Source organism: Denticeps clupeoides, chromosome 3, assembly GCF_900700375.1.
Source record: "Denticeps clupeoides chromosome 3, fDenClu1.1, whole genome shotgun sequence".
In the NCBI taxonomy this organism is placed as follows: domain Eukaryota; kingdom Metazoa; phylum Chordata; class Actinopteri; order Clupeiformes; family Denticipitidae; genus Denticeps; species Denticeps clupeoides.
This window is the reverse complement of record NC_041709.1, coordinates 6,679,609-6,743,404: the sequence shown is the minus strand read 5'-3', so window position 1 is coordinate 6,743,404 and position 63,796 is coordinate 6,679,609. Positions and strand designations below refer to the sequence as shown.

Genomic DNA, 63,796 nt, shown 5'->3' with positions numbered 1-63,796 from the left:
TGTTTTTTGTTAAGTTGCCTAATAATTATGCACAGTAATAGTCACCTGCACACACAGATATCCCCCTAAAATAGCTAAAAATAAAAACAAACTAAAAACTACTTCCAAAAACATTCAGCTTTGATATTAATTAGTTTTTTGGGTTCATTGAGAACATGGTTGTTGTTCAATAATAAAATTATTCCTCAAAAATACAACTTGCCTAATAATTCTGCCCTCCCTGTAAGATTTTTAACATTTTGCTTATTAGAAAATTGGTTTCCATAACAGGACGAAACATTAACAGTAGGACAAGCAGTTGGACATTTCATTAAAATAAAGTGAATGAGTAACAGTTAAAGCTTATCTCAGTTTGCACAGCTCAGTTCCCGTCAAAGAAAAAAAATGATGTCAGTTCCTGAAAATGGTCTCATTGCAAATAAAATATTTTTCATTGCATTTCATTGTAAAAAATATTTTTTTACGGTAGAAATTTACTTGGGGGACTCCAAATAAACAAACAAAGAAAATAAATACATAAATAATTATGAAAGTGAAGTTGTGACTCAATTTAGAGAAACAAAAAATAGGAACAAAAAAATTATAACAGGAACCATTTTGTAACATTAAAGAAATATGCTGTCTGCTCTATTGGGAACTTGTAAGTAAATTAAAAAAAATATTTCTGCATGAAATGGTATATCTCACCACAACCTAATTTTAAAATGGAAATTTTGGCCTATTTGAGACAACACAAAATATACACTTTTAGATACCAAAGGATTGTAATTTAGGCTGCAATTTGTTCTAGACCAAGTGCTATATCCTTCTATATTATAATTCCTTCAAAAACATGTAACAGTGTAAACAGTGATCTTTGAAGAAACACCTTTGAGTAAAATGAGGATCTGTGGTTGAAGGTTGTGAAGTCTTCATTAATATGCGAAACTTTCTGAAAGATTCAACATGCTCATAATATCTGTACCCCATGTGCTTTTTCAGCTAAAATGCTTGTGGGTGCTGATATAATTTTGATTGGCTAAAATAAAGAATACCATTGTAATTAATGTGTGTACAGATGTTTCCATGTTCTTCATCTCTAATGTGAGCAACAGGCATTAATTGCCCGGTAGCTAATGTTCACCATGAATTCCTCTGCTTAATTTTTATTTTCAAAGCTGAAAATTAAACACAATTCATATATATAAAATTATGTACACTTTTGACGCAGAATGTGATATCGGCTCTAATCACAATGAGAAGCAAACTTGCTCATTTTCAGTCACAGCTCAACCCACAATGCTGTTGCGTGTCCCGGGGATATCTCGGATCATTGGGGACAAGGCAGTAGCCAAAGGGCACACATACTAGCCCTGATCTCATGGCAAGGAGGAAACGGAGGAAACTGGAGCACAAGGAGGAAAGTCCCACCAACAAGGGGAGAGTGTGCAAGTGAAAACATAGTCTGCCACTCAACAACAAGCTCTTGTCCCTAATTTTTGTGTTTGTACTTAGTGGCCTGGTTTTGTCTGATCCATAAAAACGAACATTGTCCTTCCTGGCAAAGCCTGTGTTTTAGGATGCATGATGGAGTGTTTGTCAAGTTATTGTAAAGTTTTAACAAAGTATTACTCAATGATGTCACTGCAGCATTACATTAAGAGAGAGAAAATGAAACTACGGGGCACAAAGGGTTAAAGTTTTGTTTCCCATTTTGGTCTTTGCGCAAGGACCAGTCCACTATATAAAAGGGAAGAAGCAGCTTGGGATTTCACAGTGAACCAGCAAACCTTTCACAGAGTTACTAGTGATCTGAGAGCAAAAACTCGGAAATGAGGGCTTCTCTTGTGCTTCTCCTGCTTGTGGCTGCTGCAGCCAATGCCAAGGTGTTTTCCAGGTGTGAACTGGCCAGGACACTCAAGGCGCACGGGATGGATGGCTACCGAGGAATCAGCCTGGCTAACTGTGAGTAATCTGGCCAGTAATCTGGATGAACACATTTTAAGTGATTTCTACAAATGACAGTTTTACTCATTTATCGCCAAAGGGGTCTGCCTGGCCAGATATGAATCCAACTACAACACAGACGCAACAAACCACAACAGCGATGGATCGACTGACTATGGCATCTTCCAGATCAACAACAGGTGGTGGTGCTCCAATGGAGTGTTCCGCTCTGCAAATGCCTGCCATATCAGCTGTTCAGGTCAGCAAACCAATCCAGTAATTGCATGTCCCGACACATGATTCATGGTTCATATGGTCTGAAGAAACCCTCCCCCCTGTACCGCAGCTCTGCTCAGCAGTGACATTTCTACCGCCATCGAGTGTGCCAAGCGGGTGGTGAGAGACCCCAATGGAATTGGTGCCTGGTGAGACTGACTGTATTTCTATGATGCCTTCTAAGAGGGCTTTCTAAAGTTTGGAATTAAATTCAATCACAAATACTAAGTAAAATGCAAATGAAACACAAAGGAATTCTAACCAAAATAACTGATACAACAGTAATAAAGAACATTTCTCCTTTGTTCTTTAGGGTGGCTTGGCGCAATCACTGCCGTGGTCGTGACCTGAGTTCCTATGTTGCAGACTGTGGAGTCTAATGCGGCGCTCTGAAAAACTGTTGCATGCTCTCTGCACCGTGTGCTTTTCCAGAGAAGATGCCTAATTGCTTTTGGATTTGCTTTTGGGTAGAAGTGACATTCTTTTGATTTAGTATAAGCTCAAATATACAGGTGTTTTAGAACATTTTGCTTCACTTCCTCTGAAAATGTTCACTTCTATAATTCTTTGTTCTTTCAAATAAAACATCAGACAAACACGACTGTTTATGGTCACTGTGTTACATATATATGCATGTAAATATAAGTATACATTCAGTACAGGCCAAAAGTTTGGACACACCTTCTCATTCAATGTGTTTTCTTTATTTTCATGACCATTTACGTTGGTAGATTCTCACTGAAGGCATCAAAACTATGAATGAACCCATGTGGAGTTATGCACTAAACAAAAAGTGGAGACCTGACCTCCACAGTCACCGGACCTGAACCCAATCCAGATGGTTTGTGGTGAGCTGAACCACAGAGTGAAGGCAAAGGGGCCAACAAGTGCTAAACATCTCTGGGAACTCCTTCAAGACTGTTGGAAAGGCATTTCAAGTGACGACCTCTTGAAGCTCATCGAGAGAATGCCAAGAGTGTGCAAAGCAGTAGTCAGAGCAAAGGGCGGCTATTTTGTAGAACCTAGAATATAAAAGATGTTTTCAGTTATTTCACATAACTCCACGTGTTCATTCATAGTTTTGATGCCTTCAGTGAGAATCTACCAACATAAATGGTCATGAAAATAAAGAAGTCACATTGAATGAGAAGGTGCGTCCAAACCTCTGACCTGTACTGTACATATTTTCTCTTGTTGAGAAAATGATCTCTTGGTTAAAGTGATAGGTCATTGTGTGATTGAGATGGTGCACATCATGAAATGTGTCCTTTGCATCATCATCCATCGTGAGCAGTGGGGAGTCATGAACGGCACCCAGGGAGCAGTGTGTCGGGACGGTACATTGCTTCACTGTGGGTGAACCCTGACCCTGACTGGCTTTTTTGCTGGCAGAAATGGGGATTTCTGCTGTGTAGAAATCGCAACTCATTCTCAGATGGAAACTGAAATTCAGCACAATTTGAGGAAACACAGAATCATAAATGATTATGCTTTGGTCATGTGGTTTTGCTTTTGTGCTTGATGAATAAGTTTTACACCATTATTTATAGCTGCACAAATCCCCCTATATTACATATAATTCCATCATATGATCTGTGAGGATACCCCTTTAATTGAAATGAGAGTTTCTCTGGTTGCACTCATGCTTGTGGCTGCTGCAAGGTATTTTCCTGGTGTGAAATGGCCAAAACCCTCAAGACAGCCACAATGGAAAACAGTGAACAGACTGTATGAGGGAGCACAATTTAAGCTTGGTGAGAATGATGATGTGACCAGAGTTGGTAATGTGCCTATGAAAGAAAGAAACAGACACAAACACTTCTACTGATAATCACCTTGACTGGATTTTTCCAGCTCAAGTTTAATTTTCATGAATTTTTATTATAATTTTTGTCATCTACACATACCTCCCACAGCTTTAATAACTATTAAATAACTATTCCACAGTTTCACCGCATTTTATCTCTGTATTGTCTCTTGATCTAACAAGCACAAGTAGATGAGTGTTCTACAGGGAAATGCACAGATAAAACTAGGAAATAAACAGTGCAGGCAACAGTGCAGTGCAAAAAACATTTACATCCTAATCAAACTGCAAGCAGAATTTTATTAAAAAGCAGCAGAGTTAAACATGAGAAAAGCAGTTTAAATGTAAAAACAGTTTAAGTTTATGAAAAAGTGAGTATAAAATAACGTCAGATATGCTCTGACAAATATAAAAAAATGATTGCAATAGCAAATTGACTATGGTTATAGCTTGGCCGAGGAGAAATATAAAAAAAAGCATGAAAAAGCACTTGAAACAGTTGTTCTTCTTTTTTAAGATTTGTACCACTTAATCTGTATAATTACTGGAAATAAATGCAACATATGCCTCTAAAGACAACACTTTGATGTTATACAATCACACCCGCTTTTTTCAAATCATTGTGGAGGCAAAATTATGATATAATGACATTCAATCCATACAGTTATACAGACACACTGAAAAAAAACATATTGCAAGAGTGTGTTGTACAAGCTGATCATCTGCAGGATTCGCTGGCTTAGTCATTTATTAATCTATAAGCCTGTTGTCACATTTTGGTCTCCTCTGCAGGCCGACGTATGAAATCCTGGATGGCCTGGTGCAGAGGCACCCATTTGCTGAGAGAGGCCTTCATTGCCAGAATCCACCTGGAAAAGCAGAACAAGTCACCATTTACACCCAACTAGACCGAAACTGACTATAACCTTTAAGGCACAATGCTCTAAATTATTTACCTTTTGTTTTCAGTGGCATTTTCTGCACACAAGTAGAATGTTTTGAACTCCTCAGAAGGTGGTCTCAGTTCTATGGTGGAACGTTTAGATCCCTGGGGTTGTTCTCTTACCATGTACCCGTGCAGGTAGATGCCCCCTGAAAAAAAAACAAAAAAAAACAAACGTACTCACAGTCATGTTTAATATGTCACTAGAAAACCCGGAAAGTTTTATGACTATCTTGTGCTCACCCAGGGCATGGGTTGACCGAATGCTGGGGTAGAAGTAGAGGCATCCGTCCTTTAAAATGCAGTAGTGCTGCACCCACGTGTCCTTGTTTCTATCCAGCTGGTGGAGGAGCCCGAGGCAGTCAGGGGTTTTTATGGCCAGAGGTGGCAGACTGGCATTGTGCCGGGTAACGTCCACCCACACGTGGTTCTGCAACACAAACCAGCTGAATCACAAACCTGGTGACTGGCACCACGCCTCCCTGATGGACATTATAAACACAGGCTGGATAAATTATACTGATTAGACTGCTGCTATCAGAGCATTCTTACACAGACACAGGGAGACTGAAAGTTCCTCAGTAAAGGGGAACAAAGGGAAAAGACGAACTAAAAACACCAGAATACAGACAATGAAAAATCATTCATTTTATAAATACATCATAATGATGTTAAAATATATGTAAGAATCATGCCGTACCTGAGTGATGGGGTGAACTGCACAGTTCAAGGCTTCTAGCCATCTGCAGCAGTAACAAGAGGAACATTATACATGCCACAGAAATGTCAATACTAATACTAATATAATACTAATAAAATACTACTACTATTACTTCTACTAATAATAAAATTAATAATAATAATACAAGTTATCGAGATGAGAGAGATAATTGAGAATATGTTACCTCTTCATCTCCTGGTTTGATGTGGCACAAAAATAAAAAACTCTGCCTCCAGACACAGGAGCACATTTGAATACAAATGGCTTCCCCAAGCTGGTGTCAGGTCCAACCTCAGCTCCCTCCAGCTTCACGATGGACAGAGACCGACTCTTCCCCTCATCCTATCAACAGGAGTCATACAAAATCACTCACATCTCTTTTGATTATTGATTACATGCAAAGAAAAAAAACACTACACTACCCAACCCTGCAATGAGCATTTTTACCATTTAATGTGATCCACAACACAATGTGAAATGCTAGAGCGAAACCTATGAACACTGGTTATTACACCTCATTCACACCTCATTCACTATTTTTTTTAGAATTAGCACTAGCTGACCCTGATCAGCCCAGGCAAGGTTTTGGTGTTTTTGCTATTGTTCGTGTTGAGGAGGCAGAAGTAGTGCTGAATGTCATGGTGAGACCCATTTATTTTTAGGAATGCAAAGAACACATGCACACATGACTGCACAAATCTTATGTGATTACAAGTTTCCTCAATGGAAAACATGGATTGGATTTATTTGGAGCTTGACTCATGTAATGCAACACTACCCACATTTTTCTTACCCTTTTGTGTCTGTAGTAGTGAAGGCAACAGTCATGCTTTAGCACAAACCATCGCTTTCTCCAGCCCTTTATCAGACTGTACTGGGTGCGCTTGTGCAGATATCCTCTGCAGGCGGGTCTTGGAGTGTTTGGGCAGCGACTGATGTCAGAGCCAATAGTCAGAGTAAGAAGGTCTGGCCCTTCAGTAGAAGAAAAGAGGTTTAGCATCACACACACACACATATATATATGTCTGCAAAAATTAATGCATTAAAATAAAATATTTCTCAGAAAAATACAAAGTATTTTGAATTACATTATTTCCATTGTATTTTATGCCAGCATCTGCAGGGTGATTTATTTAAATATCCAAATTGTCTCCTCATCACTCCCAGTTTGAGCCTCTTTGCCACTCTAGTCTGTGTCATAGTTGTAATCATGCATTATAGCAAGCTTCAGTCTAAAGAATTTTTACCACAATAAATCACAATAAGTATGGGATTACTTTGTTAAAAAAGTTTCATTGATTGACAGACAGAATATTATTATATCAGGCAAAATGAATCAAAAATGCAATAGGTTAATCCGATTTATAGATGCACAATCTGACAATGAAGATGTTCTGTAGACATGTTGGGCATCATACCTTGTCGAGCAAGGTCAGCTGCCTCAGAATGTGGCACACTTGTGACATCTGTGCCATTCACGGCCTGTACATAGTCCCCAACTAGCAGTCCAGCCTCTTCTGCAGCTCCATCTGCACAGACATATTTACATTGGTCCAATGATGGCAGATCATTTTTGAATCTACAGTGTTACGGAAAGTATTCAGACCCCCTTAAATTTTTCACTCTTTATTATATTGCAGCCATTTGCTAAAACCAAGTTCACTGTTTTCCTCATTAATGTACACACAGAACCTCATATTGACAGAAAAACACAGAGCTGTTGACATTTTTTCAGATTTATGAACAAAGAAAAACTGAAATATTACAGTATTTAGACCCTTTGCTGTATACATTTAACTGAGGTGCTGATCGTCCTTGAGATGGTTCTACACCTTCATTTGACTCCAGCGGTGTTGGATTATACTGACTGGACTTGATTAGGAAAGCCACACCCCTGTCTATATAAGACCTTACAGACCACAATGCATGTCAGAGCAAATGAGAATCATGAGGTCAAAAGAACTGCCTGAAGTTCTGAGAGACAGAATTTTGGCAAGGCACAGATCTGGCCAAGGTTACAAAACAAATTCCTGCACCTAAGTACAGCAGCACAGTGGCCTCCATAATCCTTAACTGGAAGATGTTTGGGACGACCAGAACCCTTCCTAGAGCTGGTCGTCCGTCGAAACTGAGCTATCAGGGGAGAAGAGCCTTGGTGAGAAAGGTAAAGAAGAACCCAAACATCACTGTGGCTGAACTCATAGATGCAGTCAAGAGATGGGAGAAAGTTGTAGAAGGTCAACCATCACTGCTGCCCTCCACCAGTCTAGGCTTTATGGCAGGTTGGCTCAAAAGAAGCCTCTCTTAACATGGAGTTTGCTAAAAAACACCTGAAGGACTCCAAGATGGTGAGAAATACGATTCTCTGGTCTGATGAGACCAAGATAGAAAGTTTTGGCCTTAATTTTAAGCCTACACATGGAGCCACACATCACCTGTCCATTACAGTCCCAACGGTGAAGCATAGACCACAGCATCATGCTTTGGGGGTGTTTGCAGCTGCAGGGACAGGACGACTGGTTGCAATCAAAGGAAAGATGAATGCGTCCAAGTACAGGAATATCCTGGACAAAACTGATCCAGATTACTCAGGACCTGGGTTTAAGGTTTACCTTCCAACAAGACAATGACCCTAAGCACACAGCTAAAATAACGAAGGAGTGGCTTTACAACAACTCCATGACTGTTCTTGAATGGCCCAGCCTGACTTGAGCATCTCAGTTGAGCATCTCTGGAGAATGCTAAAAATGACTGTCCACCAACATTTACAATCCAACCTCTTTCCATACTTTCCATAACCACTTGTATACGCACCATTAACCTCAGAAAGTTTACTTACTTGTGTCAACCTCTGTGACGACAATAGGTTTTGAGAACTGGATTCTGAATCCCCATGGATAGTCTCCCATTCCTTTGCAGATCTTGACTGTCCTGTCACGAACTACATATGGACCAAAGATTGTTAGATTTGTTGACAAGTACCATCAAATTTAATTTGCAGCAATGGCTAAAACAATTAACCTTAAGAAAGACATTTTTTTATCTTTCATACTTGTGACTGGTCTTGGCCGTTTGCTCAGGCCGCGTGGAGTTTGGCTGGAATTGGAGCCATCTCCACAGAAAATCCAAGAAGCAGCATGGAATGTCTCAGTGTAGAACCCTCTGTCTTCGATGTCCCGCACAGAGATGTCCACTGAACGTGTCTCTTCTGAATTCATTGTGTCTTTGCACAAAAAAAATATTAAATGGCTTTTTATGATAAAATGTATACAGTGGCACAGCGTGAATTCTATTGGAAATGTACTAAAAAGTGAAAAGGAAAGTCACCTGACTCATCTGTGATGTTGCTGGTGATTGAGCTCCCTCCTGCAGAGCTCCACTGTTTGGTATCTTTGAATTGCTTTCTTCTCTTGGCCCAGTGATCTGAAGAATCTTCTGGATCTTTAAATACAGGATCTGCTGGAGGCTTCAGGTGCTCTTTGACCTCCAAGGAGGCTATGGATCAGCACACAAAAGTTGATTTAAAATAACCTCCTGTAATGCAAAAAATGACTCAGTGATGATTATAATATATAGAAGCCAACGTTGCCTTACTTTTTGAAGAACTGTGCTTTTCTGCACAGTCTGTGTGATAAAGGTTGGTCTTTTGTGGAGTAGTGGTGCAACCTTTGTCCTCAGAGTCAGTGTTGCTGCATGTTGGTCTCAAATCCATGCTCTCCCCACCAGATTCTAAAACACCTTTGCATCCCTGTGGTGAGATATCTCCAAGCTCGAATGAGTTTGAATCACCCTGAAATGCAGTGGCCTCAGTGGCTATTGGAGGGTCAGGTTGACTGGTGTTCCTCAAACCTCCAATTGGAGGACACTGGTGAGATAGTGGATCTTCAACCACTGTCTCAATGTCCTCTGCCATGTCTATTGCTTGGCAATCCAGTACCATGCTATTAGTGTCTAGCAGGTTTTCCTCATAGGTTTCTTCATCTGATTGTGTGTCACTTTTCACAAATTTCTGCTCGCAGCCTCCTATGATAGTTGTCACAACTGAGCTTCTTATTTTCCTGCGCTGAGAATCAGGTTTGGCATTGTAGTTGTCCTCTGTAATTTGCTCTTGTGAGGCTCCTGGAGATGGAGGTGTGATCTGGATAAGCAGGTCTCTTCTGAATGCCTTCTCTGGACATGTTTCCTCCATCTCCACCATCTCCTCATCAAAGCCACTCTCTTTAACCTCACTTTGATCCATCAAGGCTGCTGTAATACTGTCCTGATCAGTCCTGTCATCAAGTTGCATCTCTCTCATCAGATCCATTTCATATACCACAGTGTCATCTGAAGCCTCCCTCTGACCCAGACAGAGCCTGTCTCTTACATAGACCTCATCAGGAATTTCCTCAAGCTTTGATGGATAGAACGGGTTTCTGGTTCTGCTATAAGCATAAAGGTTTGAAAGGATGGGGCTTGTGCTGGGTTTGTAACTACTGCTGGAGGACTTTCGGCTCTCTGTGTAGAAGGGATAAAGTCTTTCATCTTCCAAGTAGAACCTATCCGATCTCTCAGCCTGGAGTGGAAGTGACTGCATAAAAAAAGAAGACAGTGTTCCCGAGGAAAATGATTCCCTGTACAAGGACATGCTGTCTGGATTGTACTGTGACTGATGTGCCACCCCTGGAAAGGTCTTTCGCCTCTTAGGTGGAATGGTGAAATAGCCTGTACGTGGGTTGTTGGTCTCCAAAATGGCAATGCTATTGTTTCGCTGGCAGGTCTTTCTCTTGTGGCTGTAAATAAAGTTTTTTGTGAAACTTGACCTACTCATGGGAGTCCTGGATCCCATGAATAACACATCTTCTGCGTCAAACTCTGACTGTGGTCCAAGGCAGGCACTTACATTGACAGTATCATGCCCATTCACCGGGCTTCGGCACTCAGGATCAGGCTTAGCCCTTGTGAAATCACACGTGACCTCTGGCTCGTCCCTAAACTCATCAGGAGCACTAATCTGACATGAAGCAACATCTTCTCTGAGCTCCTCAACGTCACCATTCTCTTCATCAGCAAACTCACGTGGTGGAGGAATGTCCAGCACTTCACTGCAGTACCTGTTGTATGATGTTTCCTTTTTGGGCAGCCATAAATCAGAATCAGTGGACGTGTTGGAAGAACCATCCACCAAAGTAAAATCGGTGTCACTGTGATCGAAAGAGCCATACCTGTAAACATGATGTCCACGTGAGCATTTGCTGCAAGATATGTCTTCATAACACTTGGAGAGGCCCCCGGCATCCCCACACCTTAACTCCACAATGCTAAATTCATAGCTCATGTTCTCAAATGGACCCTTCTTTCTGACTCCGGAATGCTCTGCGTCTGGGCTCCATGTGTACTCCCGGCTAAACGTTTCATTATTTGGGATGTGACTGCCTTCACACTGGCTGTGGACAAAAGCCTCTGTACATTTTCCCTTTCCACTGTGGAGAACAAATGTGGTTTTGAAGTCTGAGTTGTCCAACTGAACTTCCTCCTTGATTTCAACCTTCATATTGGACGGTATGCCTTTAAATTTGGCTGTGGTTACTGCCACCACGCTGTTAGTCGTGCCATCTGCACCCAGCTCATGAGACCGCTGAAATACGACCCTTGAGGTGCTCTGTTCCACATCGTTGATGGTCACAGACGTGGTAATCTTGAGTCCTTTGTCCGTGGTTTCTTGTTCTGAACTGCCTGATTTTTTTTCCGTCTCCTGAAAAGATTCACCATAACCTCCCATCCTGAACCTTCCCTCCTTCATTGGGGTGTCTTTTTCCTCTTCCTCTTCAGATTTGGATAAAACATTTTCTTTTCTGAAGGAGTCAGCCACACCCTTTTCTGCAAAACCATCCTCGCACACTGAATCATCAATTGGACTTTTGGTGTTTTTTTGAAATGTGGAAGGAGAGATGCTTTCTGCCAAATACAAAAAAATACATATATACAAAGTGTCACATAACGGATAATTTCTCTATGCTCTGATACACTCTCCTGATTGTTCTGCTAGAAACTATGTTTTGAAGATGAAACAGAACAGCGGTAGAACCTCTCCTTCAGGTAACCCTGTAAATAGACCTCAGTAATCTGTCTACAGGGGCCATACACTGGCAGCTCCACAGACACATGGGCTGAGTGTGACTTGGACAGGCATTACAGGATTAGTTTCGGTGCCAGAACGTCCTCACACTCACGTTTACTGCTGCTTGAGCTCTTCCTCCTCCGACTGTTCCTCCTCTTCTTCTTGCTCATTCTTACCTACGCTTGCAGCCGTCAGGGCACTAGAGGCAACAGAACAATGTTATAATGTAATAAGCGTTGTTATTTTTTCCATCTGCCATTTTATTTACTTCAAGTGAGTGTAAACATAGACATTTTACCTCTATCTGAGTGGCAAAGCCAAATGAAAAAAGTGTTTAAAACATCAAATGATGATTTGTTTAGACCAATTTGACTCACAAAATATTTAGTTCCTTAATGTAATCGATAGATAACATTATTTATCCATTTTATTAAGTCATAATTGGGCTGCAATTTTAAAACAATTTTAACAGTAAAACATTGTACATAGTCACTTTTACAGACTGTGCAGCGTTCATTTTTCCAACAAGAAAAATATGTTTACAGTGAGCCATGAGGGATAACTTAAACTAACCTTTTTAAAAAAAATAATATACATTAATGGATAATATGCGTCCATTCAGCTAGCATCGTTAGTTTAAAACATGTCAAACTGCAAAAAGAAGATACTCTTCTGACCCATCAATACTTATTTGTCCACAAATAATTGACCAAAAGTAAATGAACACAGTGAATTACTGTATTCATGTTGTGCAAAGCCAACTAAATTCAATATCAACTGACACCGTGAAGCTTGCAACAGTTCTTCCATTTGGCAGTCACCTTGATGGCGAAAAAAATATTGTTTGATCACTTACCCATAGATAAGTCCAGAGCACGCTGCTTTGACCAGAGTTTGAAAGGAATAGACGCGTTACAGATGGACCATTGCAGGTAACAGGCAGATACATGTGCTGCTCGTGTCCCAGACACTGCTCTACTTCTTATTGTTTCTATTCCTGGCCTAAAGCTGTGAAGCAGCTTAATAGCGCTAATCTCATGAACTACTTGTGATGTCAGTTTCAGGCAAGTTTTATGGTGCCTTAGTAATTGGGATTAATTAATCGTTGCCTGTATTCAGAAATTATTCATTCCTATGTACAATTTAAGACACTAAATTAATGACTGGGCTCAGTAGAATTGTATTTGAGGTGTCATTATTGTCATCACGGGGAGGGTGGACCCGAGCTGGATGAAATCCAGCGGTCATTCTCTAAATAGCAGGCGAGCCATTCTGCAACCCATGCATTATGTGTATGAGTACAATGTGCACTGTCAAAAAGAAGATGGTGGTTCTGCTGTAGAAGAAGATGAAGTTTAGGGTTGGGACCCCGAAAAAGCACACCTTTGGGAACACAATAACACACGCGGTCTCAGTTCACGAGTGAATAATGTACAGAATGTTTAGCATTAACGGCACAGGGCTTGATGTGGGCTTGTGCTGTTCTGAGTCCTTTTATGATGAGCTGTGTGGTTGAGGTGCTGGTGACAGTGATGAGTTGGTGCAGATGGATATGGTCAGAAGGTGGAATTCACATTTCCTGTATAAGTTATACCTGGCATCACATTTGGAAATATTTTACTTTTAGGAAATGTGTGGCTTTTTACTTTGCTAAATGCCGGCAACATTCACATCAATATTGTGAGATTTCTGAGCCATGTAGTGGCCAAATGTGAATGGGAACAATAAGTTAATTTTTATGCTTTTCTTATTTCTGTGTCATTGTTTTCTTCTTAGTGTTATTAAAATTATTATTTGTGTGGCTTTCCATAACAGTAGAAATGTCTCCTGCAATGATAGAAGTCTCAAAGCACTCTGGATAACAGGATCTGCCCAATACTATAAATGTAAATGTCTCACATTGTATGTTTTTTGTTTTTTAGATAATATAATTATTAGCTCTTATTTATATATGATAAAAAGATGTATTCAGTAAATTACATAGAGCCACACCCACATGCCTTACAGACACAGCTGGACGTCCAGTGTGTGACCAGTGCAAGCCAGAGTACCTGGGTCCCAATTGTGAGCAGTGCAAGGATGGCTTCTACAACGCAGAAAGCATCTGCAGTCCCTGCAACTGCAGTGGGATCGCAGACCCTCACACCTCTCCCCGCACCTGCCACCCCGACACCGGCCACTGGCTGAGCTGCATCCACAACGCCACCGGCCTACACTGTGAACGCTGCGCTGCCGGCTTCACTGGAGACGCCCTCAAACGCACCTGCAGGCCCAATGGTGAGCGGCACCACACGCAGACAGGCCCTTTATTTTAAGGGCCCATTTGGAATAGATAACGAAGTTCCAACAACATATTTACAAGCTTTTTTTTATATACATTTTCTTATATACAAGCTCCTCAAGAATTGAGGACTATAATAGGAATTCCACCTTTGACCACATTAAGAAAGGGAGCTATTTTCAAAGTGGCACTAAGTGCAGTGCAACACTCCAAGCGTTGCTGGTGTAAAGAAGAAAGAACCACTTGGTAGTTACGAAACGGACTACCCATTTTGATGGTGTGTATATTCCATCACGCAGAGCATGATCTTCAATGATGATTTTGTAAATGCAGTTTAAAATGTGAGGAGCCTAAATCCCACACACACTGTCTGGTTGATTTAAACATGCACCTGTCAATGTCACATGCACATCATTTTTTGTTTTTCATCTATTCATTGATGTAAATGCAGAGGATGCTAGCTTACTATAGCAAACATGCTTAGAACAGGTTGAAAAAAGTGCTCAAAGAGGTATGAACATAAGACTTTGTACATCATAAAACATCATGCACCTTTCAGTGCAGTTTTTTAATGAAACCGCAGACCTTTTATCCCAGCTGTGGCCTCATGGCCATCACATAGCTGTATTATAATACTGAATTAGGATGAGGCACAAAGCACAATTGCACAACTTGACATTTATTTAACATTTACTTAAATGAACACCAAACAAGGAAGAAACAGCGAGGTCTAGGCCATTTGGGAACCGCACAATCTCGAAGGATTTTGGGAGCTATATGGGAGCATTCTAATTATGGAATTCAACAGCACATGAGGGTAATCATGGTGGTCAAGTCAGAGATATGGCGCTACCTGGTGGGCCAGCAGTACCATGACGTTACAGTAATACAAACCACACTGTTCTCTGTAGTGCTCTACTGAGAATACAATGCGCTCCACAAGCATTGGCCACTACTTGTGATCATTAGAAAATAGTAGCTTCAGTTCACCCTCTTCAGTTCAAATCCCCCTTCAACAAATTATAATTAGCATATTTTTGTGTAGTTAACTAGGAGCTAGATGATGTGGAAGTTTTTCTAAAACTACTTAATACCTCGCCACTACCTGTGTTCTCATCTGTGCCAAAAAATAGCCAAATGCTATATCCAAGTGGCTATTTATCCAAGTGGCTATTCAACTCTGGCAAGAGCATCAGTGACAGATTCAGTTTCAGATTTCAGATTCTGTTTAGGTCATTATGATGCTTATTGATGATTGCTATAGATCTGTTCAAATTTATTTTCACTGTTTCACAGTAATAAAAATGAGGTAAAAATATTGCATGAAAAATGGCTGGTCAGTATTATTAATTTCATCAGATTGACCTTATTTTAATAAATGAATAAAACAGTTGTTAAAAGCAAGAACATATTTAAATGACTTGGGAGTTAAAGACTTTAATTGTACTGATTGAGTTAAGTTTTTTTATTTATTAGCTTTTATTACATTAGTTACATTTGTTTATCTTTTAATTTTACTGTGTTTCAGATTTCTAGCTTGTTCCTGGAGGCACTGTTCTTTCAACCTGCAACAAACATCATTAAGTTATCAACAGTGTTGGGTGTAACGCGTTACAAAGTAATAATATTACTTTTTCAGTAACTAGTAGTGTAAGGCATTACTCATCTGAAAATTGTAATATTATTACAGTTTTCCCGAGCTAGTTACTTGCGTTACATTTGCCAGTAGCACCTTCATCACACACAAGGCACACAACACAGAGAACAGAAGGGGCGGGGCGGGGGGCGTGGCCGGAACAGTGATTGGTCTGGGTTTGGCACGAGGGATCATTTACCATCACCGATTGGTCGACACCCGGCACCCGCAAAGACAGATGGGAAAAATGGAAGCGTCAACAACGGCAAGCTCTTTTTCAGAGGAAGGTTCCCAGCAACAGAAAGCTAGTTTCGACGGGAGGAGATTCAGTCATCATTAAGCTTGTTGCCTCGTACGAACTAGAAGAAATGTTACCTCTTTCTACCGTCGAATCGCTGTCTTTTCGAAAGATAATCTGCAAAATACCGATAGCAGGGACCGATTGCACAAGTACAGTTGTTTGTAGTTATTTGTGCTAGACAGTGCCAGTCTGTTGTTGGTGTAATAAAGACCCTAAAGAACACTCCTCCTTTGTATGTTCTCCCTCCATCTGATGCATCTCAGGCAATTATAGAGAAATTAAGAAAAAAAATGTAACTAGTAATATAACTAGTAATGTAACTAGTTACTTTCTCCAGGGAGTAATAAAGTAAAGTAAGGCATTACTATTTTTGAGAGTAATATGTAATATGTAATATATTACTTTTTGGAGTAACTAGCCCCAACACTGGTTATCAACAAAGGTTGGAAGTGAAACTTTGAGAAACCAGAATTCATTCAAGCTAGTTGTCACTAGGTGGCAGCATAGGTCCTGCTAATTATTGGTAATTTCTTAAATCGCCCGTTTGACTGATTTGTGAGAATTTCCATGTAAAAAAAACTATTCATGGATCTGGTTAGACTAGATGTAGATGTGTGTGGGATCAACGTTGTCATGGCAGCAGGCCCCGATTCAGCAGCCTCACTTCCTCCTTGCTGGTGCTGGGCTCCTTGTTCAACCACAACTGTAGTGCCAAACAAAGCTCTATCATATTCAACTTTGCTGACTACACAACCGTCTTGGGTTTCATGATGGACATTGATGAGAGGGTGTGTCAGGAGGCTACAGGCCCATAATGCGCCTTCAGTCCGGAGTCACTGAAAACGGAAACAGCTTGCCCTCTATAACGCATGTCGTTACAGTCAGTGTCAAACGACACCTCAGTGCATCTGCTGCTGATTCAGCCCGGTCACTTCTGCTGTCACACTGGGATGACACATGTTCTTAGTGTCCAACTTGACTTTGCCTACTCATCCAGAGATGTGCTTTTCCCAACTAGTCTCTGTGTCATGGAGTACAGAGTAAAACCTCAAATCAACAGAGGAACAAAAATATTGCAAAAATTAAACATGCTCTTTATTAACAGCATGATTCTTCCTCTCTGGAGATGACAAAATGACTAGTGAGCAAATTGTTCTTGGCAAAGTCTTCTGCAGACAAGATGAATCACAAGTAGCTGATTGTCCTGGCATCGTGCATTTGTTCAGTCCTCCTCTGACGACTAAAAAAGTGCCTTTCAGAGATTCTCTGGGTCTCACATTTCTAAGGCCAAACTCACGCTGTATATGGCAGATTGAACACGGCCCAGCTGCATGTTAACATCACCCAGATATGGTAATTGGGAATATTTAAACCATTTGCATGACGTAAGTGGAAGAAGATGAGGAGAACCTCAGAGAACGTGAGCATTTTCTCAGCCCCTCCATGTCGTCAGAGGCTGGTACACAGCATTCAACCAATTAGCAATCCCAGATGAGACAGACTGTCTTTTTTCTCTCATTATGCAAAACAGGTACTGCAGAGCTATTTAATTAGCCAATTAGCATCTTAAGCCATCTGGAGAGCATGCTCTTCAGGAATTTACTGTCTTATGTAATGAATACCTCGGGTGTTAACCATTGTGTTGCAGTGCCTGATGGGAAGCATGAACCTTTTGATTTAGTTAAAGTTTTATTTAGTTTCAGGTAACTTTTGAAATGCTAAATATAATATAATATAATATAATATAATATGACATGTTATAAAAAAACTGGACCAGGTTTGACCAAGTCAAGTCATGCTGCTCATTCCAGATACAACCAGATAAAACTAGAAACCAGCACTGTGCCATTTATTTTTAGCAAGGCCCTCTCTATTTGTGGTGTTTGGTGGCTTTAGCAATGTTTGCGCGGGTTTCCTCCCAAAATGCACTGACATGCAGGTTGGGAGATCTGGTGCTGCTAAATTTTCTCAATATACTCATACTCTGTATGTTACACACATTAAATTAACATTGAAATAAATCTTATTAATACAATGCAAAAGTAAACAGTAACATGTTATTTGGAAACAAAAGGGAATATTTTAAGCAACATTATTGTTCTCCAATGATTCAGTAGATAATTTGTTTCTTCTACCCATATTTTTGTTTTATTTTTTCTTTCCAGTAGATTAATCTTTTTAACTGAGAACAAATTTGATGCTTTCATCTCCACATGAACAAAGGCGCAGCCATGTTTGCACAATAGAGAGTTTGATAAATGACTCCATTAAGGACTCCTGCAAATGAGAAGGAAATTGTGGCCATGTTGAGAGAGAAAGTGAGCGAGAGAGCGAACCAAGAAAAAGTGAAAGAGAAAGCGCAATGATTCAGTGTTCAGGGTGCTATGCCACATTTAGATCTTAGTCATGTTTTATTCACTGTCAGAAAAAATAATCAGGGCCAAACTTTTAGATAAGGGTGCAGATACAGTTCATGTCTCTGTGGAGCTCTGCAGTGGTGGTTTTTAATTTATTCATTTACTTATGTATTTTTTGTATAGTTTGATTGTGGGAGCGATTGTAGGCTGTTTTCTTTTTTTTTTGTTGGTATATACATACACACACACACACACACACACACATACATAATATGTATATATTTCTTTTCCCTTTCTTTGGTTTTGTTTGTTTATTTATTTATTATTGGGGTCTAGATTCCAATATTCAAAGTAAAAAAAAAAAGATAAGGGTTCAGTTATTATGTCACATGTAACACATGCAGAAAAAATACACATTTCAGTACTTTACTTATGGCAGTAGATCAGCAGATGCAAAGAATATAATTTCAGTAAATTAGCTTAGAGACATCCAGTCAGAAACCCCTCCGTTAACAATTTCATGTTTTTCAGATTGCATTTATCCATTCTGTCCCCCTCCATCCTTCTCTCCACTTCTCTTTCCATTAGTATCGATCTTATGTGACGTCCATACCACCAGCAACATGGTGAAATGTCATTAGCAGCACTTTCATCACAGGGATTAGTGTTGAGAAGGACCACATCACAACTCAGTGGCAGCGGGAGGCCAGTGACTCTGGAGGACATCTTCTTAGTCATTTCGACACAGTATTGGAAAATTGAGCTTGAGAGAATAGCCTTTTTTCGTTCGGTTGGAAGAAAGAAACTACATTGTTTTGTGCTGCTGAATTCAATTCTGCTGTCTGGTGACACCAGATGACCACCAACCTTTCTGTGACGTATCTGTTTCTTGTTTTATGGCCTACGTATCAATAATCCTGTAAAGAAAGACAGGTGACAGAGCTAGCCAGCAAGATAGATAGATTTAGTCTTATCTCTGCCACTGTGGCATGTACCCTATGTGAACTTAGTGACTTTACACCTGGATGTTGCTCTATTATGCCTAGTTTCCAAGAAACTGACCTTGGTCTTCAGCACATAGTGTCAGCAGTGTGCACACACAAACCAGCTGAATGTAACACAAAGACAGTGAGCTGCCCTGCACGAACAAGCTCCAACCCAATTATAGCTCCACTCCAGAGACAAAAGAAAAAAGGTCAAGCTGAGCGGAACATACGCTATTTGAGCCGGTGAAAGGCCTTTGAAGCAGGTGCTTGGCGTTCCAGGACATGGTGGCCGTAGGTCAGAAAGATTCAGAACAGAGAAAGAGCTCGAGGAAGTCACAGAACACTGGAGTCTCAGCGCTGAGAGAAATGAAGGTTGCATTCAGCGAACCTTACTGGGGATGAGGTTTCAGAAATCGTTACGGGCACCTCTTCAGCGCGTCCGCTGAACACTGATACGTACATCAGCGCTGCACATCTGTCTTACTCCCTGTGGTGGGAAACGGATATGGCTCCAGAAGCTGGTGCCAGGGAGGAGAGACATGAGCCACACTGCGGTGATTCAGGTCTGTCCTCTGGCCTGTGGTGTGGTGCTGCTGGTTCGGGAAGATGCGCTGCTGACATTTGCATGCGCATGGGTGTGAAGTGGCAGCGACAAAGCACCCCCTGTCGTGCAGCACACTCCCCCGGTGTGGGACCCCTCTCTGTCTATCTGAGCAACCAGTGGGTGGGAGGGGATTAAGAACTGCAGGATCTTGTTTCAAAGGGGAACGTGTCTGCAGACATGATACTGAGCCGCAGAGAGGGCCTTACATCCTTTCTTGGGGGTTTTCAGTTTCCGAATGAAACCAGAGTTAAGCAAACACTAACCTGGGAACCCAGATTTTCATGACAGTATGAAATGGCAGGATGTTTATCCCTGCAATAATATCCTGAAGGGACAGAAGATATATAGATACAGTATGTCTGTCAAATGTGCACTTTCCTGTTCATTTAGTCAAGAATAATAGATTTTGGACGCCACAGAGGGATGAATAAAACAGAACTAAGGTGGTAGTAGCCTTGGGGCAGTGGTGGCCTAGCGGTTAAGGAAGCGGCCCCGTAATCAGAAGGTTGCCGGTTCGAATCCAGATCCGCCAAGGTACCACTGAGGTGCCACTGAGCAAAGCACCGTCCCCACACACTGCTCCCCGGGCGCTGGTCATGGCTGCCCACTGCTCACTTAGGGTGATGGGTTAAATGCAGAGGACAAATTTCACTGTGTGCACCGTGTGCTGTGCTGCTGTGTATCACATGTGACAATCACTTCACTTAATTAATTTAGTGGGTAACACACTTGCCTGTGAACCAGAATACCCGGGTTCAAATCCCACCTACTACCATTGTGTCCCTGAGCAAGACACTTAACCTTAAGTTGCTCCAGGGGGGACTGTCCCTGTAACTACTGATTGTAAGTTGCTCTGGCGTATGATAAATGCTGTTAATGTAACTCATATGGCAAGACCACCAAGTGGTGCTTCATTACTTTTGATGTGGGCAGTGGTGGCCAAGCGGTTAAGACCCCTAATAAGAAGGTTGCTGGTTCGAATCCCGATCCGCCAAGGTGCCACTGAGCATAGCACCGTCCCCACACACTGCTCCCCGGGCACCTGTCATGGCTGCCCACGGCTCACCAAGGGTGATGGTTAAAAGCAAAGGACACATTTCATTGTGTCACCGTGTGCTGTGTTGTGTTCATTTCACTTGACAATGGTTACCAAGAGTTACAGTTCATCTGTTTATTTGCAGCTATCCGTTTCTATGTGTTTCTGTTTCTGATTATCATAAGCTTCGGAAGCATCATGTCAATGTCATTGAAACTGTGTTTAGTGTTTGTCAGCTCTGCTTTGCAGTGAGATTATAGAGCGTCCCGGTTTGAACACTTTCAGGCACAGATTTTCATCATAAGATTTCAACTACGTGCAACCACTTAGCCATTGGATCAAAATTGATTCAGTGTTGGATATGATTTGTCTATTATGGTTCAGTGCAGCATGAATTTGACAACAAATGAGAACAGTTCTTTTTACAGCAGCAGTCGATGGATCATTTTGAAGCCTGAGGAATTTTGTTTTTTATAGGTCCCCATCATCACAAAAGAGCTGTTCATTTCACAGCCCAGTAGCAATAAGCAGTATTCATTATAGCTGACTCTGTGTTTAGGGGGATATGCTTTTCACAGTGTATAGGAGAGGGTTTGGCCCAGACTGATACAGTTTGATTGGAAATCTTTCATGAAATTGTGATCAGGACAATGGCCCCAAGTTTAATTCAGATTTTCTTCTTCTCCTTAAAACAAGATAAATTGTTGTGTCAAAATCAATATAATATCCATTTCTGTGCCATATATTCCTATCAACACTTATTGTGCTGAACTGGTTTACATACAGCAGAGTGTGAAGATTTGCTGCTGTAATATCCTGACATTTAACCATATAGCAAAAGGTTCGCAGCAATTGTAATATACTTCCTATTAAAATGTAAGTTGAATTGAGTGCAATGACAAGTTTCAAATGAGAGTAAACCAACACTGCATGTATTACAGTAAAAATATTGGCCAGCTGGCTGCCCGTTTCTAGTTAACAGCTGAGCATGAAGGTGAGAGAATTGTCATCACATATAAAAGCTGCTTGTGCTAACCACACGCCTTCATTGTGCATAAACAAAGTCCACTATGGTTCATGTAGCAAGGACTGTAACATTTTAAAATGACATCATCATGCAACAACAAGGAAACAAACCACAGTTCATTTTAGATTCTTTGACTTCTGGCAGTCTGAGTTCTCTATCAAGTAAACGAGAAAATGTCAGCTATGATTCAGTCATCACACCTCAGAAATGGCTTTCTCACCTACATTTTCCTCTTCATTAAAGGTGAAAATTGCTCTATTGAAAAGAGCTCCCGACTTTGAGAAATTTGGTCTCTAACTCTTCATCCAAATTTGGTAGCACTTATGGAAGCAATTGGATGCACCAGTCCAAATCTATCAACAGGGGTTCTGTCATCTGAAAAAGATGAAATGCCAAATCACTTCCAAAGCATAGCAGAATAACAATAGACAGCATTATTATAGCACTTTATTAAATGTCACACATAGCCAAGGGACCAATTTTGAGTTTCCTCCAAGAGAAAATAAAACTTAATTATCGAGTCTAGCCATAACTCTGATGTGTGAACCTGAAAGACATCATTTGAAAGCAAAACACAGCCTACCAGCCAAAATTAACTTTGTGTGGTTTTCACATATGGGTACACTAATGAGAGAATGTCTCTCACCCACCAGCAGCAACTGGGAACAAGGGAGTAGGGCTCTGTCAATCAAATTTTTATCATTACCAAACTTGGCTCAACGATCAATAGCTCTGATTAGACAGTTTGGCCACTGGGGACAGATTCATATTCACCAGTGAAGTCCCATCTGATCATATTCTTCATCACATTCATTAAAAGTGAGGGTGATTAAGTAAAAAACAGGTTATGGTTCCAACCTCCAACCGGAGGTGGGGTCATTGCAGGGAGGCTAAAGGATGCATCACCACTGCCAAACAAAGCTTCTTTCAGCACATGAATTCATACATGCCTCCTATTCATGGCTCTGTGAATCTTTTGAGCTTGGCTCAGGTTGTTCTGAAAGAGAGAGCAATTTCTCTGGCAACAAAAGCCCAGGGCCATTGATGACAAAGGAACTGCCTTTTGCTAAGCACAGCCACATGAGAAGAAGCCAATCTGGTCCTTTTCAGAAATACTGATAGACCGAGAGGTAGCATAAATAGCCATCTTTTAATCTGTAGGCCAGACGCAGAGACCGGATCCATCTGCCTGCATTGGCTGGTGGAAAAAAATGAGCGAAGTGGGTCAGTCTTTACATGTGTGGTGACATCACACTGCCAGCACAATGTAACATGAATCTCTGTGCAATTATAGCCCCAGTCGACGTCCACCAGTGATGCTAGACAAATATTTCTATTTTCTGTTTTGGGGGTGAGGGAACAGCTAGTGTTTCAACGTGTGATATAAAGAATAGAACAGTTACTCTAAATATTCTAATTTAATTATAACCCCCCCTCAGCCATGAGACAACATTGACCAGTGGAAAGTTTCAGCAGGACTAAAAAACAACATTACTCATTTATGGACCACTGAAAAGCCATTATCCTATATTGATCATTACTGACTATCTGTGCATGGCGTCAACTAATACCATTAAATTATTCTAGCCCTGTGATTCTACTGCCCCCATTAAAACGTTTGTGTGTTTAAGGTGATTTAAAGAATAATAGAATCATTTGTTTGGGCGTGGACATTTCCTGTCTGGAGACAGGCCTGGAGAGGATGGCTAAGTAAAATGGAAACTCCACTCTACCTCTGGGCCATTCTAGCTCTTCTGGGGTCATTACCTTTGATTTAATTAAGCCTTGTTAAAGTGAGGCACTGAAGGCGGATGTTCATAAATCCAGTGACTACCGACAGCTTCATGGTGCTCTGCCAATAATGAGTGTGTTCAACATGAATAGCATATCCACGACAGGCCAGCAGTAGTACATGTCGGCAGCACACCGCTGGGGAAGGGACCTGTGGGCAAAAGACATAGTGCAGTGAGAGCAGAGCAAGGAAACTGGCTTCTAGCAACATCCCGGATGAGTAAAAGGCTCATCTGTCAAATGTATCATTAACTAAGATAATGATACATTTATTATACAATACAGGCTATATAGTGTGTTCTGATATCCAGAAATGGCATACAGTGCAAGTTCAGTCTTTTCATATATTGTCAGACAATTTGAATAGTGTAATATATTAGGATTTTTTAATATATGCACATTTTTCATGATATTAAATTACATTACTTTTGTGCCCCAGTAAGATCAAATCATTTAGACTTGCCTTAATAAGGAGCTGTAATGCTTGTTTAAAAAATCCATTGCCCCTCACTCTACAATGCCATCTTAATTTCCCATTTGGATTCCGCACACACATTATTATTCATTGGTAATGAAAAATGGCCCTTGCTATTTAGGAGATTTTAGAAAGGACAATTAGTTCCTACCTTGGGTCATCAGGAATGAATGGTCACACATTAAGATCTTATATAATGTGTGACCATAATAATAAGTCCAGTTCACACCTGCAAACAAAAATCATTAGTCTCACCACTCCAGTACTAATATTTATACCCCATCAGCTGTTCCTTAAAGACATTTTGATTTCAAGAACTGCATAACCTGGATATATTGTTATTCCTGAAACCAAAGTGTTCAATATTCGCCTTTGGCCAGACACATACATTGTAGGAAAATGGGAGCGAGCAAAATCTATTTGAACCGCTGACAACATTATCTCATCCCCAGGGTCAGATTTGTCCTAGATTTTTACCTGATTGACTTGATGATGCTGGACGCATTGATCTATGTGTTCATTCCACAAATAATTAATACAATCCCATGTGTGACAGTACAGGAGTGGTGTTTTTCAAGCAGTCAGACATACACACATTAACACACACACATTAAAACACACATTTTTTCTCTCTTTCTTTCTCTCTCTTGCTCTCTCACACACAATTACTCACCCCACCCCTTAAACCTAATTGTGTCCTCATGGCAGACGTTCAGGGCACGTGTGATGGCATCTGTTCATCTGTTATTGCTGTTGAGAAAGGTCTGCTGTTAAAGGAGTCTGTAAAATTGCACAAAAATGATGATTTTACAGCAAGCAATGAGAACAAAGCCATTACATTATTACCCATTTGTTGTTGCTGAATGAATAATGTGTGTAGTAAATCATAACATGAATAATTGATGCATGCGATGTCCTGACTCATATAAATGCCTCAATAAAAAGAACAAGTTACTGACATTATGAGTACTAATATTCATTGTAATGTGCAGCACCTGAGATCTGTAACACCAACAAACTTGATTCCTAACCAGATCCAGACTAGGCAAAGGAAAAAATAAATGCATTTTGAAGCAAAACCTGATTCAACCAGTCAATCAAATCCTCACCACTGGACATTTTTCATCAGCTTGAAGGGCACATGGTTCACTTGCCTAATATAATGCGCCCAATGTCAGGTAGAATTGTAGCAAGATTGTCAGTGTGACTTACTTCATCTGTCCGTGGTGCTAATGTTGGTTCCCACCCATGTTTATCTCCCATAAACTCATATCGTCACTTTCTCACAGACATTGTTTGCACTCCCGAGAAAACCTGTCACCAAGCTGCCCCTCCTCCAGCTTCTGTTTGACACCCAAAGTGCTAAGCAGATGGAAGGAGATGAACTGAAAGATAAAAATAAATGCAGACTTCTAGTGGTTTCATTTCTTTTCGCTCTTCTAAAAGAAGAATGAACAAGTGTTGCTCTACGCTTCACTACCTGAAATCATTGTCTGTGGACCTACACACTGACAATGAAATCAGACAGATATAGACAATATAGAAACAGCTGCTACTCTGTGCCCTAAAGGGGCAGCAATCCTGGCAGCCGAACATGGTGACATTTCAAGTCTAGATGGAGTATGATGTAGGCGAGGCTATGTGTTTCTGCGTCAGAGTACCTTTTTCTGCTATTGTGAGTGAATATGTAAAGTCATTGCAGATACAGCTGCGTTGAATTGCATTGAATACTGTATGTATATTGTATATTGCATTGTATATTGTGTATTGTTCGTGGAAACAGCGTGTGCACTCTGCTTATTTTCCAGTTCAGCCAGTGGCTGCCATTTGCTCAGGCGCGGCTTGAGGATAGTCAGCGTAGCCTTCATCTGCTGTCAGCAGTAAGTTAGTGTCACGTTCATAAAAACGACGTAGTGAATGCAATGCCAATCAACTGCTATAAATTCTCTCATTCAGCTGCTGCTGTATTATGTCTTGTATTATTTGATCTCAGTGCATCAAATATTTCAATTACTTTTTCACCATTGCTCACTCTACAAACTTAAAAATGAATGATCATGTAGTCGTGATTGTCCAACAGGGCTTGTGTTAGCACTGTTCTCCCTGAAAAATATTTGAGATGCAGAATATCTGTCAGTCAGTACTGTACAGAAGATGTCATTACTGTTTTAAAGGGCAGGTGATGACCGATGTTGACAGAAGCTTAAGAAACATCTGACTTTGTAAGATATGCATTTTAACCTCTCAGTGAAGATCAGAAGACTAAAACTTTTTAAACATTACATTATACATGGTGAAGCTCAGCTAATGTCAAAACTGTTTTATATAAAATTGCTGAATAGAAAAAAATGACATCACCTGCATCCCAGTTGGATTCGTGTGTATAAAACACAAAATGCAAATGTCCGTAAGTTTTGGTCCTGCTCTGTTTTGATGAGAGAGTAATAGCATGTTGGTCACACATAATGAAAGATAATCGGGGGCCAGATGTGTGCTTTCTCTCCCCTTCTGACGGAGGAAGGGGCAAGCAAACATAATGAGTCATGGTTGCATCTCCAGCCCACGAAACACTGCCTACCAGCTTAGCCGGCATCACCATGGCAACGAGCCTGCTCTGTAAGGAGTACTGGGATCCATCATTCGAGGGAGAGAGGGAGCGTTACCGCTTGTTCACTGGCGTTCTTTTCCACTTACGTTTCACCAGGACAAGTCAAAAACACTTGGAGTAAATTTAGAGTGGCTGGTATGTTGCCAGGTACACGGGACCGCTCTCAGCATCTCTGGATCTAGGTTGGAAGGTGTTTTTGCTTCTGCAAGGGTTTTTAAAATGATACTGGACACTGGAAGGTCAGGAAGAAGTATCCCGTACAGAAATAGCACGAGCACGCCCCATTTTGTTCTCGCCATTTACAGTGCAGGATGTAATGATGCCTGAAAAGTGCACATGGAGCTCTGGGAACAGTTCGTTTTGCACCTTCATCTGTGAATGAAGAAACAACAATGTTATCACATTACTTTTAGTTTTTACATTAGTTTTTCCATAATAAGGCCTGGAAACCTTTGTTCCATTAATCTGTGATTTGTGTTCTTCACAGTATATTAAAAAGTAAATTATTCAAATCATGTACTCACTATTGCCAGGGTCTTCGAAAAATCCTTGCTGGACCACCCATCACCACCTTTACAGTAATAGGTATGTTTTGAGCATTCATTTCCTCAGGTGGATCATGGTAGTGGAACATCTCAACGTAGGTCTTGGTTTGCAAATGTAGGTGCACGGTGTGCATGAGCAAGTGGAATTTTTTAAATTTAGGGTGGTAGTAGCCTAGTGGGTAACACACTCGCCTATGAACCAGAAGACCCGGGTTCGAATCCCACTTACTGCCATTGTGTCCCTGAGCAAGACACTTAACCCTAAGTTGCTCCAGGGAGACTGTCCCTGTAACTACTGATTGTAAGTCGCTCTGGATAAGGGCGTCTGATAAATGCTGTAAATGTAAATGTAAATGTAATTTTAGAGGCCAGACAGATGACATTCTAATCTTTTATTGTGAGCATTCACAATCCTTGTATTTAAACACATCCGAAATGAAATTGTTTGTCTATTCAAATTATAATGTGTAATGTGTAATTATACATGTGTTTTAAATAATTGCTCATGTTTAAAGGGTTCTAACAATTTGAAACACATGAAAAAGAAAAAAAGTGTTATTCCACTTTTCAGACATTTCACCTCACTTACACTAGCAAAGAAGAAAAAACCTTTGAAATTTGTTTTAATTATCTTTTTCTGTGTTTTTTTCACATAAGAATCACATCTGATCAACTGTAATTATCAATTTATATTTCATCCATATCCTTTAGATATATATTGTAATGTATAATGCAATGAATAAATAAATAGCCAAAGCCTTTTATAAGGTGATGAAGCTTAATATTATTCAGTGTCAAATTCTAGTGACAGTACAGTAGAATTCTTCTCTTATTATTCTTCTCTATATCACACGTTCTGAGCTTTCACCTTTTAGACATGAAACTACATTTTGCTTGCTGGGCTAATTGGAATTTCTGCTTAGCAAGTGGCTCTTTAATTGGACTGTTTAGGCACTGATGCCTCTGAAATAATTGCTGGCCACCACTGGCCCTCATTATAGCAATTCTAGAATTGTTCCCGCTGGGAGAAGCCTGCTCAGTCGTCAGCAGTGATATGAAGTGTGCCGATGGCCGGCCAGAAAAGACTTCCCTGAATCATCAAACATAATAAAAGACAACACAACCGCTCACATTTTTTAGGTTTTCATTAAACTGTTCTGTCACAACCTGTCACTACCATTGCCATTGACAACACATGGAGTGTCACTGCGTTCCCAAGATACCATTGCGCAAGCCCAGCACTCCACTTCACTGCCACCAGAGTGGCTGCCATGGTCTCCATGGTAATCCTTAATCTCCATCTGCGTCTGGCCTCGCTGCGCTGTTCACTCTGTGGGAGTGGACAGGATGCTCGGATATGGAGCCCCCCCCCGGTGACGATGCTCCGTTCATATGAAGCCTTGGCTGTCATGCACGCCGATGCCTCTGTTGCTCATGCACCATTCATGAGTTAAAGTGTATTTCCTTTATTCTTCTTTATTCCTTTTTTCAAAAGTTTGTTTGGTATGCGGCTATCAGAATTCTGTTGTGTCTTGTGATTGGTCTGGACTGGGCTTGATGCAGCCAATCTGTTATGCAACATTTTAAGTGTGTGTGTGTGTGTGTGTGTGGGGGGGGGGGGGTTGCAGTCTAGGTCCTCTTGGTTTTTGAATTATTCATGTAAGATTAAATGGAAAGAAGGAGGAGTGAAATCATGAACGAACTGTTACTTTGTGGTGCTTAAGTAAGACAGACCCTTGCAGGTTTATTTAATGCACTGACCCTGAAAGATTAGACACTGTGCATAAGATATAAAGAAAGAAAGAAAAATAGTAATATATGACATGCAGTGAATTGCACCACATCATGAATATGCAATGACTCTGTTTTGGGTAGTGCTGATATTAAAATATTGGTGCTGCAAATGAATTCTGATGAATTCAATTAAAAAATTGTGCTGTGCTAGAATAACAGAACATCTAGCATATTATACACTATTTCAGAAATATTTAGTATCTTAGGCATACAAAATCCTCTCACACACCCCCTAGCATGGACACACACACACACACACACACACACACACACACACACACACATGTACAGTCACTTCCAAGCCACTTCAAAAGCCCATTCAGTGCTGGCCCATCCCCCACCTCTGCCACGCCATCAACCAGCCATTGCCTTGAAGTGCGTTTAGCGTAGGTGGAGCTGAAAGGATTAAGCGGGCGCATATATTACAGAACGCGAGTTATGTGCTCCAGTGACTGACAAGACTGTGCTCCAGTGACTGACAAGGCAGTCTCACGCACACACACTGGGCTCCACGATAAAGAGAGCGGTCCTTGTCATCTGCAAGCGGGCAGGTGCTCCATTATGTCCTCTCAGCCACTTCACTCCAGGGTAATGAGCCCTGCTCCCTGATTAGCCCGTGATATTTAACTGAAGAGAAAGCCATCTCTTCCCCTGGCCTCCCTGAATGTGGATCGAATGATTATCGGTGTTTTTACAGCTTTTTTTGTGTTTTAAAAGCCCAATTGGTCATCATTACATTTTGTCAAGTGTCTATCACCGGCTTTGTACCAGAATAAAGGCATTGAAGAGGATAGGTGATATTGAAGCTTAGAGGAAAAACCACACTGCCTCTGACCAGAGAAACCGATGATTTGAAAATGTCTAAGTCTGTCACCCTCACTCCCCGATTTTCTAGAAAGTTTTAGATTTTTACTTTGTTGAATATTCAGGATCAGAAGGCAGCATGCTATGTTTAGATGGAGTTTTGTTCACTCAAGGGATTGTGGGAGCAGGATTGAAATAACAAAGGTCTAATCCCATATAGATTAATGCTAAATTCAGATCTTAAAATCAGGCATGTTGAATGAGAGATTGGTCCCTCCATCTCTGAAGGTAAAAGGAAAACATTCATCTAGACCCTTCTCTGTCTTGGCCCCTCGGTGGTGGAATGAACTTCCCCTCGAGGTCAGAACAGCTCAGTCACTGAGCACCTTCAAACGGCAGCTCAAGACCTTCCTCTTTAAAGAATATTTAGATTAAATTGTAATTTTCTTGTTGTCGAACTTGTGTACAGAATCTACAACAGAGTGAATAAAATAGATGTATTCATAGTTGGGGTCCTAGTGAACCGGAATTGATCTCTTCATCGATGGTAACTTGAAAGCACGTTGTAAGTCGCTCTGGATAAGGGCGTCTGCCAAATGCCGTAAATGTAAATGTAAATGTAAATATCTGCATCACGAGCAGAGAACAATCCTATTTTAACTCTCATTTCAAATCCAATTTCATTCACTGAACTTTGGAATCCAAAGGGACAAAATGAAATGCATAATTTCCTTTATTTCTTGTGAGTTAGTATACAATAAGATGTACAATAAGATATAAAGTTGTAGGCACACATGATGTCTATACAGGCATTTCATCATAACAACTCTGAACTCTGAGTCACAGCGGCTTTGAACAAGCAAGAAACAGGCATCTCTGTTTAATGGCTTCTAAAAGCCCACGTTAATACTCAATCACTGACTTTTTACAGTAAAAAAAAATAAACATTTACTGCTTTCTACTGGCTGAACGTCCAGTCTGGCATCTTATTCCCACATTATGCTTTTTCTTTGGATAGATTTTTATGCTAGATTTCTTCATCTGGTCCATTTCCCTTCCAAAACTGTCTGACATGGTTATTATATATTTAAATGGTGACCATTCTCCCTATTCGAATATACAGGATGTAATGATGCAACCAAAGTGTAGCATTAACCCGCCATACATACTAAAATACATACAGTCCAGATGGAATTTTTTGACAATAGTGTGTGTGTGTGTGTGTGTGTGTGTGTATAGCTAAACACAGACACAAGTTAAACTTGTAAAATAAATATATTTACGTGTTCTGTTTCTGCACCCATGAAAGGTGTCTGAGAATAAGGCTTATTTTATATAGAACATGGCAAAAGGGCCACTGGAATGCGTGTGTTTAACAGGAAATAGGCAGACAGGAACAATGGAAGCATCTCCTTGAAAACGGTGTATTCACATTGCGGCCTTTCCAATCCCTAAGCCTTGAGAACATCTCTAAGACATGTGTGCTTCATCCATAGTGCCTAAGAACCATTTTGTAACAGTACCTGTCAGTGAAAATACTCCATATTTTATAAGTATTATTATCACCCGAAAGACCGAACAAAAGCGCTCCTAAAAGAGCTACATAACGATACTATTTGAGAGATGTCTATCAAATATTAAAGGGTTTATACTGCTAAATCACACATTTACCTTTAGCCTATTTTGTGTTGACCTATAGCAGATTCATTTAATATATATGAATATATCAAACTCAGCAAAAAAAAAAAGAAGTAATCAATCTGTGCAATTAGACACTAAAGGGCATCAGCCTACAACTTGCACCCATTCCCTAAATGACCTGCACTATTAAATGTTTTGTCACATAAAACCCACAACATATAGAACTGCAACTGGAAGGTTATGTAGGAATATTCTTTGCACTAAGGAAGGCATCACTGAATAATACTAAATACTGAAAGACATTTTGACTGTAACCCTCACTGATCCAACAAGATGTGAGTGAGGTTAGCGGAGCCCTCACTATGTAATCCCATGTATTGACATTTCTCAATGCAGCCAAAAAAACTAAAGGGAAAAAAAGAGCTCTGCATTTACTAATGGGTGGGGCACATTTAGGATTTTTCCCCAAATGTAAATGGAATGTCATCATAAAAACAACAAAGAACAAAAGAACAACAACAACAAAAAAATGCTTATAACAGGTCTATAGACCTTGGTATTGCTTTGTACATTTTTGCTCTTGGGAGTGAAGTACTTCAATAAACCAATCACAAAACTGTTGTGTCTCAAGAAAAACATTGCGCCTGTCCCAGACCCCATGCAGCTCAATGGAATACCATTACCTGTGCTTCAGCTCTGTGGTGTGTGGTGGTCAGGGGAGGTTGTTAAGAGCTGCTGATGGTGGTTAAAGCCTTGCACTGGTGCATAACGTGCAGTCAGTGAAACTGAAAACCTGCTCCGGGTGTCAGTCTTCGAAGTTGCTCCCCTGCCAGCTATTTACACTAACAGCTATTTGCTTTGTCGCTTGACGTAAAAATGAAGTCAGTCACAAAATAAGCATCTCCGTCTACGTTCTCTTCTCTCACACCAAAACCTCAATCAGTTTGTCAAGACTTGTGTACTCTGCCGCCACAGTCATGGAGCCTACAGTCTGTCTATGTATGTAGTGTGGTGGATACAGAGGTTGTAACCTGACGCCCCAACATGCACCATGATGCCTGTGAAACCTCACATGACCACACATTTCCCCTTTAGCTTCTCAGCACGCTTCTGCTGCTTGTTCTTTTTGCCATCGATTTGAAGGCTGACATTCCTGCGCTTTTCCAGGTTGAGCAGTTCTTGGAAGAGCTCTTTGACGTTGTGGTTGGTCTTGGCTGAGGTCTCCATGAAGGCACACTTCCATTTCTTGGACATGGCCTCACCATCACTCATCTCCACCTCTCGGCCAGAGGTCTCATCACACTTGTTGCCTACCAGCATGATGGGAATGCTCTCCAGGTCTCCTTTGATCTGGCAAATCTGCTCAAAGATGGGTTTCAGCTCCTCAAGTGACTGCTTACTGGTGACCGAATAAACTAGGATGAAGGCGTGGCCCTTCGAGATGGATAGGCGCTGCATGGCTGGGAACTGGTGGCTACCTGTGGTGTCTGTTATCTGCAGGGTGCAGATGCTCTTGTCACAGCTGATCACCTGCCGATAGGTGTCCTCAATGGTGGGAATGTAGCTTTCACGAAAGGTCCCCTTGACAAAGCGCAGGACCAGGGAACTCTTGCCCACCCCCCCGGCGCCAAACACCACCACGCGGTAGTCATTGCTCTGCTCCGGCATTATTCTCCTCAAGACCTAGACAACAGCAAAATAAGTTAATTCAGCAACTTATACCAGATATTACAGTTTCTCAATGAAATATACTATAGGCCATTTTTAAATAATACAAAAACAGATTTCACTGCAATCTATCAATTCACTGCAATTTATTAATATAATATGCTAATTTTTTAAATAATAGTATAATAAAAGACAACAGAATGGGACTCACACATAATGGATTTTGCAAATGTTTTTCCCCAAACGTTTTCAAACGATACTGCCTAATTTTAATAACAAAGTTCTGATCTGAAGTGTGTATCTGTGTATGCGCACAACGATGAATATATATCTAGAGGGATATGGAGAGGGACAGTTCTATAGATATATAGCTGCAGGCTTTTTTTTCAGAGGTATATAATGCATTTTCCGGTGCCACGCTAGAGCAACAATGAATTAAAGACCCACGGACACACGTTCATCTTAACAACTACACGCCCCGCAGGAGAAAGAAAACACGTGACGCTGTGGACGCGCAGCGCGACCCCTACCGGCGAGGAGTGCGCACGACGCCGCCGGGCGGAAAGCGCGCGTCGTCCCGCGACTATTTAACCGCAATGCTAACTCAGCACAGTGAAGCAAAAAAAACAAAAAAAAAAACATTTAAATATATAATGAGCGTCCCGCATCTCCGAGCCCCGCTCTCCGTCGCTGACCTGACCTCCAAAAAAGACGAGCACGACAACGGCGTCCACGGATGAACGTGGCCGACATTTTCATCATCAGAGATGCTGAAGATGAGAAGAGCAAGAGCGCGTTTTGACGCCCTTCGCCGTTACATTGTGGACTACGCCTCTTGTCGGCATATGCGGTGAGTGTTTTATTTATATGATTATAATGATTTTTTTGGTGTTCGGACCGCGGTGCACTGATTGCGTGACGGTGCCTGTATGATCGAGCAGCGCAATTCCAAACGATGGAGCGAGGCAGAGGGGAAAAGTGCACACTTCGTGGGATTACAAGTACACACTGATTTAACAATATTACTCTGATGTATAAGGCAAATACATAATTACATAATAAGTAATAATTAAGTATGTATTTCGGTATATAAATCAGCACACACATATATATATATATATGTACACACACACACATATATATGTGTGTGTGAATATGTTTGTGTGTATATATATTTTATATATATATAATTGTATATACTTACGGTAGGACACAAAATGATGACTCTCTCTTCAGTCCAACGCTGTCATGTTGCGCCGAGCAGTCGGAGTGAAATGATGCTTCCTCTGCCTTGCTGTGCCGGAGTCTGCGCCGCCTCTAAACATCCACTCGAGCGGCAACTCCGGCATTTAAAGGCGCAGCCCTCGCGAGCCCAGTGACGTCAGATGGAATCTCACGGCCGCGGGCAGCTGGAGAGGGTGGCGTGGGGGTGGAGAGAGGGATGGAGATGTGGCGCCTTTCGGACGTGCAGACGTCTGTATCTGTGGCCTTTTCCCGAAGGAACGGACAAGAAATGCCCTGTTTGCATTCAGGTGGATGTGGGGCCACAAGAGGGGCTTTCCACACTGTACGCCCCTCAGCATGCTGGGGGACTTCAGCCGGGCAGGATCATCTTTTAATGAGATCTTTTAATTGCTGCTAGACAATCCTGACTTTTGAACTTAAAAAGTGTCCGGCTAATTGAGAGTGCAGTGAATAAGAATATTCGAAAATATTGGAAAATGTGACATGCAAGTATCTGATGTTTAAATGACAAATTCAAATGAAATGGAAAAAAATAAACGAGAGCAGTGGTGTGACCAGACCTCAGCTTTTATGGATTTGGAGCATTCATGGTGTCAATGTCTGTGAATAGGAGGACGGGCTTGGTACGGAAACCTCATTTCAGATCTTATCAGCGCATCATCATTTAAACATCGTCAAACGTGATTGCTTACTTCCTCGCTTGCCTGGAAATGACGCGACCAGATCCAGCGCAGCGTGTGTACCTGCATGCGCCAGCTGTGTCACCACAAGGTGGCAGGGAGAGAGGGGCTGCACGCATCAGCTGAACATGGTGGCTCGCTGCCTTAATATCGAAACCTGTTGTTCTTATTTCAAATCAATATGTGTCAAATGTGAGGGAAAACTGCAACTAATTTGCTAAAACTTTTAGTTTTCAGTTTATGTCCACAGGCGGTCAGGCTTCTGAACTGCTGACATTGTGCACATACAACAACAATAAGCACAACTCTTCACAACGTCCCTTAAAACACTTTAAACCCACAACTTTGCACTATAATATTCCATTCTTCAACACTTGTAAAATGCAATTTTCTTACTATTGTACTGTTTTTCTGCTCTCTCTCTCTCTCTCTCTATATATATATATATATATATATGTTATCTGTATGTGACAATAAAACTTGATGCTTAATACTTCTATTTGAATTCGCACCAGTGTGACGCATGGATGAGGTACGATTATCCGGGTTGGATACGCGTTGCACAAAATGGCCCAGGAATCAAACAAAGGTAATCGTAAAATGTCTGGCTGACACAGGCGCTCGTGGTTTTTTTGGCGAGACTCCTAAAGGCACTATAAAAATCTAGAAAAAAAAAACAGGAATATCGTCCCCCCCCCCCGTGACGCAATCTGTGTTTTCATAATGCCACATTTGACCTGATTTTATTGCATCGAGTGTAAGGCCGCGCTGTGTTGCGGTGGCTAGTAGCTTTTTGCATGTGGAGTTTGCATGCTCTCCCCTGTCGGTCCGGGTTCTCCATTTTCCCCCCACCGTGGTGGGATGTGGTCTCTGCACTCTTGAATTGTCGTAGATGTGAGCGTGAGAGTGAATGTGTGTGCGTGTTGTGAACGAATCTGAACAAATACGATCATATTACACAATATTGGTGTCACATGGGACACGGCGCAGCGCCCAGTGACCACAGTGAAACGTGGCCTCTGCATTTAACCCAGTGTGTTGCACACCAGCGCCTTGGTGATTCGGGGTTCGAATCTTTAGCCGCTAGGCCGCCACTGCCCCGAGAACAGAGCGGCGGACATCATAGCGAGGCTGAACGTTTTTGATGCTTTGTGCTGGTCCCTTTTTTTTGCAGGGTGTAACATGCGTGTCCCCGATTATCTGTACAAGCTTATAGAAGTTCCTACTCAAGCATGTTGAGCCAGAGATGCCCACAGAAAGCCTGTCCATGGATCTGAGCGCGTTTTCCTGTGTAGGTGCGCTGCTTGGCGTTCATGGCGCGGTGACGCCGCACCTCGCCGGCGCACCTGGCGAGCCCCTTATCTCGGAATCGCGTGACAGGCCTCACTAAAAATAGGAGGAGATGACAGTGGCCGCGGCAGGCCGCCGAGTCGGATGAGAAGCTGGCGAATGCGCGCGGAGCCCCAGACTTTCCACGTGTGGCAGGGTTTTCATCTCAGGCAGCCTGTAGTTCAGGCTTGACCTAAATGTCACACAGTTGCGCAACGCTGTAGTGTGCAGTCTGCGCGTACAACACGTGCACGACATTTATTTAGTTATTTATTCTTGATTTTTTTTTTTTAAGCTTAATGGAATAAATGCCCCCTTAAACATTTTCATTTGCCACAGAAGGGGAGTTTAGTGTGGTGTGTGGCGTGAGAAAGACACTCTTTACTGTATGTGCGCATTTTTTTATGTAGTTGCTCTAGCAGAACTGGCCCAAAAAACACATTCTAACATGAACAAACCGACTGTAGTCATTTTACACACGTCCTGTACTCTCCTTTCTTCATAGCTCCGTACTGCTCCTCACTGTTACTTTCTTGTTTGAACGTTTTTGCTCTGTTTTCGGAAGAGAAGTGAACAGAATAAAAGGTTTTGTTTTGTGCAGGTGCTGTGTAGTCAGCTATGAAGATATTACAGATGCTGACACGCATGAATGATTTACGCACAAAAACACTCCGCATCCCTCACATGTCCATAATGGTCACACCAAAACACATATTGTGCGTTTTAGTACTTCTGTGATTATTTATTTCTTACTTCTGTTTGTTTGAGTATGAATATTCGCACCTCCAGGGCAACTTTTTGATATGCAAAGTGGACAGACGGATTCATGTAGTTTTTTTGTGGCTTCATTCTGAGCATATGTTGAATTATTATTGATCAGAACCGTTGTTAGAAGTACCGCACAATAACCAGGCCATTGGCCATAAACAAAAAGGGGAACAATTTTTTCTTCTATGAAAAAAAAAAAGCTCAAGGAAGTAACTGCAAATGAGATAAAATGAGGAAGCTGTTCTGCTACATATAGCTCTGTAGTTTAAACCGGACATCGGGGACATCAAACGGGCAGTGCTTCCTTTGTCTTTGGATATTTGTCTTTTCTCTGCTATACCTGAATGAACAAAAATCTTTTTTCACAATTCGGACTGATTCACTGCTCCTAAAATTGCAGCTGCAAAAGATCCACTGTTTTTTTTTTTAAGCCAGACCACTTCCTGTTCAGCCTACCAGCAGTTGAAGATGGTAGCTACTGTGAGCGGTCAAAGGCTCAAGTAGAAAAGCTTGTACTTATTCAGGTAAAGCGGAACTTTTCTGTCTCTTGTGCGTGGCATGTTTACTATTTTTTTATTCGTTTACAAATATTACAAAATATTCATGTTCATGTTTTCAGTTTAGTTAACATAATTTTGTACAATAGATGGGTTTTAAATTTGAGTAAATTGATTGATAACTCACTTTTTAATGTTTGATTTTAATATATATATATAGATGTATTCATCTGACAATGTAATTTTTATTTTCTTATTAATTAAATATAATATGCATTCATAATACATTTTCAGACTACATAAGAAACAAATCATAGAAGATGTTTCAATTAAATCTTAAATATTAATATCTTGTTTGTAAGTCTAGAAATAGACTTGTATAAATATGTACATGCATGTAATTGTGGCCATTCAAAAATTTAGGAAAATGTCAGCATCGAGAACATCTTACACAAGTTGGCGTATTCTCTAATATTACTACAGGTATTATTATGATATGATATTATTATGAAATTTTGATTCTCTTTATTGCATGGTATCATTGGTCTGGTGTTTAAAGTTTTGTTGTAATTTTTTTAGCTATTGTGTACTGGAGTGAAACCACAGTCAAAAGAAACCCCTAAGAGAGGAAGCAGTTTTTGTCCTCCCTTAGCATTCTCACCATCATATCTCACCACAAAATGCAGTCTGGTGGACTACTGGTGGACACTGTCCCCATTCTAAAAGAGACACACCTTCATGAGAGCTGTATCTGATGAACCAATTGCTTAATGTACAGAAACAATATAGTGAACTACTTAAATTAGATTCTAATTGAATTCAAATCTAGATTCTTAATTCTAGATTCAAAGTAGGAACTAGACAGGTTGTAGGAATTTAAAGTAGCAATATGTTTATAGGCTTGGTTGACCATTTTATGTGTCTGCACGTAAAAGGATATTAAATCAAGAATTTGATTTTTTTTAAAAGGATATGAGCAGATTTATTGTAAAACTGCAATTCAATTCTTTGCCTACTTTTGACCTGATATGACATATGACATTTTTTTACATAATCAAAAACCACTCTTTAACAGATTTATTTCATTCACTTTAACAGAAGTATTTAATTAATTGCTGTAGTGAAAAGACTTCTTTCTTTCTTCCTTTCTTCACACTATATATATTTAGATCACATGTGCATAAACATGTCTATCTGCATCACTTTGAAGATTAAGGCCAGCATTTTTATCATGGTACCTTTTTGAGAGCTTAGAATGATCCGTGCAAGTCAGTGAAAAGATGTCAGTGTTGCAGAGGCAGCCCATGCTGTTTTAGCGCTGAAACCTGGACCGTTCTTTTGGGGGTTATGGTACCTGACTGGGAGGAGATGTGATGGCGTCTGGGTTCCGTAATGTGGAGATTTGTGCATTTTTCTGTTCTGGTAGCACTAAGAAGTATTGTGTCAAAATGGACTTTGTAAGTAGTTTACAGTAAACCCCGCCTCATGGGTGTGTTTAACACTAAATACACGACTAACTTGATTTACACATAATTCCTAAGTGTGAAATTGTGTTGTGTAATGCTAGATTTTGCATGCATATGGCAATTCTGAGCTTTTGTAATTAACCCCTTGTGATGGTGTTGCTGCCCTAATCTTTTTTCAGGAATACTGCAAATGATTTAAAAACACTGGCCATGTCAGACAAGGTGAACACACTGCCCTTCTTCTACGGCAACATCACACGGGAGGAGGCAGAAAGCTTTTTGAAGCAAGGCGGGAACAGTGATGGCCTGTACCTACTGCGCCAGAGCCGCAGCTACCTGGGTGGCTACGCCCTGTCGGTGTCCTACGGGCGTTTATACTACCACTACACCATCGAGAGGGAGCTAAGCAACACATTTGCCATCGCGGGAGGCAAGTCCCATCGCAACCCCATGGACGTCATTGACTACCACTCCCAGGAGTCGGATGGCCTCATCTGTCTGCTAAAGAAGCCCCTCAACAGGCCGAAGGGCATGGAGCCCAAGGTGGGGCCCTATGAGGACCTGAAGGAGCAACTCATCCGTCAGTATGTGAAGCAGAAGTGGAACCTGCAGGTCTGTGCCACTTCAGTCCATCAACACAATTTTCCATATAGCTGCAGTGGGCTCATATTTGCAAAGATATTTCATGTGCATGGTTCTCTGTAAACATAAAATGTAAATCGAGTATACAGCCGCACAGAGAAAAAGCGGCGCAGATGTCAAAGAGGCTTTCTGCTTGTTTGCCCAGGGGGCTGGTCTGGAGCAGGCAATCATCAGCCAGTGGCCGCAGCTGGAGAAGCTCATTGCCACCACCGCCCATGAAAAAATGGCCTGGTACCACGGCAACATCACACGAGATGACTGCGAGCCGCGCTTGCTGATGCAGCCGCACAGCAATGGCAGATTCCTGTAAGTCCGAATAAGGCGCCTCTCCCATTTGTTTGATCGTATAGGTGTGAAGTGCTGTGTGCCAAAAAATGCACGGGACTGGACTGAGATGAGGGGTTATATTTAGATGGTGGATCATGTGACCTGGGTGATTAATGCTTTTACCTTAGAGCCTTTTTCCCTGGCTACCAGAATACACGAACACAAAAGTGTTAGTCGGAGGGAACTGCACATTTCATGTTGTGTTTTGTGTTGTTTTTGGAAAAATAATAGAAGATAGTGATCCGGTTATAGCTATTTTTGAACAGGAGTATTGCACTTCCCTATTATTGTCTATAGGAAGCATGTAGAAATGGACCAGTAGCTCCTCAGCCAGTGGCACTACTACTCTGTAGCTTTAATCGCACGCGGTAGTTTCCGCTGTGACTGTATGCAGAAGGTTTCCTGTAGTGACCGAATCTAAAATGGAGGGTAGAGGAGGGGGATGTTTTTGGACAAATGTCAAAAATAAAAGATCATTTTACATAGTTGATTCCATGCATTCTGGCATAATTCACTCCAGAGTGCCTTTTAGTGCAGTCTTGCTTTTTATATTTTAACTGCAAAATGCAATTCCTACAATAGAAATATTGACATACACCTATCTACCCAAAGCGTAAATATTCAAGAAAAAACCTGATCAATTCTCAGAATCAGGACCGGATCATGACAATAAAACAAGTTTATACCCATTATTAATTAACGTAATAATAACACTTTAACCTAGAAAACAGGATGAACCGCAGCTGTGGTTCTCGGATCTTTACTTGTTTGGTGAGATTTGGTTGAGCTGATCATCTAATCAGCAGCTTATCATGTTGAAATTCAACAAATAGTAAACATGAAATGGCTAAAATAAAAGTAGAAAGTATGTAACTTCCGCATTTTTGAATGGTGTATTCAACTTCACATTCATCTGCTCAGAGGTTTTAGTTCTGGAATGGGCCCAATCTGCTCCGATATCGGGATCAATCTCGAATTTATATATCGGGTATCTGACAGACAGGGGCGATCCACTTACCGATCCATTTTTCAGTCCGGAATATGAGACAAATGCAAAGTCACCTGTCATTTCAGCGCTGTGAGCACTGTGATGTATTGTCACGCAACGATAATACGTCAAAGCCAGCTTTAAAACCAAGATATAGGAGAGGTTGATTATAACAAAATGGCCTTCGCTCTGTCTCCAGCTGACATGATGCAGCACCAGATCTGAGTGTGGTCAAGTTAGACAAATGTTTGCACGAGATCTGACTGCAGAATGCAGAGCTCCCAGCATTATTATGAATATACCTTGTTTTTTTATTTTTTGACTCAGTTTTTTGTGCAATGTTGTATTTTATGATTTATGAAAGCCATGCTGTGTCGATATATGGTTGATCTGCTGTGGCGACCCTCAATGCAAACAGCAGAAGGAAGAAGAAGAAGAATATGAGAATAGAGAGATATTTAATAGACACATGTCTCCATAGCAGCAACAATAAAATTAAAGCCAAAAAGTTCATGTGTAGCAAAACGTATATTGGTATCTGCGGTACTGGGATCTGGATCAGATTGGATTGGAAAAAATGTGGAGTGCCGAACCCTAGTTTGTTCACCATGCTGCCTCTAATGGCTTTTGCAGTGTCATATAGGCAAAAAAATGTAGTGACCTTGTCCATCACTTTATACTTCAGAAGTTGTGTTTTTCATGTCTGAACAGAATACGGCAGCGGGACACCAACGGCTCATATGCACTCTGCCTATTACACTCCGGCCATGTGATGCACTACCGTATAGACAAGGACAAGACTGGGAAACTGTCCATCCCTGATGGGAAGAAGTTTGATACGCTCTTACAGGTGATGGTGTAGTGTGTTCATAATCATGTTTGGCCATTTTTTCATAAATTGACATGCCTAAAAGCTACAATTCAGTGAGCTCACTCCCGTAACCCATGAATATGAAGTACAAATCCATTCTGGTGGCAGAAGAATTTGTAGTGATTATTGGCACCCAATCAGCATCCCTCACAGTTTGTCCTGGTTGCTTCTCCTGCTGCAGCTGGTGGAGCACTACTCCTACAAACCGGATGGCTTGCTGGGAGTTCTGATTGAACCGTGTCCTCGCCCTGAGGGACAAGGTGGTTCTCTCAATCTCTGGTGTCCTCCGACTGGTTTGCTGTGGATGGATGGATTTGGTGAGAAAGCCTGAAGTAATAATGAAAGTATGTGTCCTTATCTTGACATAGATCCACCACCTGTCCCACTGCACCATCCCAGCCAGTGGGTAAGTGTTCATATACTTCAAGAATTCGGTAGCATGCGTAGATGGACAGAGATGATGGTCTAGGACGCAAACATTCGAAAGAAGGCTAGTGAGTTAGCTAATTAGCCACCTAGCCAATTAGATACATTTCAAATAAATAAACAATTAAAAAGCCATTTAGGATGATTTGAAACTGCACACAGGGTTACATTTTTTGCATTAAATGCTCCTGTGTTTGAATTAAACGTCCCATGACATGAAATTTAAAATGTTTATCGTTAATATGTGTTCCCTTAGCCTGTCTATGGTCTCGCAGTGGCTAGAAATGGCGATAGGTGTAAAGCTTGGGCCATTCTGCTTCACCTCTCAGGCGGTCGGATCTAGAATTTGGCCCCTTATGACATCATACGGGAAAAGGGTACCTCACCTTTCTCATGCCCAGGGAATCTTGCTCCCCTCCCCTAAAAAATAGCTGCATAGCAGTTACTCAGTGATTGGATGTAAAAGTTAGCACAAATGTGTTTTTTTAATTTCGTCACATGAGCCTCTGAAGAACCGGTTATTTTATTTTTTCTGTAAAAACGGCGACACGACTTGTATATCTGCATTGTGGTTGGTGAATCGTGTTGGTGACGTTATTTGCGTGAATGCACCCTCACTTCAATAGGCTGCTCTTCACCTTGCCCCGCCTCTTTCCTCCTCATTATAATTTAAAGCTACAGACACAGAAACGGCGTGTCCTGGCAAAATCTCAATTTGGGAATGGCTCATGAAATTTTTTATGTCATGGGACTTTTAAGAATTGCTGCTTGGCTTATCTCAGTGAAATAATTGATTGTGATGTGAGAAATGAGAAAATTTTACATATAGTTCAGATTGGTTTTGCATAGAATTGGTGTGTACTTTATGCATGCTAACCTATTAATGACTTTAATTATTTAATATTTGCATAATGATTTTAAACCCACTGTTACTGTGACAAATCATTTTAACAGAACTGTGCACAGCACAGACCACTTCTCTTTGCAATGTGGGCTCACTTGATGGTTGACTAACATTCTAGGAAACGTTTAAGGGAACATTAAAAAATAACCTTTTTTGGTTTTAGCAAAGTTCCACTTCTGGGATTATCTCCAGACTCAAATCCTACACCTTCCCCAAACCCGGCTCCAAAAAGGTGCACTAACATGTCTCATCCCACCCGTTTTAACTGTTATATACAGTGGTACAGTACAGAAGATGCACATGCACTAACTCTCAACTCTTGTGGTTTCGCTTTTGTTTGCTACTAACATGCATGTAAAATTGCCTACCCTCCCTGTCATTTTATTTTCTCTCTTCATCATTCAGGACACTATTTGGGCATGCAGTATTCCCTGTCATTTTGGTGATCCTTGATCTGCATAGCAGTTTACAGGGCTATGTATATATATGTGTGTCAGAACACACACATATACACCATGTGATTACTATATATCTTTCTACATGTTTTTAATACATTTGCTTTTCAAAGAAATCGTTGCCTCTGATGAGTGCTGAGTGTTAATTCTGACTTTGATGCTGGGTTCATTTAAGGATTCTGCATAATTATGTCCTCAGCCAGAATATATTGTTCCCCTGAAGATTTACATACATACCTAAGTTAATTTAATTTAGTTTTATTTTGTTTTGGAAAAATATCTACAGAGACAGTTCCCTCTAATTTCCCTCTAATTGTATTTTTAGTTTATGACAAAAAGCATGGATGAAAAGGGAAGTGATTCAGTTGTGATTCAAAGGTTGCCCATGCCCGTGCCTCTCTAAATAGGCTGGCACAATTTTCTACTGTTTCCGTTTCCCGAGATTGTCCAATTTGTGGAACTACGACTTGAGGCTGGATTTCTGCCTTTCCTCAGAAGTGTTGAACGACTGTCGAATATGTGTGTGTGCAAATATCTGTGTTAAAATATACTATTTACCAGGGTGATGAGTCCACATCGCCATCTAGTGTTCAATTACAGTAATTTATGGTTGCACTTGTAGGCATAAAATGTAACAGAATGTAATATTTTACATATACAGATGTCTTTATTAGAGGTTTCTGTTTGGATTAAATAGTTAATATATGATATAGAATTAAGTATAAATTAAATTAAGTAAATCTCAAGTTTTGATATACACATTCAAAGAAAGGAATATTTACATACCACTATGAATGTGTTATAAAGGAGTGGGCTGTATTTTGAAGGTTAATATGCCCAGACTACATACTTGGCACATGTAGTCATGATGCCACGCACATCACAATAGGAACGCTGTTCCCCCGAAACCATCAAAAATACCAAACTGTTGAAATGATCTGATAAGTATTTAACTGCTGCTTCAATGAAAAAATAGGTCTTCAGAACCTGTCCTCAACAAGCAAATGAATGGACAAATTTCTGATTCAACACTGCCTTCTCTGGCTACACCAGCAGGGAGCTAGAAGCAGGTGGCATTTCTGAATTTAATGATCCACAACCTGTTTACTATCAAGGTTTATCAGTAAAGACAATCAACATAAACACATACAATACATACCACTGGACCCACTGCCATCTTGAAAAATGGGCCCACTTACAGTTACAGTAATCATTTGTGCTATTTTGGAATAATGCAGTCTACATTATCACAGTAGTTTAGCTTATTCATAGTGTTCATAACTGTAATAGATTTTGCTGATCATGAATATAAGAGTTTCCTGAAATCAGGAACTATGCTTGTGTGCATACCCTTCATCTCTACCCCATCTTTTCTGTACCTTCATTCTGTGACCCTCTGATAGAGTTTCACAGAATACCCTTTCCTTCATGTTGACTCTATGAGAAGGGAAACACAGAACCTTATTATGTGTACTTGTGATTAACGCATACATTAGTAAGAAAAAAACCCACGATGATGTCATCCAAAAGAGTTTACATGAAGGAAACATGGCTGGTGCTCCAAGAATTATAACTTGATGTGTGATTGTGTTAATAGTTAAACACTAAGTATTTCAGGCTGACATCATTCTGCAGTAGATATTTGGATTGTGTGTGTGTGTGTGTGTGTGTGAAAGCAGTTGAGTTTTTTTAATCACAGCTCTCATTTGATACACGCACAGGACATCCCTTTAAGAAAGACAGAAATTACTTCCTGTGGTTTTCCAAAAGCCAAAGGTAAGGAAATGACCACTAACTAAAATGTTCTCTTTGTAATATAATTATTGGAAAATAGCATGTCTCAAGCATAATGTTGTCATACAGTGTAATACTTAGGTTAAAGTAAATAAAAGGAAGGAGTATCTAAAGAAAAACTGTGATTAGGGAACAAAAGTAAAATTTGTTCAGGTTGGCAAAAACAACTATATTCATTGAAATTAAATGGTCAACATGACTGTAATTAAATAATAATTCACAGCTTATTAAAGAGGCAGAATAAAATACACTGGAATCACCGATGAGATAAGGAGTATAATTGTAAAACATGACATATGGACTAGTTCATGGTAAGATTGATTTTTAACGTTCATAATATCTCAGGTGTGCAAAACAAGCCTCTTAATAATTGTGTGAATTGGACGCTGTATATGAATTAGATGAGACTGTCACCTTATTTCTCACTGAAGCATGTGGAGATGAATGGTGCTAAAAGCTCTTCTTGAGCCTCCCAGTGGGGGGCGCTGTGCACCTGTGCTTACGGCCTGTCACAGTTTATGCATATGTTCCATACTCAGCCAGCTCCGGCACATTTATCCGAGGTGCGTCCAAAACAGAGAGCATGCCCATGGACACCGAGGTGTACGAGAGCCCTTATGCAGACCCTGATGAGCTGAGGCAGACGCATGTGGATCGCAATCACCTGATCCTCGAGGATGGAGAGCTGGGATCTGGAAACTTTGGCACTGTTCTGAAGGGCATCTACAAGATGACCAAGTGCGTCACATTTGCTTACTCATAGAATTAGGAATAAATGGAGACGCACAGATGAAACCGGGACGCACAGATGAAACCGTCATTGTCCTCTCTACCATCAGGACACAGAAGCAGGTGGCCGTGAAGATCCTGAAGAATGATGACAGCAACACCGCGGTCCGAGATGAGATGCTGCGGGAAGCTAAAGTCATGCAGCAGCTGGACAACCCGTACATTGTGCGCATGATTGGCATCTGTGAGGCTGAGAGCCTCATGTTGGTCATGGAACTGGCAGAACTGGGGCCCCTGCACAAATTCCTACATAAAAACAAGTAGGGCATTCATCATCATCATCATCATTTACACACATTTCAGGTCCCTGACATTCATGTCTCCAATAAATCAGCAGGAATAGCAGGACCAGTGTTGAATGTCATCTGGTTTTCTTGTCAGACACATCTGCATGAAGAATATCACTGAGCTGGTGCACCAAGTGTCCATGGGGATGAAGTACCTGGAGGACAACAACTTTGTCCACAGAGATCTGGCTGCCCGTAATGTGCTGCTGGTCACCCAGCATTATGCCAAGATCAGTGACTTCGGCCTGTCCAAAGCCATCACTGAGGAGAATAACTACTATCAGGTCAGCCCTCCTCTTTTCACAAAACTCCATACAAAACCCTGTCCTTATCATTATATATATACACACACACACACACACACACACATCCCATTGCCTTGACGCATTATTAGATATTTGGTGGGTAGCGGGGTTAAAGCCGGAATTCCCCCCGTACCTTCTGAGTGACTGAAAGCCTGCGTTCTGCAGCGAGTCCACAGATCTTCATGGGGAAGAGTGCGAGGAGGCAGTTCCGGTGGACTGCAGTGGCCCTGTGTTTAGCTGTCATTGATGCTTGGTTACATCCAGGCCGTTCCCATAGTGAGATACCGAGTGAACATTTTGTGAGGTCCTCAGTTTGCTGATAAGTCCAGACGTCAACCAATGGGGACATGAGGCCATGCGCATTACCAAGGAGCGAGAGGAACATGCTCTGCAACCTTTAAGCCTTCTTCTCTACTCCAACAGGCTAAAGGGCATGGCAAGTGGCCAGTGAAATGGTACGCCCCTGAGTGTATGAACTTCTTCAAGTTCTCATGTAAGAGTGATGTTTGGAGCTTTGGAGTGCTGATGTGGGAGGCCTTCACATACGGCCAGAAGCCATACAAGGTACCGCAAGTCCGCAGAACCAAAGCCATCCTGCAGTGTTCAGTAATGTATTGTCCACAATATGCAGCCAGATACCAATACGGTGAAAGTGGCTTTTTTTTTTCCAGAGAAACTTTATCCTGAAGCTTTTTACTTATATTTAATATATTATATTTAAAGAGGAATTGTTTTCCGTCTGCAGACATTTTATAGTTAGTCAAACATTTGTTTTTAACATAACCCATAACTTCTAGAAATATTTAATGCTTTAAAATGCATATTTGTATTTCGTTTGTATATCTGTGTTTGTTTATCTTCAGCACACTGAAAATATAGAAAAAAACCCACACAGTATTGTGCTATGTGCACTGAAACCATGGCAAAATGACCCCTTACACAGTGTCTACCTATAGGGCATGAAGGGAAATGAAGTCATCCAAATGATCGAAAGGGGGGAGAGGATGGACGCCCCCCCAAACTGCCCGCCAGAGATATATGAGCTCATGAAAACCTGCTGGACATATAAGTAAGTTTCACGTTCAGTTCCACATGTCGTTTTTTGTAAAACAGCCTGGAGTCCTGCCTGGAGGTGATAACATAACTCGTCCAACTTTACTGTGCATGAATGGGTCTCATTTACAGCGTCTAAAACATATTTATTGAGTGCTCTCTTCTAGTCCTATGAAAGCATAGTGTAAGATGTGCAAACACTGTGTGCCAGAACCATCATTTTGTTCTGCTGCTCAGTCATGAAACAGTCTCATACTGAGAATATATTTGAGCAGCAGTAACACAACAGTGAGCAGTTGTGAAGTGTCAAGTCTAATATGCTTTAAGTTGTTATGCTGATCTTCAAACAAAAGCTAAAAACCTTTCTTTTAAGGAAATACTCCTAAGTATATAAAAAATGTGGGGTTCTGGATTATTTAACTAATGGTATTTGCAGAACCAAATGAAGCATCGTAATGAAAATCATCTTAAAGCACCCTTGTAAGTCGCTCTGGATAAGAGCATCTGCCAAATGTAAATTCAAGCAGTAAGGACTGTCAGTGTGGTCTGATGGCACAAAAGAGCAACTGTAGTACAAATCGCTCATAGAAAGATGGGGTTGAGGAACATGACTGGGCTGGAAAATAAAATTCCATCCACGGAGACCTTGGTGTCAGAGGCCACAGGACAATTCACAACAATATGGAAAATTCTAATATTCTGGCTGATCGGATTACAGAAAATTGTTGTAAGTATTGCCTGGTACAGTTTAAGTAACATTCCTCTCTTTTGTCACTTTAACAGACCACAGGAGAGGCCTAGCTTCGCAGTTGTTGAACCAAGACTTAGGGATTATTACTATGACATTTCACGATAACCTGGATCACATGAGCAGGAGACCAAACTTTATGAAACTGTATTCTGTTTAGGAAAGAAAAGACATGCAATACATTCCAAATCTTTCATGTGCATTTTTTTGATGCTCAGCCAGTATTAATATTTGTTACTATACTCTCACTTGGAATGATTGTCAAGTTATGCATATTCTGTGGGGTTTATAGATTTTTGCCTTTTGAATGCATAAAATTCTCATACATTCATGTTTAAAAAATGTTTTTTTTTTAATCACAATAGATAAAAATATGCATATTGAGTTTTTAACCTGATCTAATGTGCACTGAATGAGGAATGAAACTGTGTAGCGCTTATTACCTATATGCAACATGTCCCACACTTCCTGAAGCCCATGAAGTGCAATCCAGCAACTTTCAGGATTTATGGTTTTGCATGTTGAAATAATTCATTTTTAAGCAGGTCACTGTGAAATGTGCTATGCTAATGCTAATGATGTTCTTGAGCAATAATAATCAATAATAATGGGGGGGGGTTTCCTGTCTCCAGCTTTGCTGCAACCCTTCTTTTGGATAAAACGTGATTGGAGGATGAATTTACTATTGTTAGCTATGCCTTCGCTTTTTGCACTAATGGCACGTTACAAGGAATCTGTTAACCAGCTTTTCAGCAGAAGTCTTCCGCATTTGGCATGATAAGTTTCAATAAAATCTTTATCTATTCTACTGTCTTCTGTACTTTGCAAATAAATACATTCTGTACAATAAATGACTTCAGAGGGTGTTACTGGATCTGGACTTATTATGAGAGATTTGCTTGTGTTTGTGACGCCTTGGTGGCCCTGTCACTTAATCACAGAAGAGCGTCCGGTGTGGACAATTCAACCCTTTACACGTCCGACTCTCAGCAGCATTGGGGAGTGTGGATGTGTCTTTGTTTCTCCTTTTTATGCTGCATATTTTCATCTCATTTTGTGTTTTGGCCATCACGCTATTTGTTTATTAAAAATCACGTTTCTGTAAATGTTGAGCGTGTGTGTGCCATCACTCACTTCACACAGCATGGAGTGACACTGTTGTTTGTGCGTCATTGATTCAATAAAAAAATTACTCTTATTTAAATGTATATGTATTTAGATACTAGATGAAAATACTAAAAAAAAAATTCTTCCTATGCAGGTTGGCTGAACTGCTCACTCTGATGTAGCCCTTGCTTAATTGTGTGTGTGTGTGTGTGTGTGTGTGTGTGTGTGTGTGTGTGTGTGTGTGCATGTGGACATTGTTGGAATGTGCTGGGATACAGCCATAGACTGAAGTCTAAAAGATTAGAATTTTTTTTTTATTCCTGGGATGAGGTGTTCCAGGCTGAAGGTTTTATCTGAATATCTGTTCATGATCACGCTGTCCTTCGTTTTATTAGCACAAAATTCCCCCACATTGATTACTTTATCACGAAACTATTCATCATTTAATGTATCACTTATTTAATAGTAAACAACTCCTCCAGCCTTTGACTGCTGTTTCCTCATCGTGTCCCTCACTTTTGCACAAAAATCAGACCCAATTGACTCCAAAGCCACTCGTGATGTTTTCTGCATTTTATTGTCTGCTGACTGTGTGGTGCCTTTCTCAACAAATGGGGCAATTACTTGTTAACGGAAGAGAATGTGTCTGTTGAAGTCGAAATAATTTACACTGACAACAATATAAGACTAAGCTGCATTGTAACTGTATATCTACCCAATCATTAGTTATTACTATATTGTATTGTGGGATGCATGGTGGAGCAGCGGTTAGCGATGTGGCTTGTCTATTAGAATCTTGTGTATGTGTATTTTGTGTATGTGTATTTTACATCTTCTCCAGGTAGTATAGGTTTCCTTCCTCCAGGTGGAATGGTGGCTTTGAATTCTCCCACTGGTGGAAATGGAAAGTGTGTGAACGTTCCTGAGCAACAATAAAGCAGTAAAACCAAAGATATAGTGTTTAATATATAACATACATCATTACAAAGTGTCCCGAAAGAAACTTTTACATCAGCCATCATTCACGTCTCCAATGTTGGGCTGTTGTTACCGTTAAGTTCCACTAGGTGTCAATTTTACTCTTTTAATAGAAAGGATGTCAGAAAGATTTTGTGTCAACATTAATTTTCATAATCATTTTAAAGATTTAAATGGATATTTGAAATATATGTAATTTAAACTCATCCCAAATATACAATATAATAATACAAACAGAATGATACTTTCCTCCACAAACAAGGAGCAAAGTTGTGTTTGATTTGGGCGGTGGTAGCCTAGTGGGTAAACAAACAAACCCGTAATCAGAAGATTGCATGTTCAAATCCCCGGGCGCCTGTCATGGCTGCCCACTGCTCACCAAGGGTGATGGTTAAATGCAGAGGACACATTTCGTTGCGTCGCTGTGCTGCAGTGTTTCACTTCCCTTTCACTCATTCAATTTATACATGGATTTAAGTTCTGCACTTTTCTTAAGCAAGCATCCAAATCAAATAATGCTGATTTTTTTTCCCAATTAAACTTGATAAGGCATCACTGACTTTTCCATGAAAGAAGGTTTGGCAAGTGGCCTGTAAGCACAAGAGGAAAGAAGCAGCTTTCACGTCTGTTGTGCTGTGGCATGGACAGGAGTTTAATGCCATTGAGGGAACTATAAGGAACAATGTACAATTTCCAACACGCCAAATACACTTGAACTGGAAAAACACGGCAATGAGTTTTTACGAGGAGTATACACATCCCTGCCCAAAAACAACACACTGTATTATTTGGCATTATAACATGCCTTCAATATGGCATTGTTTTGATTATGTACTGTTGCAAACATTTATTTCAGTTCAGGGTTCGGAAGTTGAAGTTGGGGATGATGGGGAAATGTATAAAGTCTTCACCTACAGCACATCCCAACACATTCACTGTGGCAGCCAAATCTCATGGTTTAATGAATGCTGGCACTGTCGGTCATCTTGCTATATGCCCATGTCACTGGGAAAGAAAACTTCCACTGACAGGTTATTCGGTATATACAGTAAACTGTGATTTCATTGCCATATGATGTTGCCGAAATCAGAACTAAAGTAACCCCAGAGCACCAGGGGGGCCCTGATGTGCCCATCATGCTGGACTCATCCGACCACATGACCCTTTTTCATTGCTTTCAAAGCTTCCTTTTATAGACACACTATAAATGTGGCTGCTCAGTCCAAGTCCTCTAAGTTCTGGAAATGTTTGTTCACTGTTGAACATAGAGGTGAGTTAATCTGTCCATTTGACATATTTCAGATCTTAACCCAGATTACTGTTTGCTTGATGAAGGCCAATAATTTGACCCTTCTTAGTCAGTGACATTTTCTCCACGACCCTAAAATGTGTCTCCCAACATTGTTGTTTAAGGGGTGGTAGTAGCTTAGTGGGTAACACACTCGCCTATGAACCAGAAGACCCAGGTTCTAACCCCACTTACTACCATTGTGTCCCTGAGCAAGACACTTAACCCTAAATTGCTCCAGGGGGGGACTGTCCCTGTAACTGATTGTAAGTTGCTCTGGATAATGGCGTCTGATAAATGCTGTAACTGTAAATGAAAAAGTATCAATTAAGCATCAATTAACATATTTCAGCTGACAAACATGAATCACTGCAGTAATTAAGCGATTGAATGGTCCTGCCTAATTACTTTTTGTATATGAGTGTATTAATCCTTTGCACATTAGAAATAAGTAATAATTAATACCACAAATGTGGCGTCAGGGCAGTATTTACTGGCGTCTTCAGGCCAGCTGCTGGAGGCCGCTTCTGAGGGAGCGGCGGCGGAGGCGAGCGGCCCTGGTGAATGCGGTGGAGGAGACGAGCGGAGCCACAGCCAGAGTCAGATCAGAACCACAGACTTCCGGCTCTGCTCCCTCCCTCCCTCTCGCTCGCTGTGGAAGCATTGTTCATTTCAGGCCTGAGTCTCCGCGCTCACCACACAGCATCACACTGTTTTTTAAACAGGCCAAGTATCGCCACACAGTACGCGCTTCTGAGCTCGTCTCAGGCCTTGTCAAGATTCCAGGCCCTGCCAAGGTGCAGGTGGGTCACGTAACATCCGGGTCAGAGTGTAACGTTACAAAACAAGCACAGTGAGATGATTTGGGTGTGATGTGAGGAAGTCATGGCTGCTAAAGTGGACAATCCCAGGGGTTAGCATGCTAATGCTAGTCATGCACACAACCCTACTTCTGATCCTTTTGGAGGCAGGACATCTGCCATGCACAGTTTTATCCAGCATGGCCTATTAATCCAGAATCGTCCAATGTGAAACCTGGACAAATTGAGAACATGAATGATTTGACCTTTAGTCCTGTTGAAGCCTTCTGAAAACAGTGCTTGTGAACGTAATGGGAAAATCTGAACGTAGAATCTGTTGCAGGTGGGGCCAAGCCAAACCAAAATCGTTATGCCAGCGGTGTTGCCGTTACGAGAGACTCTCTCCATCATGTTTCTCACTGGCAAAACATCTGCGACAGGAGATCTCTCACGAACCTGGCCAGTGGAGGTGCTGACCTTACTTGCCTCAGGTTTAGCGCAAGAGCCTTTCTCTCTCGCTCGCTTTAATTTTACGCAAGAACCCTCCTTCAGCCTTCCCCTCTTTCTGCACCACCACTCCCCACCCCCTCCTTTTTGTGGTGGGATCCACCGCTCTCTTGGTCCTGGTATCTGGAACATCTGCCGGAAGCAGGCCACCCACAGTACGACGTGCAGTCATGTAACAGGCCCCCCGTGTTCAGGGGGCAGAAGCCACAGCTCAGGGCCTTTGGTCAGGGCCCGGCAGCCTGCACACCGGTGATAGACGCCATCGGAACCTCTGCCGTCTGCCTGCGGCCAGAGACGGGTAAACCAGACACCTATTTCTGGCCAGCTCGCCTCTCGCAGCAGACGTGGAGGAGGTCCGGGAGAGCAGCACCTGCGCCTGTTCCGCCTGGTTCAGCCGACATTTCTGTTCCTCCTCACCAACAGTAGAAAAGCTTCTCACTGTTGTTTACCATTCGAGTGTCAGGTGCAGTAACTGCCTTGTGAACCTTGGCTTCACTGTCACCAGGTTCAGGAGCCTCTACATCTTGCAAAAGTTCGCCGACCAGAGCTAGCAATTTGTTTTCACAGAATAATGGAATAACTGAAAATAAACCAGATGACCAAAGAATGAATAATGAAATAGATTAAATACATATATGGTTCCCATAATGACTATACCATAATGCAATCATGTCACCTGCCCCCTCAGATGTGCCTTTCCGAAGCCAAAACTGCTAAGAACCAGAATCAATCACAGATCACAGTCGAAACATGCCACAAAACAGGCAGCAATAGGAAAACCGCTACAAGGGGTCATAACCACACTGTTAAGTAACCCCAGGAGCACAGAGGCACAGCGTGGGGGTCAAATGTTTTAATTTATTATGCAGTGGAGCGGCTGCCAGTTCAAACCACCGGATATTCATTGGAAGCCTAGTCTTCCCTAGGCCCTATGTGGTCACCCTGCGGTAGACCCCCGTGCGCTATGGCAAGGAACCAGAGAGATAACTCTGCTTCACTCAGTGTGTTGCCTATTTCATTCATTTCCCTTCATTGGCCATTTAATGTCTAATTATTAATTTGTTGCTGAGATAACCAAGACAACAACTGTTTTGTAGAACATACAAAATGTCTCATGTTCCTCATTGGTGCAAATGAATATGACACCTTATCATTTATCTCCTTATTCATTTTTTAAATGCTACACCAGACAGTTGCACTGCTATTTTCTTTATACCTTGGAAACATACCAGCATTTAAACCTCAGAGTTACATTGAGCTACAGGGATTTTAACATACAAGCAATTGCTTTTTATAACACTAGGGAGCGCAAGCACACAAGTAAAGATGCACCACTGCGCTGTATGGTTAGTCATTGTGGATGAGTCCAGTCTGTGAAAACTCCCATTCCTCGTCTCCTCAGACTTCACAATAATAAAAAAATGTCAATGAAATAACTCTTATCCCGCCACATCAGCAGGAACTTAATTTTTAACAGTGTCAGGGCGGTCCAACCAGGCGCAGTCGGAATGTTCTGGACTTATCGGCATTTCATCGGCGTAGTATTTTATCACAGCTTTCCTGTGTGCATGCTGGACAAGAAAAGGATGTTGACAAGGCCTAGCCCTTATAAATGATTCACAGGATTGATATCCCTCTATGTCTGAGCCTGCTTGATTCAGCATCCACTTATGTAATGTGTGGCGTTCTGCCTTGTCTCTGTGCAAACATCCTTTTACAGGTCAGCAATATAAGCAAGAGCAAAAATGGGGTCAGCTCAACATGCATTGTATGGAAGAGATGCTCCTATTTACAGTTTTCTAAGCACTGACTAGTATCTAGTTTTATATAATGTTCCCTCTGACTCTGAACATTGTGTAAAAATGTATGTGAACCATTACAGTATAAGGTTAAGTAAAGAAGCGACACCAGCACTAATGCACTAATGTCTTTATGCCATGTAACTGCTGCATTTATACCACGTAGTTAGTCATTTCAGAGGATTTACACTGCTGTGAGCACCTAGACACCCACTCTTTGCGTCTGGATGTTTTGACCGTTCAGCCCCGGAAGCGTCTCCAGGCAGCTGAACTTTGATCAAGTGAATGATTTAATAGCGGCTGCTTTGATGTCAAGCGAAACCTCTAGATACGTTCGACAAAACGCTGCTGAGCAAATAAAACTCTTTAATGAAGGTGTTTCTCTGCCACTTAAGTAATATGCTCAGATCAAATGGCCTTTTTCGAAACTCACACGGTGTAATTTCCTTTCTGGGAGTCAGGTTTTCCTGCAAAAGTATTCTTCCAAGTGCCTCAGTGATTCTTTACGCTGAAAACTGGGGTACACTCTAGAACACTATGGCCGAGCAATGGCTTGTGTGAAGTCCACTGGCGGGCAGCCAGTGTGAAGCAGAAGTGGGAGGGCTGAGCTGAGTAAGGCTGTCCTGTGTAGGGCCTGTTTTCATGGCTGTCCCTCAGAAGCTGCCCGTACTGTAATCCTTGCCAATCCAGACAACGTTGCATAATGGTGCGAAACAGCAACACACTCACACTTTCCTGCCATATGCAAGTTTATACGTTTCCAAAGGCCTTGCCAACATGGTTTCAGCAGTTTTTTGTACATCAATAGGGACTGAAATATTATTGTTCTCAGATTTCCTCATTGTAAAACATCTAACTTATTTAAAAAAATACATGTTCTTAGACCCAAAGCAGCTTTGTGATAATTAATTTTGATTCACGTGTTATGTGCATGTATTTATATTCAGTCGTCAGTAATTTTCTTTTACATGCTTCTGTTAACTGCCTTTTGTAAGGAAGGTGCTGGAAGAAACCAGTGATTTGCTGTAATAAATACAGTGACAGTGGGATGCCCCCCCGCCTCTTTAACAAACGCACAAACGCAGCAAGCTCTCAGTGTGCCTGTGTGCGAGCTCGTTTGAACCTGTTGACTACCACACATGGGAACACAAACATGCCTCAGTGGTGGGCCACGTGAGTGGTGAGATACATGAACGTGTCCCGCTGCCAGGATTAGGTGTCGGCACCGGAGGATCACCAGCACATTCCAACTACATTCAGCACAATGGCTAGATAATGTGTGTGACCGGCCTTACATCAGGGACTCCGCATGGCCTGGCAACCAATCCTGGTGGCTAAAATTAGGTCAGTTCCAAGCAGCTGCTAGTGGATAAAACAAGCTGGACATTGGAACTGATCAAGTGTGGTGGCATAAAATCGCTTGTGAACTGAGACGTGTTATTCTTCTCCACAACACTGTCAACTTCAGCCTCAATGCAGGATTTTACAACAGTGGCTGGGAAGCAATTGCATTCAGATTGTTCTAGTGATTTGCAACATGGAGACTTACACACACATTAAAAAAAATGTAAAAAAAAAATATATATATATATATATATATATATATTTTTTTTTATAATTTCCAATTTTATTGAAATATACAAAACATTTAATACATAACATATTTACAATTCTTACCATCAATCACAATCCCAATATTTATACAACCAAAAAAGAAAAAAAGAGAAAAAAAAGTTATAGTTATATTATAAGTTATATTATGCACCATGACACCCTGAGACATATCTTAGTATTAAGAATGCCTCCTGAAACTGTTAAAACTCAACAAGTTACTATTACCTTTGAAATATTTTATACATCCAGCTATGGGCTCTTGGCATCTTCCAACAGAAGTGATACTGCAGATGAGGATAAGCCTCTGAATACCCTGGGAATGTCATAGTAGGCAGATAATGCAAGGATTAATATTCAGAGACTCCAAGAAGCCACTGAGCAAATGGCTCAAGGTTCAGTGTATGAGGTGATGCAATTATCTGTGAAGAAATTTGCTCATTATATATCAGAACTGAAGTGTCATGGGTCACTTTTGCAGACTACCACTGGCTGCTTTGTAGTTGTAATGGCTTACCCAAACAGTTCTGCTGCTGCACCTCAGCTTTAAGTGTCTGTCTCAGAGGCACAATCGGACAGAAGAGAACATTGTCCAGTTTTCAATCACTTTTCAACAAGCTACTCAGTTTTTTGTCTGGTGTGCAGAAGTCATTTATTCTGCACTGGCAAGTGGGTGAAGATGTTCAGAGGACTTCCAATTTCCTATGGAAGCCCCAGTGAGAAGCATCTTTCTCCATGTCTCATTTCCAGTGCCTCTGTAGGACACAGTCTAAACAAGCTTGGACTTCATGAACTGTATTTTCAAATGCTGCAGCCTCTACTCTTTTTTTAAATGAGACAGTCCAGCCTACAGATAATTATAGGCATGATGTGGTCCTGATTCAACCAGAGCATTGTGCAAAGGATTATGGGATAGCTTAATCCTTCTTGGTACAGAAGGAGGAAGGATGCAATTGTGGTCTGCATTTGAGGAACCCTCTTTTGGGCTGCCAGATGTGTGTTCAGAAGTATCTGCACCCTGAATTGAGAGATGTTCACCCACAGTGAGGAGAACTCGTCACTTTCTTTTCCGTTTTTCTGTTTTTCCCTCTAGGATCACTGAGAGAGAATATTGGCAATTTTCTATGATGGATGTCTCTGGAACTTTGATCTGTCACTTCTAACCAATAGGCCATTAAATGCCTCCTGTGCTGTAGACCCCACGGCTAAATCACTGACACTGCGGAGGGAGGGCTCTGCTGTAAGAGTGCGAAGGAGTCTGTAACGGACAGCAGCGAAGGTAAAGCATTTAAACCATGTTCAAGCTCACCGGTAAATTCATATTTGCATCACAATCTAGCAGCGTAATGCGTTGATCTCGAACTGCAGCCGAATTAGTCATCATCACTCCATATTATTTTGCATTTGGAGTGGTGACTTCAGCTTTTAGGGTAATTCGTCTATTGCCCCCGCATTCCTTATTCATCCACTTAGTGAAAGCTGTTCATCAGAGGATGTAAACAATGAGTCACCGAACCCGTCGTGTCCTTATACGTACGCTACACACAAGAGCCGTTTTAAGCAGAGCGGAGCGTCCTTACATTCACTGAGCTCAAGCAGTGTTGAACGTGGTGCTTGAAAATAAAATGTTTTTTCCTGCTAAAAATTGCTTGCAGAGCCACCCCAAATAAAGGGTGGATCTTTGCAGCCATGGCAACAAGTGCTGAGTAATCCACGATCACCGTTTATGCACAAAGGGCACTGGTCATCAAAAAACACAAGTGTTACTGTGTGCTCCTGTCACTGTCCAACTTCAGCCTTGAATTAAGAGGCATGGCCGAGAAACCACAAGCAAGAGATCATCTTTGTGATGTGAAGTAATTTAATATAAAATATGCAACATTGGGCTTTTCTTTGTGCAGTAAGGTACAACTAGTTAGTTGATAAAACCATTGTTTCTCTAATGAACAAGTTTTACCTTATGCATGAGTTAGAAGAGAGCTGTGTTTCATCCAATAGTTCAGTTACAGTGTCACGTCCCTGTCTAGGGGTCAGGAAACAGGACAACAAACAAGGGGAATGTGTGCAGTGGGAAGACGCAGATACCAAGCCCAAGTGAAATATTGTGCTTTTATTTACAGTGAGTAGTGAACAACCAACCAAACCTAAAGTGCTATATACAACAACTACACAACAATCCACAGAGGACAACACACCATGAAAGGAGAGACAAAACAAATACACAACAAAGCCACAACTATTCACACTAATCACTAACATAATCCAAAAACTCCAACTCCAAAACTCTCCTCTCGCTTGCTCCTCCTCCGGCTCCACAACAATGAGCCCTGAATGGTGGCTGGAATGGTCCTTAAGTAGTTCTCTGTCCTGTGCATTGATTGGCTGCCAGTTGATGAGGGAATTGGTCTCCACCCAGCATACAGCCTAAAAGAGAAACACGCACAACACAGAGCACTCCAAGCCATTCTACGGCCTAAAGAACGTAACAACAGTTACAGCATTTATCAGACGCTCTTATCCAGAGCGACTTACAATCAGTAGTTATTGGGACAGTCCCCCTGGAGACATTCAGAGTTACGTGTCTTGGTAGTAAGTGGGATTTGAACCTGTGGTTTTTAGGTTCATGTGCGAGTGTGTTGCCCAATAGGCTACTCTGAACAGCTCTGGCAGCTCTGAACTTCTTTCAAATGCAGCCCAAGAATGTTCCGTAGCATTACATCATGTGGGATCTAGCTGATTCACTAACAAAGAGCAACATAACACCAGCAGTAATAGTGACAGGAACATTTAAGGCTTAAAGATAAAAAGATATATACATATATTTAAAAAAAAACAAATATACAGGGTTTATATGTATTGTCAGTGGTGGGCAGTGGCAGCCTGGCATGTAATCAGGAGGTTGCCGGTTCGAATCCCAAACCGCCAAGGTGCCACTGAGCAAAGCACCGTCCCCACGTGCTGCTCCCCGGGCGCCTGTGCTGTGTTTAACGATGGCAGGCACTTCACTTTCCCAAAAACTAAACTCAGGCAGTTAAAGGAACATACAGGGAACGATTAATGGATTTTTCTTTTTCACGTTAGAGAAAGTGAGGCACAGTGAGGTTTTATGATGTCTAGAGGAAGTTGGAAACAGCAGGTACCGTATCCATGACACCCACTCCACATTCATCACAAACATCTGCAACTTCAATTTTATGGGAATAAAGAGCTTATTGCTGTACACCAACTATTTAGGTGATTGCGAACGTTACATTAGTAATTAAATGTATATGCTCAACTCAGATCATACTACTTTACTACATTGTCTAACCTCATTAATATTACACTCTCATTATCTCGTTTTAACAGAATTTGTGAAATATCGCAGCAGGTCTGCATTGTGTAGTTACAAAACAAGTGTTCCTTGAATAAGTTTAGTTGTGTAGTGCAGTTTCTGTGAAGAAGCTTATGACCTGGAGGGTTATACATGGAAAGACCAAATGATTTAACAGTGTATGAAATATGTCAGCGTATGATGCATGATAGAAGTAGAAGCAGAGCCAAATAACAAGTGCGCAGTGCACTGCACTAGTTGCTTGGTAACTGCTTATTCATTGCTGATTATTAATCCCTGCAGCCCAAATCCCAATTTATGTGGACGACAAGCTTTTATTTTTAGCCATATGGACACATCCACCTGTGGGTAAGACCAGGTGTTGGGATTTACTCTTAGATAAGCTTGCTTCCTAAAACCAGAGTGTTCAGCTCAGGGAAAGGAATTAAAATAAAATTAACCATGCAGTGAAATATCTTTACATTGGCATTAGACATCCTCTTTTGTTTATCATAAAATCAGAATGCTACTTGGATGCTATTGAATGTTTGTGATCATTTACATTTATGCCATTTATCAGATGCTCTTTTGCCCAATGATTTAAAAACAGTAGTTACAGGGACAGTCGGCCTGAAGACAATCAGGGTTAAGGGTCTTGCTCAGGGGCACAATGGTCTTCTGGTTGTCACAATAATCTTGTCTGTGGTCTTCTGGTTCAAAGGCAAGTCTTACCCACTAGGTTACTACCACCCTATAATAATACTAATAATACTGTTGGTATTTTGCAAAACCAAATAAGTGGTTGCAAAAAAAAAGACATTGAGTCACCACGTCAATTAAATTTGCAGAGAGAAAATAGATTCTTTTACTTTCTCTGAGCAACACAGATATAGAAAAGAAATAGGACTGCATTAAGAAAGAAAGAAAAAGAACTTTTGTCTCTAGCTGCACAGTGTTAAGGTGTTGCTATAGTAATTGAAACAGTTGACATCAGGGCTGTGTACGCTCCATGCTCCTATGCCAGTTAATATATATATTTTATTTGTTTTGTTAGATGTGGTTATTTTTGTATTAAAGGGACATGAAAGCTGATTATAAGAGGGCTGAGGTTAAGCGTGCAGTGGATAATAATAATTACCCACCTCCTTTCTCTGAACGACTGGAAGCATGATGAGAAACCTTCGTGAACCCCGTGCGGATGGTTGCCAGGCAACATGTCTTTACCTTGAGTCATAAACATGTATGTATAAAGAATATAGCCTAGACAGTTCTGCAGACTTGGAAAAACTTGTAACACTCTTGTCATTTAGATTTGTAGGCTGGAGGATTGAGGAACTGAAAACACCATCTTAGATCTGACACTCTATTGCTGAGGACCAGGACCAGTCCAGGGTGTGCCCCACCTTACGGGTGGAGCTCCCTCTCAGATTATTTCTGATGTCTCTCTGCTGTCTCTGTGTGGTCTGAATACACAAATGTATGCTTTGTGCCTATTTTCTGTCTTGTTATCATTTATTAAAAGAATAAACATCATTATTATAAGTACTATTATTATTATTAATATAATAATGTTGTTGTCCTTTCATGTGAAGTGTGCATTTCCCTTCAAACCATGTTGTAATATGTAACAAAAGGTTACACAATATGGCTAGCTGCTCAATCTCCCTGGTGCTCGATCTCTCTCTGTCTCTCTCTCTCTCACACACACACACACACACACACACAGTGACACGACAAAAATTTGAATCGCAACTCAAATTTTAACCAGAGCTACTCTCCAACAGAAGCTTACTAACTACAGGTCATCTTTTACACAGCTCACTTTTGCTCAGCCTCAGCAAATAACTATTCACAGAATGTGTTTAGGCATTCTTGTTCGACCTGGTAATGTGTGTGTGTGCACAGTGAAACATGGCGAAACATACATAAGCTATTGGGCATTCTTCCAATAAAAAGAGGTTTCTTGAAAGTCACATGGCTGTGGTTACTCAATGGGGAGAAGTGCTGAGTCGCCCCTCCTCCCCTGCCCCATCCCCGGCTGCAGGAGTGTCTGGCACGTGCAATCAAGAGACTCCTATTTTTAGCCCTTGCCCAAACCACGCAATACAGTGTACACGTGCTGGGGGGGGGGCGGCAGCTGTGGGGAGAGGGCGAGGGGGGGAAATGGACTCTGAGAGCCTGGAATGTAGCACCACATGGAAATACCCACCTCACCCATCAAGAGCTTTCGCTGCACCTCCAGCCAAAAACAGCGGCTGGTCACTTACAGTCTTCACAGGGGGAACTAATAAATTAATACATAATAATCAGTAACAAGGTGGTTCGCAACGAGACATTGTCCACATGTTCCAACCCCACTGGTGCCAAATAGTTCTCCCAAACAAGACCAAATGTAAGAAATAATGTACATGAGAGGCAATGTGGCACAGTGAGCAATGGCCTGACACCTTGGGGGATGTGTTGAGGTCGTGTGAGGCGCTCGTTCTTCTCGTGGGCTTCTGTTCCTTGTTCCTCCCACCGTCCAAAGGTGTGTGAGTGTGTAATGAGGTGTCTTCAATGAGGTGGGTCCCTGCACTGCGTCCGAGGTGCTACTGTGATTTAAAGGCGAAATGAGAGTGTGTGTGTGTGTGTGTGTGTGTGTGTGTGAGTGTGTGTGTGTGTGTGTGTGTGTGTGTGTGTTTGTATGCCTTTTCAGAAATAAAAAGATAAAACAATGATAGGGTGGAGTAGCTAACTAGTGGCCTAACCCTTTCTTGTAATCATTTCGCAAGAAACCAGTTTTTACTGAGGATATTCTGCATGTTTTAAGATGGAGGAAGCCAGAACTTCCACATTCAGGTATCCCCTACCCTTTCAAACATTTCAATAACCATGACATTAGCAAACCTGTCTCATGCGCCAAATCTTATTTAGGACCAACAAGGTATGACCCTTAACCCCAGATTCCTCTGGTGGGACTGGACTTGTCTTTGGCAAATGGCTTTACCTTTAAGGCGATGATAAATTATCTCCCATAAACCTCCAGAAAGCCAATGAGTGGAACATACTGTTCATGCCACAGCAGGAACACGTTGAGCCTTTGAGTCATTCAGCGCCATGATCTCTGTAATGGTGAAAGCACACAGAGAAGCGCTGGAGGGGCTCGGCACAGATCAGTCCTAGCAGCTGGGGGTCGGTATATTAAGAGTGAGGTTTTGGAAAAAGTTGCATATTCCACAATTAAATGAGTCACAACTCGCTTATTGCCCACGCAAAGACACGTTGCAGATCTCCGTGGCTTTTACGGAAAACGCATCGTGCATCACGCTGACCAGCGAGCTGCTGCTGACAAGCTGCCAGCGGTAGAACCTCAGCATGCAAAACCACCGCCTCTTGCCGGGAGTGAAAGGCAGCGCATAGTTTCTGCTCCACCTCCCACCCACCCTGTGGTTTATTATCACTCGGAACTTGGGGTGGGTGAAGGTGCAAAGTCTTTTCACGGTAGCGCTCTAT

At 41.3% G+C, this 63,796-nt stretch overlaps 4 protein-coding genes and 1 long non-coding RNA gene across 9 annotated transcripts; 2 read left to right on the top strand and 3 right to left on the bottom strand.

Moving 5' to 3' along the window:
• Positions 1–1,740: 1,740 nt before the first annotated feature.
• LOC114786003 (lysozyme C-like) lies at positions 1,741–2,803 on the top strand. Its single transcript, XM_028972704.1, has 4 exons — positions 1,741–1,944; positions 2,027–2,185; positions 2,273–2,351; positions 2,516–2,803. Exons 1-4 carry the CDS (start codon positions 1,812–1,814, stop codon positions 2,580–2,582), a joined length of 438 nt encoding a protein of 145 aa, XP_028828537.1. The 5' UTR covers positions 1,741–1,811; the 3' UTR covers positions 2,583–2,803.
• Positions 2,804–4,062: 1,259 nt separating this feature from the next.
• On the bottom strand, positions 4,063–12,768 carry pdzph1 (PDZ and pleckstrin homology domains 1). Its single transcript, XM_028974917.1, has 13 exons — positions 12,630–12,768; positions 11,886–11,972; positions 9,268–11,610; positions 9,001–9,168; positions 8,726–8,896; positions 8,513–8,614; positions 7,092–7,202; positions 6,467–6,645; positions 5,858–6,015; positions 5,653–5,695; positions 5,196–5,382; positions 4,966–5,101; positions 4,063–4,878 (listed from the first exon to the last, which is right to left on the bottom strand). The coding sequence occupies exons 2-13, from the start codon at positions 11,941–11,943 to the stop codon at positions 4,779–4,781; spliced, it is 3,756 nt and encodes a 1,251-aa protein (XP_028830750.1). The 5' UTR covers positions 11,944–11,972; positions 12,630–12,768; the 3' UTR covers positions 4,063–4,778.
• Positions 12,769–21,245: 8,477 nt separating this feature from the next.
• On the bottom strand, positions 21,246–26,739 carry LOC114786835 (uncharacterized). The gene is made up of 5 exons (XR_003749256.1): positions 26,626–26,739; positions 25,480–25,652; positions 24,941–25,017; positions 23,769–23,943; positions 21,246–22,376 (listed from the first exon to the last, which is right to left on the bottom strand). It is a non-coding gene; the product is annotated as an uncharacterized LOC114786835 (long non-coding RNA).
• Positions 26,740–30,733: 3,994 nt separating this feature from the next.
• diras2 (DIRAS family GTPase 2) lies at positions 30,734–34,663 on the bottom strand. Its single transcript, XM_028973103.1, has 2 exons — positions 34,532–34,663; positions 30,734–33,342 (listed from the first exon to the last, which is right to left on the bottom strand). Exon 2 carries the CDS (start codon positions 33,325–33,327, stop codon positions 32,728–32,730), a length of 600 nt encoding a protein of 199 aa, XP_028828936.1. The 5' UTR covers positions 33,328–33,342; positions 34,532–34,663; the 3' UTR covers positions 30,734–32,727.
• syk (spleen tyrosine kinase) lies at positions 33,869–50,007 on the top strand. Of its 5 annotated transcripts, XM_028973100.1 has the most exons (15): positions 33,869–34,177; positions 37,785–37,873; positions 39,492–39,924; positions 40,100–40,260; positions 41,981–42,119; positions 42,322–42,400; positions 42,509–42,546; positions 43,634–43,702; positions 45,647–45,701; positions 46,259–46,457; positions 46,559–46,768; positions 46,890–47,079; positions 47,524–47,664; positions 48,057–48,169; positions 48,937–50,007. In XM_028973100.1, exons 3-15 carry the CDS (start codon positions 39,523–39,525, stop codon positions 49,007–49,009), a joined length of 1,869 nt encoding a protein of 622 aa, XP_028828933.1. In that variant the 5' UTR covers positions 33,869–34,177; positions 37,785–37,873; positions 39,492–39,522; the 3' UTR covers positions 49,010–50,007. The 5 variants fall into 5 exon arrangements, with proteins under 5 accessions (XP_028828933.1, XP_028828930.1, XP_028828931.1 ...); XM_028973097.1 differs by lacking the exon at positions 37,785–37,873; XM_028973099.1 differs by lacking the exon at positions 33,869–34,177 and having other exon boundaries at positions 37,583–37,873.
• Positions 50,008–63,796: the final 13,789 nt, after the last annotated feature.

Excerpts from the sequence above, each read along its gene's own strand:
- LOC114786003 (XM_028972704.1), top strand. The coding sequence starts at position 1,812 with ATGAGGGCTTCTCTTGTGCTTCTCCTGCTTGTGGCTGCTGCAGCCAAT. Across the intron at positions 1,945-2,026 it reads AGGAATCAGCCTGGCTAACT|GGGTCTGCCTGGCCAGATAT; the intron begins GTGAGTAATCTG and ends TTATCGCCAAAG. Across the intron at positions 2,186-2,272 it reads CTGCCATATCAGCTGTTCAG|CTCTGCTCAGCAGTGACATT; the intron begins GTCAGCAAACCA and ends CCTGTACCGCAG.
- pdzph1 (XM_028974917.1), bottom strand. The coding sequence starts at position 11,943 with ATGAGCAAGAAGAAGAGGAGGAACAGTCGGAGGAGGAAGAGCTCAAGC. Across the intron at positions 8,615-8,725 it reads ACGGCCAAGACCAGTCACAA|TTCGTGACAGGACAGTCAAG; the intron begins GTATGAAAGATA and ends GTCCATATGTAG. Across the intron at positions 5,696-5,857 it reads TCAAACCAGGAGATGAAGAG|ATGGCTAGAAGCCTTGAACT; the intron begins GTAACATATTCT and ends TTACTGCTGCAG.
- diras2 (XM_028973103.1), bottom strand. The coding sequence starts at position 33,327 with ATGCCGGAGCAGAGCAATGACTACCGCGTGGTGGTGTTTGGCGCCGGG.
- syk (XM_028973097.1), top strand. The coding sequence starts at position 34,095 with ATGCTGAAGATGAGAAGAGCAAGAGCGCGTTTTGACGCCCTTCGCCGT. Across the intron at positions 42,120-42,321 it reads AGTTTGATACGCTCTTACAG|CTGGTGGAGCACTACTCCTA; the intron begins GTGATGGTGTAG and ends CTCCTGCTGCAG. Across the intron at positions 48,170-48,936 it reads AAAACCTGCTGGACATATAA|ACCACAGGAGAGGCCTAGCT; the intron begins GTAAGTTTCACG and ends TCACTTTAACAG.